General features: G+C 42.8%; 1 long non-coding RNA gene across 1 annotated transcript; it reads right to left on the minus strand.

The window, feature by feature from the left end:
• Positions 1–22194: 22194 nt before the first annotated feature.
• Positions 22195–41645, minus strand: LOC119008844. The gene is made up of 3 exons (XR_005071572.1): positions 41389–41645; positions 39606–39713; positions 22195–22400 (listed from the first exon to the last, which is right to left on the minus strand). It is a non-coding gene; the product is annotated as an uncharacterized LOC119008844 (long non-coding RNA).
• Between the last annotated feature and the right edge of the window lie 30444 nt (positions 41646–72089).

Here is a 72089-nt window from a genome sequence, read left to right on the forward strand (position 1 = left end):
CGTGTCCATGGCGGAGGGTGAACAGCTGAACCTGATTGGACGAACACTACTCATGGGCCGTCTCCTCCAGAGTTTCAAAACCATTTGAAAATTAGTTGGGAGTTTTTATGGAGAGATTTAAAAGACACAAGAGAGAGGGAGTGTGTGTGTGTGTGTGTGTTTGTGTGTGTGTGTCTAAATTGGAAAAGCCTGAATCAGAATCAGTATTCCTTTATTGTCACACAAACGGGGAAATTTGTTTGCCACAGCAGCCAAAGGACAGTAGTATTTAAAAAAAAAAAACAATAACAGTAGTAATTAAAAGGTAAGAAACAGAATACAATAGAATAGAATAAACTCCTAATCCAATTAATATGAATTATAAACAGTTTGGCAGATCACCCTTTGTCACTGACGGTGACCTAGAAGTAACCAGCAGGGCTCCAGCTGCAGATCTCAGTGGGCGCGAGGGTAAATCCAAAATGCATTTCAGAGCGAGGGCAGTTTAAGGCTTGATTTTAAAATCAATTCTAAAACTGCCAGGGAGCCACTGTATGGGGGGGGGGGGCACAGGGTTGATGTAATCGTGCCCGTTTGTCCCAGTAATGAGCGGAGCTGCAGCATTTTGAACCGATTGTGCCGATGACCAATTAGCACAGTGACTTTCAGAAGAGCCGCTGTCATTACTCCGAGACGCGGGCCAACGTCACTGACAAATCAGGAGACGTGGCAGAGTTTTGGGTGGGGGGGTTTCCATCAGCGGATCTCACATTAGATCAGAGGACACTCCAATTATGAAGAGGCTCTGGGGCACGCGTCTGCCAGCCCGGCTGAATTAGTCTTCCAGCTGAATCACACGAGCTGCTGCTGCTGCAGCCGGTGATGAAGGGCTCCTTCGCCGGCGCGGCGCTCCTTCTGAGGAGCTTGTTTGTGCCACAACTCGATTAACATAAATTTCTCGTGAGTGAGATGATCCCTGCGCTCTCGACTGGAGCAGCTGACGCCCCGGAAGAACTGTGCGCTGTAGCTAGCGCTCCCTCGAACCCCAACGCAAGAGGGTCTTTCTTTCTCTCTCACGACCGCACAAAATCACGCCCTCGTTCTGCTTTCACGGATCTGATTTTTACACGCACAAAAAAAAAAAAAAAAAAAAGTGTTGTGACAATCAAGTGTGACAATAATACTGTAATTGGGCGCCAGATGTTAAAAACATCTGCCTTCTCTTTTTTGTCTGAAGATGCCCTCAGACAACTGAGCTGGGAATTTTTGGCGGGTATTTTTTGTGGGGGAGTGGGGGGGGGGGGGAATCAAATTATTGGACCGAAAATACATTTCCTGGAAGTAGTCTGTCACACTGATAAACAAGTCGTGTTTTTCTCCTTTATTAGTAGTATCTGTAGCGGTATACTATGTTTAGCCGGCTGCCTTATTATGCGCGGATCATTGCAGAATGTGCCACTGTTTTGGATGCGATTATATTTGTTTGTGTAATGAAGCCATCTGCTTTCCATTCTCTCTGTACAATTCCATTAATTAGTGCCACAGTTGATATTAGAAACACAATATTGAGAGATTGCGGGAGGGGAAGTCTGGAGAGATGAGGAGATGACGGAGAAGGGGGGGGCACGCAGAGGTGGATCAGGCGGAGAAGAAAGGAAAAGAACGACTGGAGGAGAGAAAGGAGGGGAGAACGAAGGAAGAAACGAGCGTGGCTGGGAGTGATTGCAAATGCAGATGGTTATGAAGCTAAGGCAGATGGCGTGTCAGATTGATTATTGTCGCCAGCGCTGCGTGATAGATACAAGGCGAGCACTGAGCTCTCCCCTCATTTCAGATGACAGAGAATGATAGAGACGTGTCAGCTCGCCGGGGTTAACATCAACGTCATTCAAGCTGTTTCCAGCCATTTAGACCCATCCGTGTGTGCCAGCCCATTCATTCTTGACAATGCGATTACACCTGTAAATAAATATTGCCCCGCACTCGTGATTATGCGGCGGGACAGGTGGGATATTTCGTCGGCGGTGGGTGTTTTTTGTTTTTTTTTTTCCCTTGTCCGCCACGGTGCTTTAGCGCTATCTCGTCGCAGCAGAGGGGAGAATTCTCTCCGGCCCCATCATTTCGTACGGGTGGCATTTCAGCTGACCCGTCTGGGAACAAAAGCGGCTTATGGCTGCGTCTCAGCTCCAGCGTGAAATATCAAGAGCCAAATGACATCTGACAATATGCTGGATGTAAGCTGGCCCGTATGTGTTAAGATATGAGACCGCTATCCACTTTAATTTCCCTGTGTTTCATGTGGCGGACGGTGCACGGCGGACATGCGAACGGTTGCAGATGTCGTTCTCACCGGGAGGGAGCTGAGATTACTGGCAGTTTAATGTGACAGATTCACTGTTGACTCTCTGTCAAACAGTCAAACCTAGAGAGAAAGGGAAATGTACCACACATGAATACAGATGTGTTCTGTTTCATTCATTATAAGATGACAAAATGTGAAAATCATCTTTTTAAATAAGTTAAATAAGAGTCCACAAAGTCTCTTAATATTAAGTTATAAGAATCCACCATCTAAGAACACATTTGTTAAATGGTTTGGCCTATTAAAGGTCCAGTGTGTAGGATTCGGTGCGCTCATTCGGCAGATTGGAATATAAAAATCATAACTGTCCTTTCAATCATGTATAATCACCTGGAAGTAAAAACCTTTGGACTCTCGTTACCTTAGAACGAGCCTTTTATATCCAGCGATATAATTTTATTGCACCGGCCTTGTTACGGTCGACCTGATTGGCCAAACCAAGCGCTGACCCTGAAGATGGCCTTTCGTGTCTTGTGTTTTCAGCAGCCTATGCATGTGAGGAGCTGTGTGCAGTTGGTTGCTATCTCCAGCCGAACCACTAGGTGTCACTAAATCCCACAGTGGACCTTGACTGTGGGGGTCATCAGTTTAAGACCGCTGCAAGACAGCCCACTTTTCCAAACGAAATGTTCCGTTTTGTTGGCGTTTGTCATATGTCTCCTCAGAACATTCTATTGCTGGTCCATAGTTCTAAGCATTAGTGAGCTGGGTGTTATATTTCTCCCATGACTCTGGGCTCTAGTTCACTGGTTCAAATGCCACGAAAAGATTCACATTAAAGCAAGGGCCTGCTAAGTTTATTACTTTGATTACTTTGCTCCCCCTCTATTTACCGAGACGTGCCACTGAGGCAGATGCTTGGCCTCCTGCCTTTCCTGGTGATAGCGGTCTGGCTGATTAGGAATAAGCAATAAGAGGGAGTAGGGCACTAGGTTCTCTCTCTCTCTCTCTCTCTCTCTCTCTCTCTCTCTCTCTCTCTCTCTCTCTCTTCCACCTAATCAGAGATGCAGGTGGTTTTATGTCTTGGCTTATGTTCATCTGATAGATGCATTAGTGTAGTTTTCGTGGCTTTGTTTCAGCTAAGGTTCAGTTGTTTCTTTGCGCTAGGCTAGGGGACAGAGTTTGTCCCCAGTTCCCAGTTGTTCAATTCATAGATTTATCTTCCTTTAAAGTGAAACTTGCTTGATTTTTTTTGTTGATCCTCTTTTGGTGCACCTCCTGTAGGGGGTTGTAACAGATTGCATTTCCTTCCGGTCTGTTTCTCCAGCATTGTTGCTCGGTGGCGCCTGTTCTCTTGTCTCTGGTAGAATACGGCAAAAATGCCGAACCCGTCTTACAACCCTGTTCTTTACACTCATACCGCAAACACAGGTGATATGTCAAATACAACAGTTTCCCGACATCTGTAGTGAGTTTTTTTCACTTCTGCTCTTTTATTTTAATGTATTCATCACTTGTTTCAATGGTGTTGCCTTGTTTGCAGTGCACCATGGTACATGTGGGCAGTACAGTCCCACTAAACAGGACCGTGATGGTTTCCCTCTCATTATACATAAGCAGGACCATCAGTGCGCTTATATTTGCATCAGAGCCTCCATTTGCATTTTCATCGGGTCACTGGCTAAGAGGCATATCGAGATTTCAATTAAAACTTTATATAAGACCCATAAGAGACAAGACGAACAACAAGATAAGTCGCTTTGTTTTCATGTTGCACCCACCTCTTTATTTCATCGACTGCAGTATACCTGACGCCGAAACAAAGCATAAACAAACTTTTCCTCTCAAGTATAAAGCCCAGAGGTGGAGGAACAAGCTCTCAGTTCTTCTTTGTCTCTCGTTGATCAGCGCGCTTCCCGCCAGCTTTCACAGCCACTCCCGAACCTCCAGAGAAAACAAGCACCGCCTTTAGATTTGTTTTTCAAGTTAAATTTCTCCGCGATAAATTGTGACTCCCTTATTAACCGAGGGCGCTGATAGGGTTTGGCGTGCGCACTCCCCCCCCCCCCCCCCCCCCCCCCCCCCCTCCCTCATCACCTCGTCTCCCCCGCCTCCACGGTCTCTCTAGCGAAAGCTGTAATCAAAAGAGCAGCGGAGTACAGTGTTGCATCCCCGGGGACCCTCGCCGGCTGGCTTCCCTGTCATCAACCGAATGCAGTTGTTGGTTTTCTTTTATTTAACCCATTACTGTGGAAGGATTACTTATTTGTTTACTGTTGTAAATCAGCGCAGAAACATATCAGTCCCCAAGGAACTCGCCCTCACACAAAGTGTGTCGGCGTACACAAAGTTACATTTAGGCCTCAAAGTATAAAACCATCATAAATGACACACTGCAGTGCTAATTAACAAAGAATAGGGTTTGTGTTGACTCTTTTTGTGATACTTGGCCTGTTTTTTTTTTTTGTTTTTTTTTTGTACCTTGCTTTGGATTTATATTTTCTCTATAAGTGAAATGTTTGAAGGCAGAATAATTAATCCCCTTAGATTTTAGAAGGAAACATTTTAATTAGACATGTCTGCGGAGCTTCATGTTGGCATGACGACGAGACACATCAACTCAAATGTAGTTTAAATACTCACACCGATCGGCCACAACAATAAAGCCACTGACAGATAATGTGAATAACACTGATCAACTACTACCTTCCAAGGGGTGAGACATTAGGCAGCCAGTATGATGTTTGTGTGATGGGAGACTGTGTTCAATCAGCCTCTCAAATCATAAAATCAGAGTGTATGAACAGAGCGAACTGAGGGATGTCCTGTCGTGGGTTTTTTGTCTTGTGAATTTCATGTTTTATTTTGAAAGGTGACTCTCCTCTCGTTTCAGGTCACTTGCCCTTCCTCTTGTGTCACCGGTCTGACGTCATACCTAATCCCTGATTGTTTCCACCTGTGCTCCCCTCCCTCATGTGTATAAAGTCTTTGTCTTACCCTGTCTGAGTATTTCGTTCGTCCTGTCGAGTACTTCAGCCATATTCACAGCCTTGCCTTGATCCAGAGTCAAGTATTGTCAAGTTTTGTTTCTTGTAATAGTATTCCTCTGTAGAAGAGCAATTTTGAGTTGATAAATTTTTGGTCAGTGCTTTTGTTTGTTAGACAGTTAATTTTCATAGCGTTTGTTTTTTCTCCTTTGGAGCTTTTTTCGGAGTGTAGATAATTTTATAGCCTGTATGCTTTTTTCCCTCTTTGAGTGAATTTTGTTTATTTTTCATAGAACAAAGTGATCTAAGAAAAGAGTAGAGATTTCATTTTCCTCCTACTGGAGCGTTTTCTATTTCTGTTTTGTGTGTGTTTTTTTTTTTTTTTTGTTTTTTTTCTCTGTATGTTGTCTTCAGACACTAGATTTCCATAGCCTGTTACTTTGTCACTCTATCTGCAGTTGATACTGTTCAGGGAATAAAACCTGTCTTTACTGCTGCCATCCTGCATCTGAGTCCTGTTTTTCTGCCAAAGTCTGACACGAACCCTTTAAAAAGCACGGAAAAGTCTGCACTTTTGACTTTCGACCGGTTTATGGTGCTGTTGCTTTTCTGTTGTCTCAGGATAGAAATCTGCCATCAGTGCTTCTGACCACACCTCACTTTAAGACTAACACACCCAAGGGAGCACAGGTGGGCGCAGGTACATTTGCTATTTACACAACTTGGATGCTTGGCGAGGATATGGCAACTGTGAACTGAAACTAGGAAGTCTTAACTAGTCTGACTAGTCTTCACACACCCGGACCATAAGAACAGCTACATCAGGATGCTGTTTGTTGAGTTCAGCTCAGCGTTCAACACAGTCTCACCATGAAGCTGACTGGAAGACTAAACACTCTGCAACTGGATATTGGACTTCCTCATAAGCAGCCCACACAGAGTTCAGATTGGCAGACACACCTCCTCTACGTTAGTGCTCAACACCTGAGCTCCCCAGGGCTGTGTGCTCGGCCCCCTCCTTTTCACACTGTGCACCCATGACAGCGCTCGCAGACATCAACAGAACTCTACTGTGAAGTATGAGGACGACAACTGACTCTAATGCAGCATCCCCTCTCTGTTAGTGGTCTGATCTGATGACAAAGCTGATAGGTGCTGACTAATCTGAATTCGCAAAGTAACTGTAAATCAAGTTATCAAATAAGTGGAGTGTAGTGAAAGTATTAAGTAGCAGAAAAAATGTACATATTGAAGTCAAGTACCTCAAAATTGTATATATTTTTTTTTTTTCCCCCAACTTTTAGATTAAGAATTTGTTCTGTAAATATAGCCTATACCAGAATTATTGGAGATTGCTCTTCTGGATTTCTTTCTTGCCCTGAAAAAAATATAGCAACCTATTTATAACATATCTAATATATTAAAATATATATATAGATATATGAAATAAAAGTCTACCTATTTAATGTTTTGCATTTTTTGTGTTACTTTGACATTTTGCATCAACAATGAAAAAGCAACAGTCGAACTCTAAACTATAAACTTTACTCCTTTTTTTTTTTATTAACATGTCCTCCATTTGAATAAATCAGTGACGACAAAAAACAAACAAACACAAAAAAAACTGATGTAAATGTAAAATGTATGAAAGCGGATCTTCATCTCCTCATCCTAGATGACAGTTTTCCTACTTCACTTAAGAATTCAGCTGAATGTCAAATAAATGCTCAGTGGTGGTTCAATCCATCAGTGGTATCTGAATGAATCTTGCATTTAAGATACTTCCAGCTGTCATTAGTGTCAAGCTGCAGTACTTTCCCCTGTCAGCTCTCCCTGCAGGGAAGGTTTTTGTAGCAGTTTTTCTGCTGCACTGTCTTAGACCACACACACACAACGGCATCATGGGAGTCCGCAAACAACTGTCTTGTCACTCTTGCAGCTCTCTGATCTTCGTGTCCGCTGCACCAGAATGGACGTGCGACACTATCCAGCCTCTGGAGTACGGAGGGAATTCACAGGGAGGACGTTTGTAATTCAATCTCAATCATCGTCCATGATGAAGATGTTACGGTCGTTCTCGATGCAGTTTGACCTTGTTGCCGACTAGCAGCTCCGGTGATTTTCCATCTACAATGAGGGGAATCCACCGGGTGCTGACATCCTCAGCTGAGAGAAGATGAGGTCATCTGTGCTGATTCCTGCAGCCAACAGCTGAGCAGCTCCCGTGCTTAGCTCTTAGCTTGGTGCTGTCCCTTGGCAGCTTCGCTTGTGCTTTTCCACATTCTCATAACGCAACAGCAGACAGCAGGGTGTGCGTTCACTTTCACAGGTGGAGGGATGTCCCCTAGCTGGAGGTGGTGCCTTGATACAAAGGAACGTAGATCAGTCACGCAAGTAAAGTCTGGACTACAAACGAGTCATTCACAAAAACGGAGAGGGAGAAACCCAAAGATCATAATAAATTAACAGGAAAAATAACAGTATGTATGTAAAAGCCGGTTTCAATATGGGCACCTGACCTTTAAAGACAAACTTGGGAAATCGTGAATCTCTCCTTTCAGACAATATGAGAAAATAGGTTAGGATGAGCATGAGCACACACTGCGCGCGCCTCTGATGTATATTATGCATGGTTTTCCGAGCATGAGCAACGGCTGGCTGTTAGATAGCACATCTGTTTCCTCGCTTGCATAAAGGCCTCACATCTGGGTTCATGATCTGGAGTTGATTCAGATCACTGCTAATCATTGATACCACAGTGCACTTAAAGGAAGCCTGACTTTCAGTTTTAGGCATTTGTGCTTGGAGTGATGCTGTTGACACCGGGCCAAACGTGAAACGGATCTGGGTTGGGAGTTCACTGAGGCGAAGTTTAAATATTCTCTGCGTGGCTGCAGAGCTGGTGTAAGGCAACAGGCTAACATGTTGGAAGCCCCTCAGACTCCAGCAGCCCTCCAAACAAATCCAGAACCATTACAAAACCATACAAATGTATGTGGAGCCAAAATGCTAAAATGAAAAACGACATCAGCATGATGATTGACAACCGTAATTTAAATCATTAAAAAATACCAGTAAAACCATATGCTAAAGACACCCAAGAAAAGTGGTTTGATTACCCCAGATTAATTTGTTTTTAATTTCTTCTTAAATACCATGGGGCTTTACTATTCTCAGAACCAATGAGAAGGTTATTCCACATTTTCGGGCCATGAAAACAGAAAGCAACCTGGCCAGTTAGAAGGGGAAAATCTAAAAGACAGGAAACGGAAGACCTGAGAGTTTTTCTTGGAGCCTGAAAGCCGATGCGGCTTCTGTATGACTTTATCAACATATGAAAGGACTCCATTCTAAAAGATGCAGGGAGCCAGCACAGGGTCATGAACATCTGGGTAATGTTTTCTTTCTATATGTATTTTTTTTTTTTTTTTTTTTTTACTTTTGAAGATCCCAGGGTCATCTTTTAAGTGTTTGTTTTGAGGAAGGCCGGTAATAAAAGGGTTTGCAGAGCTGGGGGCTCATCATCAGTGATATCTGGCGTGCTGATGTCTAATAACCCTGACCAGATGGAGCATATATAAGAAAACTAGAATAGGGCCCAGGATGCTGCCTTGAGAAACACCATCATTCGTATGTAATGTCTTATGATACAGAAGCAATAACAAACGTTCTTGTGAGTGGAATCAGTCAAGCGCTACAGCAGAGAGACCAACTGACTTCTTTGGTCTATAAATTAAAACGCCAATGCTCAAATCTGACATGAGGACGACGTTGTTAGAATTAATCCAAATGTTACTCACAATTTATAATAACAATAATAACACAAACAAGTACCGAAATAGTATGTAGCTGTGTGTTTTTACTGAAAGGAACAGTCCACAGTCCAGTAAAATTCAATCGTTATCTCCTCACCTCGGGTCTTCTGTAGTCCACAAAACATTTCTGGAGCTTTGCGGCAGACCAACAGAAGTAGGATTGGATTCATATGGCTTGATCCAAGTCTCCGGAAGCCAGAGGTCCCAGACTGATTTGAAAAGACAAGATATCCAGCCTCAACATGAGGTTGAACTTGTGCACCCACTTTGGCTAATGCTTTTAGCTTCGCAGCTACATTGAAGATGTTGGCTTAACAAAGGGGGCTTTTTCATGTAATTGACGGACTGACTCGTGCACATAGTTGTGACAGTATTTATTTATTTATTTTTTATTTTTTTAACATTTTCACATTTGTGGAGGGAGTTAGTGTGCATATGCATAAAATTAGGTCAGGTATGTTCTTTCTCTCACACCTGACCAACTGATGGTTTCCTCCTGGGGAGAGTCCATCATCGCCAGAGACAAAGTCTTGATTTGTTGCATCATGTGACTGCAGTCCTAACTCATCTTGCCGTCTCAACGTGGAAACCGGTGGAATGGACGCATGTCGCCAGAAGCTTTTAGAAGATTGGGGAAAGGTAAAAATCCGCTTTGCATCGGCCCATCAGATAGACCTCATAATCAACAGCTTCCACTTGATATGTGACCAGGAGCGGCCCCTGTCACTCCGCCTGTGATATACAGCTGAGAGCGGGAAGCAATAAAAGCGGTTTCATCTAGCGGTGGAAATGGCCTCAGCGGGGGGGGGGTGTTTCTCATGCAGGTGCTGCTGATGTTCGCAGCACCTATGGTAATTGCTCCCGTGCCGTCTGTGAATAGCATTTTTTTTTTTTTTTTTTTCCATGCAGGTTTAGAATTGTATTATTATGGTCCGCCCTTCCTTTTTTCATTCATTAAGACCACACACAAATGCCTGGAATCCAACCAAGGTATCCGCAGTGCTACACATAACAGCCCATCCATCCATCCATGTATCCAAAGCATGACTATCCTCTTGAACGTGCACTTAGATTATTGGCTCGATTGTGTCATTAAAGCCCCCCCCCGTTAACTGGGGAGTTATGATGGCCCGTGCTGACCTGATGCGCAGTGTAAAACTGTTCTGAAGTGTCAACGCCATAAACGATTTGGTCAGGATCTCTCCTGATAATATGATGCAAAGCTCGAGTAATATCTTCGCTGCAGTGTTCCCCCGACCATATTGGACAGCGCGCTCAGGTTCACCAAGTTCATGCCTGTTTTTTCACCTGAAGGGAGCAGATTAAAGCGATTGTATTTAGCCTTGTTGGCTTGAGGGTAGATGAACTGATTCCGAGGGGCTGGGTCAGCGCAGTACCTGTTACAATAAGATAATTCTTTCCTGCTGTGAGGACTCTGTGCAAGCTATTATTAATCTCATAATTCAAACACAGCGTCGGGGAATGCAGAAGGCAAACACTTGCTGGTTTGTTTGTGGAAGCCGAGAAAAGGCCTCCTTGTGAGCGTGCAGCCGATTCTAACTGCTCAGTCTTGATAGAAGGGGTTCAGTTTGAAGTCAACACTCTGCCTCTTGAAGGATTTGATGACTGTCGTTGTCATTTTTCAGTGCAGATTTTTAGCAGAAAGTCATGGTTGGGGCTGTCAGAGGGGTTGAGAGCCAGTAAACGCCTTGGCTTCACCGGTGACTTCCCGTCCGTGACAGTTTTGTTCCGTCCTCTACTCCGCTTCATGACCCGCCAGGAGCTTGTCAGAGGAGGAACATCGTGCCTGCCCGGGCTGTTCTCAGTCACAAAGTGTCAAATACAGCAGCCTGGTCATAGGCCCTGCGCTTGACGCTGTAGTTTCCCCTCTAGCATCACTTGTTGAAGCGCCCCTCGAGTGCAGCCATGTAAAGTCTTTGTCAGGGGATGGTCAGGGACGTTGGATGGTTCGTTCACTCGATTTGACCTCCGTTAGCGAGCTTTATTTTGAAAGTTTAGTTGAACATAGCATATATAAGGAATAATTCCAGGCGAGTTGGCCATTATCAGGAAGCGGTGGACACATTAAAGTCCAAAACTCATCAAGATCTCCCTCATCGCTGTCTCAGCTTGTCTCTACAGGTTCTGCATCATTGCCTAATGATTAGTCATTCATGTGGGACGTCAGCGTTGACTCCCCAGTCTGCTCACATATTCCCTAATCTTCTAAACAAAAAGGATTTACCAAAATCGCGACTTATCATGCTTCTGATGGGCTTTATTGATTTACAGCCCCCCCACAGCAAATCACACATACACACACATAGACCCAAATATAACACAACCCAGGGGAAATAAGGTCTTTGCTGCACCTGGTTAGGGGAGATGTGTATGAAGAATACAGACACGCCATGTCAGTGGGTCATTCCATACCGACTCACCCAGGTCCACCCAGTTCATGTCGAGGATCGTTTTGTTTTTTTTTTTCTTTTTTTTGAAAATTAACACAAAAACTTCAGTTAAATTCACTGGACCTGGCAAAGTTTTTTTTAGATGCTCCCAAAATACTTTTACTGGTGAATTCATGAAGTTTTGTGATTTTAGTGTGTGTATATATATATATATATATATATATATATATATATATATATATATATATATATATATATATATATATATATATAGTGAGCTGCGGAGATTCATATTTTTTTCCAGACAAAGGGAAACAGTGTGTAATAGACCGAGTCATTACATACTGTAACCCCTGCTGTAAAAGAGGCTGAATAGGTATTACACAAATTTAACCTTGAAGTCAATGCAGTTAAAAAATGCACCGATGAAATAAAATGACTCAATGTTATACTAAGTTTAGTGAAAAGTACATGGCCAATAAATATAACATTGTTTCATTGTTAATATACATGCAATAACACGTACACATACCGAAAAGTTTCAAGGATGTTAACATAATCCTTCCACAATCAAAATAGCTATACATAAATAAATAAATAAATAAATAAATAAATAAATAAATAAATAAAAATAGGGTTTTCAGCACCAAAGCTATAATCAAGATCTTTTATGCAGGACCAAAGAACTTTTAGATGTGACAGAACTACATTAATACTGACAACGAGAACACTATTTGAGACATTCATTTTGAAAATGAACGATTTAAGGTAAAGCAGCATTTATTGTGAAGTATCTGATAACCTTTAGCATTCTGCGAAAACAGTTTACATGAATATGTGTTGCATGTTTGCATGTTGTAATTTCAACTCAATCCTGTGACAAACAACCAGTTGGTGAAGCTGAGGAAATTTAAAACGAGCACAAAAAATACAAAATTAGGCGCCAAGGGCAAGACTTTGAAAAGTCCTAACTATGAACGTATTTGGATGTGGTTGTAGGATTTTGCGATCAGTAACATAATGCAAGTTTTTACTTTTTGTTCAAGGAAAATCAATGTCACAAACTGCTAAAAGTTCTTAATCCAGGGTTTGAGTTTGTGTGTCAGACGCCGAAGATCATCAGCCCGGGATCTGTGGATCGCTGGGGAAAGATCGAGGAGGACGTTCAAATTCAACTCCAGATCTTTGATCAAAGATAAGGGTTTCCATCCTCCACCAATGCTAAAAAGTCTACAAACTGTGATTAAAACTCATGAAAACGCTAATAATCGGACTCCCCATAAAACACCCCGACCTGATGCGAAGCATGCGTACTGTCTCAACATGTGTCGGTGAATGTGACGCTGCCATGTTACTGCATTTATCTGAACATTTAAAACTTATTAACATGCCAGGAGTGCACTTCTTGATGAATACCAGAGCAGTCATCAGCGATAATGAGCCCTCCGATGGATGGAGACCTGTCAGGGCTCGAGACATCCACTCCCACCTCCATGTAGAGCGAGTGGTTCAACAGCCCCGGGGGAGCCGGGGTGTCCATGGCAACCCGAGCCGGATGCCTCTCTTTTTTTTTTTTTCTTTTTTTTTTAACCTGGAAGATGAAAATGCATAGCAGATCCCCGCACATCCATGTAATGTCAATCAATTATGAATGAACCCTAGTGTTTCCAAGTGCACAGATGGACACAGCGTGACAGAACACCAAAAATCACCTTAACCATCTCCTCCCTCGTTTAACACTCGGAGTGAGTCGATCATCAGACGGCGTGTCAGAGGACGGAACGACGAAGCGAGACATATCACCGACAGCTGCCGCACAATGCTGGCTGATAGCTGCCCCCTCTGTGTTGAATACAGCATAGCGTGAGAGTATTTAGTGTCTTTTTTTTTTTTTTTTCTCACTTCCTGAATCTTGGTGGGAGAGGTAATGAATATTTCGACTCGCTCAGGATTCCTGAAGACAAAAGCAGCGAGGGGGGCTCTCGCAGCCTGTTAAACCGGCCTCACACTGCTTCTGTGGCAATTTCATGGCCTGTTGATCCTGTTTTGGGGCAATTTCACCACAATGACTGTACACATTCTCTAATCTGCCGCTGCCCATTATGAGCGTTTCGAAAAGCAAATACACGGCCTTTTTCTCATAATAATTATGACTTTCTCGCTCGCCAACACTGCGCGACTTCAGCACACATACGCACAAAACGCAGGGGGATTTTTCTTTTTTTTTTGTCTCCAGATGGCCGGCGCTCCACTGGCGTTGGGAGAGAAAAAACAAAAAAAAAAAACAAGCAGAAGACAAAGGTGCATAAATATGAATAAAGGCTAGCCGTCAGCCTCTTAATTAGGTTAGTGAGTAATGGGCTGCAATGCGGTTGTTTGTCACTGTTTGACACGTAGCATGTGGACAACTTCATCTAATCCAACTGTATCTATTAGATCCTGCTGCTCCCAACTGCTGGTGATCCATGGGAAATATAATGGTTTCCGAGCGGTCTGTTGATTTATTGAACGGCCCGCTCCTATAGCTTCTCACAACATGCGGCGCCGTAGTGTGTCAGTGATGAGATCATGTTCGCAGCACTTGGAAAAACAAAAGCAAAAAGAATAGCTGAGATTCAATAAAATGTCGGCACGGACAACCTTTTCTGTCCATCTGACCAACTTTCCAGGTCAGCCAGGCTGCCCTGAACTTTGGTACATTTGTACATTCATCACCTAAATCCCCCCTGAGGCCTTCAGCCCCCGGACCCTGGTGGTGTCATGATGTCAATGTTTGAGTCAAAGAGACTGCAAGGGCCCAAAACCCTGTAAATAGGAAAAGGATAGCACTTTGCAACATTTCACTTCATCTTCAAGGTTTGGGTTTTGTTATAATATGCTTAAAAATGGGACAGTAATAATTAAAAAAAAAAAAGGAGTACTCACGTGGGTCACTCCTTGAGGGAAAGTGTGCAGAAAAATGCAGAATTATGGAAAATGGTCTTAAAGTGCTCACACTGTCTGCAAGAAACCCTTCATGCAATTCTCTCATGGCTTGACGGTCAGACAGCCCTGAGCCATCACAGGCTTAACTGGAAGCGCGTCTCAAAATGTGAGAGCACTGGGTCATCTCCAGCCAAACACTAAAAAAAAAACAAGGAAATGATCTTTGATTTCAGAGCAAGAGGAGAGAAACAACCGTGACTATCAATCTGTATTGAAGTTGCAAATGAAAAAAGAAATACTTTAGGGACAGAAAGTGATGAAATACTGTCCCATGGTTAAACTGATATGGGCAATGGGAGGGATGTTGTTGTCTTGGCAGCTAACTAGCTAGCTGGTGGCATTCGAATATGAGGGGTACTGTACATTGGATTGAGCTTAACCCCTAAATTCAACCAGATCCGTGTGTGATCTGTCTCTGCCACAGCAGATGATAAGGTTCACTCAAGTCTAATGGACTCAAGCCAGTGGAAGTGTGTAATTCAGCACAAAGCAGAAAGACACACAACAAACAACAACAACAACAACATAACATCTGGTTCATTTTCAGAATAAACCACTCAGCGTTGGCACCAGCAAAAAAAATTTAAAAAAGAGACCAAGCATGTCCTCTAATCCTTCGGTTGGGAACACTTGTTGTTGTTTAAAACACAGTATTTAACTCCTCAGTCTGGCAGCTCATGCCGTCGGGCAGTGCCGCTCCGTGCAGCATTCAAAACGGAGCCGGGGGGGTTTGCTGGGTGATGGAGCACAAAGCAAAACTTACTAAAAAACCCTACTGGAGCTGTTTCGCAAAGCACATGCATCCACTGGAATTTGCGGGTACGAGACACCAGTGTGACTTGGACTTTGGGAAACTGAGGGTAAGGCGTTCTTACCAGTCAGCATCCTGGTCACTGTTCAGACTCAGCCCACTATCATTTGAAAGATGTCTTTCAACAAATGATCCATGTTGCCCGATCGGCCTCTCCATCCATTATAATAAACATAAAAGGTATCAGTTCTGCTTATCTGTTGATCATCTGAGCCCGGAGCACATTAACGTCTGCGAGTCCTGGGTGAAAGCAGTAAGAGAAATGTGTTTGCTGGCTCATCAATCAATCAGTCTCCAATTAAACGGCACTTCACGATCAATTGATTAATGCGAAATAATGAGGAAGGCTCGCTGCCGCGTGTAAAATGACAAATGTCGGGCTGGGGAGGGGCACTGCGGCTATCATGCACTAATCATAATGGACTAATCCATTAACAAGGCCTCAGCAGCAGGGGTTCATTAACTGAGGTAGACGTGTGCAGCCCCAACTTTTATCTCCCCGCTCAAGTCTCTTCAGAGATTGTGCTGCAGGGGTGCCAGCAGAGAGAGTGTGTGTGTTGTTTTTTTTACGCACTCGGCGGTGTGCGTTTGTGTACACGTGCATGTAGTACACTCAAATGGCAAGTTTTGAAAGAATTACCAGATGGCTGTGTTCTTAGGGGGAGATTGCCAAGGTTAATGATAATGAAGAATTAACAGGATTGATGTGTAATTAGACTGATGGATGGAGTCGCAGGGAGCGCATATCTGTGAGAGCGTGTGATGGCGCGCGCACGCCGAGAGAGGCGCGGAGCCGGCGCCATTACGGTACACGATTCCCTCGGGGGCCATTATACCCGGCTCATCTTCAGACATGCAACGTGAGTTTAATGCGGTGGAGGACGCAGTTTAAATGCCACGCCGTCGTCATGTGAAAATGAAAAGCGCGTACTCGCGTGTGCAGGATCCTTCAGATGACGCGCTGGCTCCCCCCTGGGCTTGTCGCGTCACACATGAATCGAGTGTCTCACCTCGGTGCGAGGGCCCCATGTATGTTGCCGGTAATCCTCGCGCAGACGAGGCTCAGATGGGCTTATTTCGTGTAACAAGATCTGTAACCCACACGGTTTAGATGGTTTCACTTTTTTATTCTGAAAAACGCAGAAGCTAAACAGCCTCACTGGTCTAACATTATATAGTGAGGCCTGTTTTTTTTTTTTGTTTTTTTCTATTTCCCATCCCGCATCCGCCACCTCCACAAAAGAGACTTTCCTCCTCTGCCTTATCTCGCTCAAATCTCCTCTGTGCTTTCACCGCTAAACAAAGCAATCTGCACTGACGGACTCCCAGGGATCTGCGAGTGGCTCCTCTGTTCTTTTTTTTTATTTTTGTTTTTAAAACCTTTTCTTTATTGGGTTTTGCTGGATTATACAACATTTGTAAGAGCGATAAACACAACTGCCTTTTTTGCAATTTTCTGTCAGGGAACAAGGACAGGAACGACACACACACACACACACACACACACACACCAGGAAGGAAACACAAGCACACAAAAAAACAATAAAAACTCATGATAATGAGGTTGTTTGAGAGCACATTAAAGAAAGAGTTCACTCAAGAAAAGGATAATTCCGTCATTATCACCTCGCTCCCATGCTAATAGAATGTTGGGTCAAGCATCGCGGTCCACAGAACATCTCTGGAGCTTCACGGCAAAACAGTGTTGCAACTGAAGTGGCTGGAAGAAACCATCCAAACAAACCAAAAAAAGCTTCTGCATCATACTGAATCACACTGAATATGTCAAAAGAGCTGTCAGCAGCCATTTTTTCAGTTTTTTGTTTTTTTGATGCTTACAGATGCTCGTTTTTGTTTTCACATTATCCTGAGGAGAAGCTCAAGAATGACTGAATTTCAATTATTGGCTGAAGTGTTCCTTTAATGCTGTGCCTCATTAAACAGACAAAATAATGACATAAAAGACACATTCCACTTCTACAACTGACTTTTCAGGTTGGGATATCTGAAAACCACGCTGGCCCCAGACCTTGACAAATGCATTGGACCTTGCTTTGGAAAGAGACAGTCCTGTTCCCCCCATCTACAGAAAGTATCGCAGGTCCAGAATCCAAAGTGTGTGAGACTGGTGGTGCAGCAGTTTTTTCACTTCCCCACTTCATCAGTCCTCTAGCCAGTAAAGTGGTGAAGGCCATTACATTAGTTTGAGATAAAGAGAATGAGAGTAAAGAGACTGGCAACCCAAAAAAAACCCCGACAGGGTTAGGGGTCAACCGAAAAGTTAAAAATCAACATGACGTCGTAAATCTAAGATTGGACAATGCCGAACCTCATTCTGCTGCTCGACTTTGTGATTACACAGTGCAGGTACCAGGTTCTGCCGTTACTGGCGTTTTAACACAGCATCTCGAAATGTTTTTGTAGTCGGGGTTGTAGATGCCAATATTGGATTCAGTATAAGGTAGCCATTGTTAACTAGCCACCTGGAGTCTGATGCACCTGGAGTCAAAACGGTCCCATAAACCGGCAGGTGTGCACGTAGTTTACAAGACAGCCGTGAGTCAAGGCCGTTCATGCAGCCGGCGAACATTTTAACTGGAAAAAAGTGTTTTTGCCCATGGAAAATACTCTGACTGTATATGTTCAATACATGGTGCAAAAACAAACAAACAAAAAAATACACTGACGTAGTTTATTCAAATATTTAAAAAATCATGCATAATGCAGAGCAAAGATAACACAGTAGCTCTGCAAGGAGTCAGTTAGCAAGCCTGCTAGCAAATCACTTATAAGACAATGCATTTTAAAAGTGTAATCGTGTCTCATACAGTAGCTGTCTAAACCCTTGTTTCTTCAGTGGAGCAGTTAATTCTGACAGAGGAAAGGTAAATAAAAGTATAAAAGTGCAACACAGCTCATCGGCAGCAGCAGCAGCTCCCTCCGTCTCTACTCGAGCTCCGGTGTGCCCACAAAGGTCAGCACTGTCAGGATTGTTTGCTATTGGCCAAGTTCGGCGGCGTTGAACACTAATCATGGCAGTTCCATTGAGTCGAATCGATTCCTTTCATTTCATTTCAGAGTCTCCGTTGCTGCTCTGACTGGGCGCCGAAAAACAAATGTTAAAAACTGCTGATAATTCCCCAAATAGCTTTAAGGCATCACGCAAAGGCAATCGTTCACGCTGCCCCGTGTCGCTGGGACACGGCCCGTGACAAAAGTATCACCATCCATAAAAAGAAATCAATAAGACACTGTACGTCTTCGCTATAACTGCTGTTGATTCATCCTGTAGTTGCGTAACCTCAGCTGGATGTTGCAGTCTGAGTGCTGTGTTCTATCACTTCCTGCATCCTCTTATGTGATTGTTATGTAACTGCCCCGAGGTGAGAACGTACGGTCATTGATTTGCAGGATGTCTTCTGGCTGCTGAAACAATGTAGTTGTGACTGCTGCTGTAGGTTTTCTCCATGTAACTTGTAAATAACATGTTCTAGCACAGTTAGTCTGCACCGTGACTGCCTCTCCGCCGGGTCAGACACCCCACGGCTGCAGCGGCTGCAGCGTTTCCAAAGCCAGGAAACCACGGAGCCATGCCTCTAGGCTAAAATGTCATTAACATGTAAATCTGAAGCTGCCCCACAAAAAATGAATTACTCTATTAATTTTGCAGACCCAACTGTTTTACTTTTTTTTTTTAACCCAAATGCTCTCTATTGTACAGTCGTTTTGAACAGTTCAGGGCCAGGAAAATGTCCCTGTACACCCGGCGGACACTTGAAACCCCTGCAGCACGTCTCGGAGCTCCGACTGCCACATTTTACGAGAGAGCTAAGACTCAGACTGAGCTGTTGTTAGGATGAGACATCTGCGGAGTGCGTGGAATATATAGGGAATTTGTTTTCTCTTCAAGGCTTCTCCGACGGCTTGTACTCTCACACATTACCCCCCCCCCCCCCCCCGCCAACCCCCGCCCCCCGCCGTGTCAAAGCTCACTGTTTTGTTTGCATGAGAAACAGGAGCCATGAACACAGAGCAAGCCTTCCTATTTGAATAGGGTTGTACGACACCAGATCGCTGCAGGAAATCATATGCAAAGTACGCAGTTACGGAGACATTATCATACTCACAGACACCAACAATATGACCTTTACAGCACGACAGCAACAGGCGTAATTGGTTCCTTAGTTGGTTCCAAAAAACTATTTGGTTAGGTTCAAGAAAACACCGGTTTGGTCTACGATAAATAAGAACATGTCACATACCTCTATCACATAAATGACATCAGTTGCTTTATTTATCTTACATAACATTTTTAAATTAAAGCTGCAAGCAGTGGAAGTTACAATGAGTTGATGGTTCTATGGCGAAGCGTCAAAATGGACCGCACCACCAGGTTTGGCGTTGGCGATATTCTTTTGATAAATTTTGTCCGCAAATGCTGCTTGCAAAGTTTGTTTGTTTTTTTGTTGTTTTTGTTTTTTTTTTGTTCAACACCCTCGACATACAACACAAAGTGGCTGCATGCGATCCGCATCTCCTTGTCGGTTCATTTGTCCTGTCTCGTCTTTCGTCTGTTTTTCCAGTTCCCTCCACATAGTGTCGATCCCGTGTCTCTCATGTTGCTCCGTGCTCCATCACTGGATAATAATTTGTTTTGAAAATTGTGAAAAGAGAGATACATTCTTCAAATAGCCGTAGCTCAGCGGGCAGAGCAGGTTGGCTAGTGATCGGAAGGTTCAAATCCCAGCTCCGGGCTGAGCTGCGTGTTGCAGTGTCCTTGAGCAAGTTACTGAACCCTAAATTGCTCCTGATGTGCAGTTGGCACCGTGCACGGCGACTTTTCGAGGGAGTGCCCTGCCCTCGCCCAGAGGCAGCTGGGATTGGCTCCCCGCGACCCCATAAAAGGGATAAAAGCGGTTCCAAACGGACGGATGGAGCTTCTTACAGGTTTTTAAAAAAGAAAAAAATTATCCAAATAATAGAGCATATGATAATATCATATCATTATTATATGGACACTCAGGACACCTAACATCACCCCTCAGAGTGTAACTGGGATCAGCTCTATTAACACTATCAGTATCCCCATGATACAACACCATTCTGTATTTGCATATAGGGACCGTGACCTACATTATTGGGGCTTTACTGCCTTTTCTTTGTGTAAAACCACCACAGAAAACCGAAAGTGCATATCTCAGAGACGGCGCCGTCCCCACGGTGAATATTAACCTGTTATTTTCTTCCTCACTCCCTCTATTTTTATCTTATCATTTCAGTTGGAAAAATACACTTTTTGAAGTGTGGCAAAATCCAGCGTTAGTCTCACAAGAACACCGTGCCCACCTACACACACACACACACACACACACAGTCTCGCAGCGGTGTGTGGAGGCTAACACGATAGAGACCTTGGCGCTCTCTTTCTTTCTCATCTCTCTTTCATGCTATATATTGTTTTTTATGTTTGTTTGGGAGGTTCCAGTCTTTAAATGAATTTGTATCAGTCCCGTCTTCTGTGAGATCTTCCTTCTGTTTTGTTCTCCTTCTTCTTCTTCTTCTTCTTCTTCTTCAAACTCAGTGCATGGGTTCGTTTCAGTGTCTCATCACCTGATCTTTCTGCTGATGGTGATGAGTGCTCGGGCGACTACTGTTTTAAAAAAAAAAAAAAAAAGTAATCAATTAGCAACTGCAAAACCGCGACGTTATCCTGTAAACCTTTCAAGTTAAAGTGCTAAAAACTGCCAGGGAGAGGAAAGAATGAAAAACACTGAAACAAAAGAAAAGAGAACTAAAGACATCTCAGAAAACATTCACTGCGATTTTACGAGCAGAGGCATGTTGAAATGAACTAACAAGACAGTTTGCAGAATCTTTTTATTTATTTATTTATTAAAGCGATGGCCTCCTGACAGCTACGCTGGACTTCGGTAGCGCAGCAGTGGGCGTTGAAAGATGTGCCCCGTGCTGTCCTTAATGTTGGGAGACTGCAAGGAGCCGAGCCAGCGCATTAAACTGTGTTTTTGCAAGATCTGATTTGACGAAAGGTGAAAAGTTAAACATTCACTTCTAAATGGCCGGTAGCTCTTACATCACGAGCTTTTACCACGCTGCAATGGTAAAGCTCATGATGTACCCATGCGGCGCTCGCGCTGACGGGTAATTGTGTCTCCTGATGCGCCTCCGTCTCGCGGTGCTGCGCTGTCGGCCTCGTGCTGAGCGTGAGTCGACGTGTTGATGAAAACACTTTCGAATTTCTAAAGCTTTTGATTATAATGGACTCTGTGAGTTGCTGTACGCCGCTATAATCCCTTATGTTGTCTTACATGAACTGACTTCATATTATATTGCTCGTTTATGTGTTGGCTTGCTCTCCACACTTTCCATTATAGCAACACGATGGAACTTTTTCACCTCGCTGCCTCAGAGTCACGTTGGTACAGAGTCCTGCAGCAGGGTGAACGGTGTCGCCGTCACCAGACAAACTGTTACACACCTAGGGTTTGTATTTACCGCAGTGAAGCTGTGGGGGAGGCGCCAAATCACACAACAATGAAAAACTTCTACATAATGTTGCTTTAACTAAGCCTAATAGCAAACAACATACATGACGGGAGGAAGAAAGTTTAAGTAGAGACGTTTTATGTTACTGTCTTGCTCGTCACCTGTCTGCCTAGAAAGGATCTGACAGATATAATTGGAGATTTAATTATGCCAGAAAGTGAAATTGTAGCACACGCCAGTGAACAACAACAAGCTCATTGGGTTCAGATATCAGAATAGGACAAGTCTCCATCAACAGCGCTGAACATCACGTTTTGGCTTGGCCTGCAATCTGCCTTCTCTGATGCCTTGAGGACGTGTCTGACTTTTCCGCTGACAAACTGTGAAGGGGAGCGTTCCTTTTGCCGCGCAGCGAGAATGATAAAGTGAAATGCGGACAACGATGAGTCAACAGCGCTTGAACACTCTGTCTGTGGCAAAAAAAAAACTCGTCAGACAGAACTCGTCAGAGACCTGGACTTTCATGATGTGGCTGAGGAGTTTTTATTAAGGAGACAGACCAAAAAGGAGACCAGGACCAGGATCTTGTGTGATATGGTGGAAATCCTGTATGATCAAAAAAAAAAAAAAAAAAAAAATTAAGGTTACATACAGTATATTACTATTTGCTATACGTCTATCTATATTGTAGACAATGTGAATCTGATTTTGTCAGATGATGTACCCTCGTGTGCCACCGTCTCACAACGTGATATTGCCGTAGGCGATCCCCCACAACACACATCCATGCGGCGTTAATCCTGACAAACACCACTGTTTGAACAGAGAGGCTGGAGCACGGGCTTGCCGAGCCCAGTTTGAGTTCAGAGCGCTCCCTGCCTCTTGGTTGGTAAGTTTGACGAGCCTGATCGGTCTTTGTATCGATTTTAGGAAAGTAAATAATCTAACACAACCTGGCAGTTATCCATTGCCCAGGATAGGAGAATTGTGTTGAACGTGTCGGTGGTTCCTCTTATGTAATTAAACTTGATCTGCTAAAAGGGTACTGGCAGGTGGAGGTGCCCCAAAAAAACAAAAACAAAAGAACATTATCCTCTCCAGGGCTCCTGTTGGGCTGGGTGGTGGGTGGTCCAGCCCACATTTAAGGGAGACTGGATGAGAAGGTCCCCTCATCTCCAAACAAAGCATGACTTCTCACATATTTGCGTTCCTTTCGGTCACCTCCAGACAAAGTTTTGATTAATTGCTGTATTATTTGCCGACTGTCTGTTCTAATGAGGCAGTAACATTCAACCAAAAATTAAAATTGTCTGAAAATGATTATTATCTCCTCACCCTCATGCAGACTGAAATCGTAGTCCACAAAACACTTGCGGAGCTTCACAGCAAAACAGCGTTGCAGCAAATTCCCCTAAACGGCTGAAGTAACTGAGGACTTGTTTAAAGAATGAAATGAAAAGAAAAAATAAATAAAAACATAAAACCCACTTCATTCAGGAAAGATTTCAGCTTTAACACATATCCTTAAAAAGGTCACGATGCAATTCCAAAGCAAAAAGAAAAAAAAAAAAAAAAAAAAAAGGAGTCTACCTACACAAATATGTTACATAAAATCTCGAAAAAAAACCTCAAGAGAACACAGACACATTTTTAATGATGCTGAATAGGTGACACACGATGCAGTAAAAGGGAAAATGAACGTATATATATATATAAAAAAAAAAACATATACAAGCAAAGAAGTGTGTCGATGTGTCTGTGTGCATGAGAGATAGAGCAAAATGTGACAGAAATGAAAGAAAGTGTGTGATCCGGCGTGTGTGGAGGAGAGCTTTCATAAAGGTGTTACAGCAGCCATAACCACCTCTGCATCTCTGCAGTGACAGGAAGCACCGCGACATGTCTAACTCTGCTACACTGCATTCACTATGAGCAGCAGCACTCTCACCTGGCCTCAGAAATAATCATAATCATCCTGTGCATTGATTGCTGATATCTGTATGGCACTGTGTTGCATTACTATGCTTACAGGGAGTCGTATTATTCGCTACGCACGTGTTACAGTACCTGCTCTTTGGGAACAGTGTGTTCACAGGCTCTAAGTATTCGTTAAAGTGAGCCGTCAATGACTATGATTTCATACTTACAGACCCTCGGATTTCTGTGCTAAAAGCTTTTCCAAAGATTGCCTTTTCACCGAAGAAACCCAACGTACTTTTACTCCACTTATTCGAGATTGTGTTGGTAAGATTGTAGAAACCAGCAAGACATAGCCGCATTTTTTTTAAGTAAACCATCCAACCCAACAAAAAAAAAAATCCTAGCACCTCACTACAAGCCTCCCTCCCCGCCACAACAGTTGCTAATCCATGCCACTGGAGTGTGCTTTGGGCTAACTGGCCTAGCTCGGCTCAGGGGGCTGTGTGTTTCGTGCTACCGAAACAGCCATCAAGCCGTGAACGACAGGCTCGATGGCTGTGTGCTGTGAGCACAGTGCAGCATCTTCATTGCTCAACATATCTAACTGACTTTTGTCTCACCCGCATATGCAGAAACACTGATCATTTTCATACTCGATGTAAATAATGAACATGGCTATGTTAGTACTCACCCCTGTCAAGCTGTCATGTTCGCTAACAGCTTTGGCAAGACATCCGCCTAGCCCTATGGAAGACTCCGGTAATACACAATGAGTAAGAGTGCAAAAGGCAGGGAGGTGAGTAGGTAGACAGACATGTAGCCTGTCCAATAGATACCTGACAAATGCACCTGTTAGTCAACAGGTTTGGGTCAGCTTTACCAGAGAATATCACAGGTGCAGGCTAACAGGTCAATGTCTGACAAAGCTGCGTTCAGAGTTGGCCTAATTAACATTTAGCAAAAATTTGCAAAAACATAATGTGTGCAACAGCTCATTTCCCTTCCCCTCTCCTCTCAGTCACACACACACACACACACACACACACACACACAAGCAGATCTATTGTCACAAGGCTCGCTGTTTTATCCCCCTAAGTAAGTGGTATCTGTACTTTTATTTACACCGCCGGCGCCAAAACTCTTTTTTTCTTTGTCATAAAGATGGAGCATTCATAAGACGGAGAATGTTCACAGGACGGCCAGAAATCCCAGATGAAGCCGAGCCAGATGAAGTACAGTGTTAGCGGGTGCCAGGAGGACGTCCTTCCTTGCCTTTAGGAGGGATCGTCGTTGCGCAGAACCCCCTCTCCTCTCCATGCTGGCAACAAGTGCTGCTGTGCGCTCCGGCAACAAGCGCGTCCAGCGAGCGCGCCTTCAGTTCCGCTGGTCTTGGAGGGAAAATGTGTTGAAACATGTTAAATCTTGGGGCTGTGGACTTTGTTCTTTACTTTTGTTTTTGTTTTTTTTGTTTTTTGTCTTTTTGCACAGTATGGCCAGTCACTAGGCTGAAACCCTGTGGAGTCTGACACATAAGGCGATGTGACGAAAAGTCTTGTTCATGTGTGAGAGAGAGAGGGAAAAAAAAAAGGTTCACAGTTCATGTTCACAGCTTGAACCTGTTGAAATGCTTGGACCTCTTTAGCTTATTCAACAATAAATTACCAAAATTTGGAAATACTTTGTTTTTATTTTTCATCACATTTATTTAGCCTCGATCCTCAGTCGCCTGGGAGCGGTTGGTGGAGGAGTAAAAGAGTTGAAGAGAGACAGTTTTGTCCTCTCTGCTCTCAGTCCAGTGAGGTGGTCTATATGGCGCATCGCGTCTTTTGAACAGGTTCTTGATTACCGCATATTTTAATGGGCTGTGCGATGCAAGTTGGCTCTTGTAACGGAACGGGTAAATGGAATCGTATCTCTGTAGCGCTTTTCCAGTCTACTGACCGCTCAAAGCTGCTTTACAACACTTGTCAGATTCACCCATTCACACACACACATTCACACACTGATGGCAGAGGCTGCCATGCAAGGTGCCAACTGCTCGTGCCAGCTTCTCACCAGGAGCAATTTGGGGTTCAGCATCTTGCTCAAGGACACTTCCACATGCAGCCATGGGTTGCGGGTATTCAAAAAACATGACCCGTGCATCTCTATTGTCCAGTGTTTTAATGAAGAAGCTAAAAACGCCAGTTTGACAGGTAGTAGAGGCCTGCGATCACCACATATACTGTCTTTATTAAGTTTTGTTTTTTTTGTTTTTTTTTATTGTCTGAGCATTTGATGTATTCATTGTTGTCAGGATGTCGAGAAAATTTTGACAGATGTAACAAAAAAAAATATTTCCACAACAGCTTGTCATCCCTGCCTTCAAAGCTTGTATTCGGGCTCCGACCACTTTCGAGCCAAACTCCTATGTAACGTTAAGTGGAACTACTTGTTTACAGCAGTCCAATGCACTAGCTGCTGCCATGGTGTCAGTCAATGCGCTTGGAGCTGATGAAAACACCCGGGAAAATCCTATTATTAAAATGTCATCTCGCGAAAAGAATTTGGCACTAAATTTGCTGCTGTTGTCCCCATCTGTTGCAAGTAACAGGGATGCAGCTGCTGCATTCACTGACCCCTCATCGCCGGCCTCTTTAGAGTTTTTGGAAACTGACAGCGCGCGCCCGCGTCGTCTCCGTTACCGCAGTCTCTGCCTGTCTATCCCTCAGAGAGCAGAGGCGAGGAGACATTAAAAGAAATAAAGCTTCCAGCGTGTTTTAAGCATAATGATGTGACTAATGATAGAGGGTGGACGGGTGCAAGTGGAATGCACCCCAAATCTTTAGAGGGTGATGAATGGCTTTATCATGCAAGGGCAGCATATTTCAGCATTGCCTGCGCGAGCTGGTGTGCACAGTCCTGCCAGACGCCCAGAAAAAAACAGGGTTTAAATGTTTTGAACCTTTTAGTGTCCCGATCATTAAACCCATCTCTCCGCTGGATATTTTATACTGAAGCAATAGATCAATATTTTGGGGGGAAAGACGTGTGTTTGATTTATGATACCACTCTCAATAAATGCATAAACCATAAACTCTCATGTCTCTCTAATGAATAGCTGAAGCCAGCAGTCATCTTAGCTTAGCATAAAAGCTGAAAACAGGGCTAGCTGGGCTCCGTTTAAAGGTAAAGTAATCTACAGGGCAATTCCTCCAAAGCCCACTTAACATATTACAGCTCGTTTATGGTATCGGTAAAAAAGCAGAGTGCAAGAATGCTAGCCCACCATTTTACATGGGGCTATACACCAAATAATTTATTATATTAGCATTACAGTATATAGTATTACAATGACAGTACACAGTTTTAACATATTTTTGTTCTCCTAACTGTACTTGGATCAAGATCCTGACCACAGGATGTCGTGGGGCTCATACCACTTTTGTCCACAGGGGACGCCAGAATCAAACAAAAATTTCAAGTCGCTTGTAGCAGCTTTAATGTGCAAAATTTAAAGTAGTAACTGCGTCATTCTTCAGTCCCCTAACTAGAAAATGTGGGTGTGGTGCCCAGTTAGTCGGATAAGGCATTGTTAAAATAAGCAGATCCACGTGAGTGCGTGCAGTGGTTACTGTTAAAAAACTTTACTATAGATTACAGGTCTGCAATTCAACTGATCCATATTGTTTTAACATCGAGGTAATCCGTCACCGGGAAAGAATTGCTTTCTCTTCCTTTTGTTGCTTCAAAACAGAAATGATATCCCTGTAACACTCTCACTTTCCTTCTGTTCTACTTCTATTTCACTGCATGCAAGTTTAATCGTTTGTGTGAAGGAATGAGTTTTTTTTTATTTTTTTTTTATTTATCTTTTTTTAACAAACCTCCACTTTGATCGTGTTTGTGCTTTCATGGTTTTTATATAAGCACACACAGTTCACAGGCTCATTAGTTGCATTGCAAATCACCATATTCTGGCTATAGGAGCCCTAGTTGTATTGTTTTCATGAAAGCTGCCCCATAATGTGTGCCTCTGCCCAGCTCACTATCAGATTGTCAGCAGATTAAAGATGAGAAAGTTCTATTGCATCTGTCATCCCTATCATTAGGCTGCAGTTACCGACTGTGGGCAGCAAAGAAGGCTACAGAATGACCATAAATTTTAGCAACTCTAAAGCACTCTAACAAGTCTTTTTTTTTTTTTTTGTAGACATAACATAACAAGTTACTTTTTAATAGCAGTAATGTAATGAGTTACTTTTTAAAAGTAGCGTTACCCAACACTGGTGTTGAGGTATGTGGTCATATAATAACATAATGATAATAAAATATAATCAAAATATGTTTGAATTATGAGTGACTCTCCTGATGTTTTGTTGGTACCGACCCAAACAGATGTCACACAATCATCAGGATTTAGATTTTTTTTTTTTTTTTTTCAAAAGTCGTAAGTTGCAATCATTGTCAAAATAATTGCAGTTTGATTTTTAAAGTCTTTACAGTTGAAGAATGAGACATTCATCCGTACCAAAAGACTTGGCGAGGTATTTTTATTTTTTTAATCCTGGCGTCCGTCTTCAGTATGTTCCGAATACAGCGGGAGCTGAACACTGCTAAGCGTATACATCCTTCGGTGGGTGTGACAATACCAGCGTGAGATGAATGCAGCCGATTCTCCACTGCTTCATCCTGAAAAGCTGCCATCTCTCCAGCAGCTTAACATCAATTATGTATCTGAGCGTGCGAAGCCATCTATGTATCAAAGAACCTTGTCTGTCAAGCAGCTGGTTTGGTGAATGCAGGAAGCAGAAAATGTCAGATTTGAGGAAAAGACAGCCGGTCGGGAATGACCTCTGTGGTTTTTTATAAGGCCATCATCGACGTGAAGCCAGGAATAACTTTAACAAGAAAAGTTTTTTTGGTTTTTTTTTGGTTTCACGCCGGCACATCAGACCGTCTTGCCGTCTGAGCCATATTTCAGGTTTTGTATATCCAGGAGCATCACAACAGCCGCAACTGAATCACTTGACTGTTTCACAGAGTAGGAATTTATTGTCTCATCTTCTGTTTACAAGCGCAGTCCCACACGGACCTATAAAACCACACTGCAGCTAGTACAGGTCAAAGTCAGCAATTTTGTAAGTAAAATAGAGGTCGAGAAACTGTCAAGTTTTCTGCAAACCCGCAGCTTTCCTGTTAGTCTCGGCTCCCAAGCCATAAAACAAACGTTTACTCTGCTCAGCTGGTGAGCCCGGCCGCTGATATTACATGATGTACGGTACGGCCAAACACAGTGTCCACAGTGTGCAGACGGATCACAGTGCTTCCGCTGATATTAAAGCATGTCTGCCACTAGTAATTTACAAGACGCATGCCCTCGATTCATGCACTCCTGAAGGTTAGGCCCAGGCATTCATTTAGGCAAATCAATATCCTTTTATTTAGTATAGTGCTCTTAAATGCCGACTGTTGCCTTGTGGGGGAAATATCAATGAGTCTCTCCCAATAATGTTTCACAGGGCTCCATCTTGATCCCCTGGAAATATTTATCAGAGGGGAAACGTTTCGCTGCACAAGTGTGACGAATGGACGTGTCAAAAGAGAATGCATCACCAGGGCAGGCTTTTAATATAATTATTAACTTTGACTCGCCCTCATTTGTCATAGGGGCTAGCACTGAACGACAGGGCCAGTGGCAGTTTTCCTCAACTTTATCCGATAACGTGGACAGGCCCGTTGGCTGTTTTGGGTGAATGCCGCTCTCATTTGAGCCAAAAAACGGCATCTGTTCAGCATTTTTCAATGGCAGTTCCATCTTCTGATATATTTAAGCATATATATATATTCTCTGACATGTGTACATATATAAGCATGTTTCTCTGGTTTAAGCTGAATTCGGTGATTGGTGAGCCCGGAGGCAGCTTTCAAGCAAAATTGATCACAATACTTCTGCTTAAGAGAACAGCTGAAAATACAAGCGGTCATCAGTCAAAAATCATCGTCAACGGGATTGTTGGTATTTTATTTTTTTTTTGACTGAAGCACACAGGGTGTTTTGATCCATCGGAGACACAGTGGCACACAGTGTTTTACTTGTTGAACCAGATGCGCTGCTATCTGACTTCCTGTCCGGCTCGATCTACTCTGTAAAGGTATTTTGATTTTGCTCAAATCCTGAAGATCCCAAAGAGCACCTGCATGGGATCATCACAAATACCCAGCATCACTACAAAATATATATATTTTTTCATACATAGGTTTTTAAAATCACAAATCAATCAGTATTTAGTAAAAGAAAAAAAAGGGTTGTATTTAATTCATGAGTCAAAACTCCTGAAAATATTTTTAATCTAAAATTGAACGATATGTGGTGATTTTTCGGATTCAATGTAAAATGTATTTTAAATGGGCCTTTTTCTGCCTCTGCCCGAAGCCGAAGTTGAGCTCCTGTACCTATTTCCCAGATTTACTTGTTAGAGTCTTAGAATCCCCCCTGACTTGTTGCATACAGCTGGTTTACACACACGGAGAGAAGGGAAGAGAAAATACGGTCAGAGTGACAGTAATGGTGAGGGAGGGAGAGTTTCCAGTCAAAAAAAAAAGAAAAGAAAAGAAAAGAAAAAAAAAGAAAACCTTGTCTCACAGCTGCAGTGCAGTCAGGCTTGTTGAGGCTACTGTCAGAGCAGAAATTGCTACGTCTGCCTCGCCTGTGATGGATGTGTCCCTGAATGACTGCTGCACGTCAGTGCAAACTGACGGCTCCCGACAGAAGCTTTGCCCCTTTGATTCTGAGGCTGATGCTAAACCTTGATGTTAAATTCATGTTTTACACTGATGAAAAAACTTATCTAACAAAGGATTTTATCTACAAAGCAAAGCTATCAATGAATAATGAGTAGTAACTGGAAAATAGGAGGTACATAGCAAAGATGTGTTTAAAAGTAAAATAGTTCAAGTGCTGTGAGAACATCTCCACCTTTTCATACAAAAAAAAAAACAAAAAACTAAGTCTCTGTCGCACAAAAGTGTATATCTTGAGTGACTTCAGTATTCACCAAGCAGGCAACATCATCACTTAATGTGAAGGGAGACATTTGCCAGCAATTACACAGTCAGTGATCAACTGCCCATCACAAAGTGGAGAGGGCTAAACAAACACGCTGCTGATCATTTGTTATATACCAGCTGATTTCTATGACAGATGCCGTTTATGTTATATAACAGGATGCATCAAGCTGACCAAAGCAGAGTGTCGAGAGTGAGAACACGGATTTTAATGGAATAGAATTGCTCAGATCAAAATAGCTGTGTAAGAATGATGTAGCCTATGGATTTGTGTTCCCTTCAACCATCAGAAACGGATAATGGGTTGTGTGGCATGTGTGGGCAGGTGCATCCTCAGCTTCAGCCATGCAGTAGTCAGATGGTTTAAAGGCTAACTGTGAAGTAAAGTAAGGATGCCCTACGCCAATCCACATGTTCAAGGCACATGTTGTCAAAATACGACCTTAGAGTGAAAAATATATGCTATGTAGGCCATGGTCGGATATTTATCAAAAAGGAGACCTGAACAATGTCCTTAAATATCTGATGTGCACAACATTTCTTAGTTTTGTACAATTTGTTATTACTTTGTACATTTAGGTCCGTCTGCTTTCCTTTTTTAGTACAATAATAGTAGCCAGTCTGACCTACCCACGTGTGAAAAGTAGCCATGGATTGTATTTGGCGATAAATGGTTGAACTATGTACATTGGTAAAACAATACTGCAGCCTGTTGCAATCCCTCCCTCCCTCTGGTCATACAGCGGGACGACCAGAACACCCAGGGGGGGTTCTGACACGGAAGGGCAGCCAAGAACAAGCGCTCCGATCTCACTTTCTCTCGTTGTTCAGCGGACAGCTAGGGCCGAAATAAATCGTATTATTGCCTACCTGTACTTTCAGTCATTATCTGGAGTTAATGGGTTGCTGTTGTGTTGTTGTGTTGCGGATGGTTTTTGAAAAGAAACAAAACAAAACAAAACAAAAAAAAGCCCACTGAGAAGCAGACGCAGTGGATTGTGCGATGTAGTTTCCCCGCTGGTAAACACACTGCCGGGCTTTTGCGGCTGCAGTCTCTTTGGGCTCGTTAAGTGAAGCAGATATGCCGGGTGACAGAGCAGCGGCAGGGCGGCCCACTTACAGCCCGCCGTGCAGACAGCCGGCCTGCTCGCTCCATCTAACGAGCTCAGAGACACTGCAGCTAAAGGTGCCTCCAGGAGAACGAGTTGAGGCAGTCGTTATGGTGTTACTGCGGCTCAAACGCCACTAAAAAATCGACTTTACTAGAGCGTCTGCGTGAGCTAACAGCTTGAGAACAAAACCGAACAAGCATTCACCGGGGAAAAAAGCATTCATACAGATTCAACTTATTAGGTCCATGAGCTTTAGAAGACCAATAACCATATGATAGGTTGGTATGTATTATCACAGTCCCATTTTTTTAGCGGGATATTGCAAAAGCTGATGTGTCTTTGCATCCCTAGTCTATTGTCTAGTCACAATTACTTGTGTCATTTAATGTCTCCTTTATAGTTCTAAATGTTTTATTAATTTTCCTTTGTTGAGACCCACAGGTGAAGTCATTTATCTGGGATTTCAAAATGGACTGTGAACTGAGCTGAGTTACCCAGAATTCCCTGGACTTCCCCAGTCTTCACACCTAGCTGCAAACACTACCAAGACACCCAGCTCTGAGCGACAATGCACAGCGGGAACAGCACAGTCTTTCTTTGTCCATGCCATGCGGCCATGAACCCTAGCCGTCATTTTGCTTTCGTTCTTCCAGACACATACACACAAACTGACACACACCTGTATATATTAAATGTTAGGTAGGTTGTGCGTTTTCATTTTGTGGTAAATAAAAGACTTTTGAACCTACGTGCCGTCTATGTTAATATTGTGAAGTGTGAATGTTGCCAACCTCTTCACTGTTGAAGACTCCAAAAATCCTTCGACCATGACTGGCTGTCATGGTAATCTTGGTTGTACTGAAGTTAATTATAAATCAGACTTACGAACTGACAATTTAATACCTTTTTATGAGACTGATTTGGTGAATTTACTATCTTTTCCCTTCTTCAAGGGTTGGTGCCCCGAATTACCTATTGATGTTGGATGAAGCACTTACACCTTTATGAAGTAACTTCCTTTCATCTCACTTCAGCAATTTATACACCTCAGTCGTGTAGGCACATGCATAAAAGAAATACACCACCAACCTACCTATGCACCCACAAAAGAATGAGACGAAATGCAAGCAGCTATTTCTCTTTTTCCACAGCGGAGGTGTTTTAGGGTGGTATTTTCCCTCAAAAATGCCGAAAAAGTGGCCACAGCTCCGTAACGAAATTGCTTGAGCATAAACCTATTGTATGGAAAGCTCTGGCTTCACATTTACATAACAACCATGCTATCATTCAAACCCGCGCCCATCAGTGACAGTGTGAGTGGCTGTGTCAGGGACTGTGTCTTCATTAAGTGTCCCTGTTTAGCAGCAGAGCTGTCTATTATTCACTGGCATGCTGCAAAACATTTCCATTGGAGATGCTATGAAAGGATGTTGGCTGATAGCTAAGTGACAGTTATGCACACGTATATTTCAACACACACACACAATGGGTGAGGCAACACAAACACACACACACACAGGTTGCTAGGTGACAGTAATGGCTTATAATGAAAAGATGTGTACGGTTGGAGTGGGGACTGATTGTCACCTGTATGACTGTGAGGCTGTCAGCTTTCTAAACAGAGGAGCTGTGTTGACGCGTTGCTGTTGGCAGGAGAGTGGAGGGTAAAGAGGGATAACTGCTGCATTGCTGAGCAGGCCAGTGGTCTCTGGGGGGAACAGTTTGTCCTCAGTACAAAAAACGGAGGGCCTGCATTATGTCCACGCGCTCGGAAATCGATGGGACGGTTAGACAGGCAGAGGTGCTGATCACATTTCACCACTGTCTGTCTGCTGATGGAATAAACATTGCTGAATAATATGAATGTGAGCGAACAGGATGCCCGGTAGAGACCAAACGGTCATGCTGCATTTTTGAGCGTGAAGTCTTACCTAGTCTTTACTTCAGCAACTTGTCCGATCATTCAGTTATAAACCCTGCTGTGCTTTGACCGAGACGCATGGCAGACTACACTTTGACCAATCACAGATGCCCTCACTAAATGCATTTCCATTTGTTTTATGCACGAAAAAAAAAAAAAAAACCTGAGTGGAAACACCAGAAATACAAACAATCCTATCTTATATTTTATCTAATCTACACTGAACCCCAAACTGCTCTTGATGTGCTGGTCGGCACCTTGCATGGCAGCCACCATCATCGGTGTATGAATCTTTGTGTGAATTACTGTAAATCACTCAAGCTTTATTGTCATTTAAACACTGTCATTTGGGCAAAAGTCTCTGTTACATGTAAATGCGTACAGTAATCCTGAAATATTAACAAACATTTTGGACACATCTATTCAAGTGAAAGGGGCACTAGATGTAATCAAACATTACGCTAGCGAGGAAGTGGTATAACTTCAAATATACGTGTGGGTAATCAAATATGTTTTCTACCTCGAAACATGTCCTGATGGCCCATCACATTTTGACTACTCATAGTCTTTTCAACTGCTGATCAATCGGTAACTTGTGAAATAATAACGATTGGCCAGGCTCCCTGTGTTTACATGACTTTTAATGTGGAACATGGCGGGATAACATTCTCCCAGCGCTCAAGCTCCAATCCTGAGCTCACGTCAGAGGGAAAAGGCCGCAGTGTGAACTCGATCTACGTGGCACTTTGTCATAAAATGTCACTATAGAACAAGGTGTGTACTAAATGATTTATTTACCTCGTCATGTTGCGTCATTCTACTGAAGGGGCCTAATAGCACATGACTGGAGAATTAGCACCACCATGACCTAACTTCTAATATGTGGGCTACATTTGGATGGAAACCAGAACGCTAAACCATCTGACATCACTGAGAGTCAGTCTAGAACCATTCACTGGTTGATCAAGGTGTGCTCTGTCTACATCTTTCCCAGTCAGCCAAAAGATAATGAAAGAGAATGTATGTATGTATGTATGTATGTATGTATGTATGTATGTATGTATGTATGTATGTATGTATGCATGTGTGTATGTGTGTGTGCTGAGGTGATGTCACATCCACATATGTCTGAAGTGTTTTAATTCTCAGCGCGAACAGCTGTACAGAGAGCGCTCTGTGCTCCTATTGGTCCAAATCAGAGAAAATGTTTCCAGAAATTACTATATGAGGGAGTAACTTATCCACATGTCGCTGTTAACATCTGCATTGTCTTCATTTATTAACAATAAAATGTTGGACCACCAGTCACATCAACTTGATGAGTTCAGGCTTGTAATATAACTGAGTGGTTTGGTGTTCCAACGTTGACAGGGTAGTTATTTTTAACTGGCTAGGCGCGCGTCACTCTGGCGCATCAACCTATGATGACATTTACACACCTTTCATAATAGGCTAGCGGTATCTATTTCTCCATATCTTCCTGACATTTCGCCAGGGAATACAGTTTATGAGGGTGTATGATGTATTTAAAATAATACGTAAATAAAAACTGAGCTGCTGCTGATAGAAGTCAATGAAGCGTTGACATTTTCTCGCCTATGTTGTGTGTCTCATGTGTGTATAGTCTTGTTGGGTTCAAAATATTACGGCCATAGAGGGGTGGATAGGAAATAGGCCCCATTTTTCCACAGATTGTTGCTGGAGGAATGATCATTGGGCTGAACGGAAGATGATGGGCGGCCTTCTTAAATCAAATAATTCACATAGCTTTATACGTGACTCCTAGTACACTGCAATACCTAGCTTTTGCTCCATACTGTGTTCATTTGTGAACGAAAATGGCTGTAAAATGTTCATCAAGAACATTGCCATGACTAAGATGTGACAGCATCGACATCATTAAACACTAGCTGTGACTATAGCAACATGCTATGATGGTTGGGGAGGAAAAAAGTCATTTAAAAGATTATTTAAAAAAACATTATTTCTCTATCTTCTAGTTCTAGTCTCTCACACACACACACACACACACACACACACACACACACACACACGTTTGCCTACCGTGCCTAGATCTTCTGTTGGTACTAGACTCATGTATTTAGTAAAGAAAAAAAATTGAGGCCCTTTTTGTGCTTAAATCACCCATCCTTCATCCAACGTTTCTTGTAAATCTGTTTGGTGGTTGGTTTGTCAGCATCATTATAAAAACAAGCTTGACATTAAAAATAAATAAATAAATAAATAAATAAAAAAGAGAGTTGTCATTGACCATAGACCAAAGATAAGACTAAAATGCCCAGACTTTAATTCGACTACATAAAACAGATTGAGATTGTCTAAATATGATAAAAACTTACAAGACTAAATTCAAAAATAGCTGATTATTAACACAATCCCTCAATCGCATCGGAACGGATGATGAACACAGAAACAAACTTGAGTATCGGAATAACTGAATGCAGCCGGGAGGCTCGTCCACTTTATATGCCGGAAACAATCAATTGTTCCAGCAATCCAGCAATTTCCAATCACTTGTGTCTTCCCTTCTCATTGTCTAATCTAATCTGACCATCTGCCTGTCACCATCTAGTGGGATGGAATACATCTGTTTGTCTGAGTGTTGAGAAGCTTGTCAGACTCATCAGGCAAACTCAAAGACAGGAACAATAAAAGAAAAGTATTTCATATGATCTATGGTAACACAGGACTGTATATTGAGAAACCGTGCTGGTGACTTCAGCCAATTTGTATCAACAGTCTTTTTAACCATCTGTACCTCTCTGTTTTACATTACCATTCCACTTGCTACAGTGTCTGTATCATGACATGCCAACCTCTGACCAAACACACAGTCAAACAGTTGCTTTATGTTGGTTTGTCACCGTTCCTTGCCATTCCTTAGTACAGGCTCAACATATCCGACAATGTAGCTAAGATACTACCTTGGTTTCTGATGCCCTGACTGTTTGTTTGAAGAAACAATGGATCAGACACAGTAGAGTACATTTCTGTCAGGAGGCGTTCAGCAGCTGGAGCGGTAGGTGTATTCTAGTGGTTGATCTGACATAAACTACACATCCTTATACCTTATAACAAATGAATAGGGTAATGACCAGTAAACCGACACATAAGTGCACCCAAAACATCAGGACCACTGCGATATACCAGCAACAGGTGTACCTTCCTGGTATGTGCACAGTTCGGCCAGGTTTAGGTACTGAAACCACTTGGTTAGGTTTAGGATGACATTATGGGTTGAGTTAAAACAACTCCATTACTTCTGTAATGTCAGTTACAAACGTGCCTTCATGTGCATAACTGTAGTTACGTTATATACGTATGTGACATAGATTCATTACTTTAGTGAATTAAATTAAAAGCATTGGCTTTTGCTTCACACTGGATGTGACAGTGCTCTCCCGGGTTGAAGTCCTGTACATGTACCCTTGATCCTGACATCCTCCCTGTGCAGCCTTTCTTGCACTTTATACTACTTCATCTGAGCTCCTCACTCATTGCTGTAACGATTACTTCTGCCACTATGGTCGCCACCTAACAAGAAAGGACAATACGTGTCGCAATAAGCTGCTTTCACAGTCCGCCTCTGTTGAGGATGGTCTGGCCAAAAAACGCGGTGACCATGATTGTTCCATTTACTCTAACAGAGCCTGCATGTTGGACGTTGCAGAACAAGAACATGTTTGATGTAAAAAGCACTGTTACCGGGCAAAAAAATGATTTTCAACAACAGCCCCGTGGTGACGTTTGGTGAGAGCTAAGCTAAAGTTAATGCAGGACGACCTATTTTTCATCATCACACATTCTGTCAACCAATGATCCTGTTAGATGCAGGCTACTTAAACTACTTTGCCGCTGCCACCAGTGTCAAGGCCCTGTCTGTAGCTGTAGGGTGGATCTCCAAAAGGCTTCTTACCCTACAAATGATGACAAATTACTCAATTAATAACATAGTCTTATTGTCACATGATTTGGATCCAATGTGTGTAGGTAATAACTAAATAATCACGAGGAAAGAATAGAAATTGGGCTGCAGTGAATGAAGAAAATCAGGGGGGCAAATGTTGCTGGCACGACAGGGAAGTAGCCCCAATTTCCACACAAACATTAAACCCGAGTGGGCAGTTGATTGTTGTTGCGCTAAACGGGTAAATTATTGGAATTATGATGAACTAGTGTTAGATGCATGGCAGTCAAATAGTGTGCTGTTAAGATGGTGCCACTCGCTGTGAAAACTGTGACAAAATCAGTTGCTTCCCTAATCACAAAGGATTATCGCGACGGCCATCTTTCAATAATCATTACGGCAGAGTTGACACTGTGCTTCAGCTGATGACTTTATCGACTTTCACTCTGTCCCTGCTCTCTGCATCTGTTCTCAGGTAAGCCTTGGTGCACAGCGCATCTTGTCGCTGCCACCACAACGAGAGCAAAAATATCACTTCCACATTCATTACTATTAGAGCTGCGACCAATTCATGGATTGGCTGTCAATTATTTAATTGATCTGCAACCCTTTTGCTAATCGGTTCATCTCTTTGTGGATTTATTCGTCTGTTCTTTTAGAAACAAAAAAAAAGGCAAAATTGTGATTCCAGCTTGTCCAGTGTGAATATTTTCTGGTTTCTTTATGCCTCTATGACATTTCGAGGGTTGTGGACGATACAAGATGAGATTTGAGGATGTCACCTTTGGATTTGGGAAACACTGAATTCAACATGATTCACCATTTTGTAGACCAAACAACTACTTGATTAATCTAGAAAATAGTTGGCAGATTAATCCACGTTGAAAATATTGTTAGTTGCAGGCCTAGATAAAGAGAATATTTTAAGCACCTTATTCGCTGAATTAACAACATACCATTTTTCTTATATCACACAACTTTTTTTGGCATTACACACACAAAAAAAACTGATTTTAAACTGAGGAGGAGGAGGAGGAGGAGGAGGAAGAGGAAGAGGAGCTCCGCTGCATCCCTCTGTGTGTGTGGATATCAGCCTGTGGATCAGGCTGTCGGGTCATAAAAGTAGCATCCTGATCAATAACCGATGGGATGAGAGGGAGAAATATGTCCTTAGTGAGGAAAATATTAATGACATTACCTGCAGCGATGCTCCAGCAGCAGAAATCAGTCGTGTAATCTGTACATTAACATTCACATTTGCGCACGAGGAACAGCTGATACACTTCATTGATTATTCAAAACGTCTGACTCATTTCCTCTGGAGAGTTTATAACCACGGCTTTTTTTCTTGATTAAATTAGCCACGATATTTTATTACAGTGCCATGACCGTGTTCATGGAAATGTTTAGAATAACTGAAAGCAGCAACACCAAGGATACCAACACCTAGCTGCAGGCTACAGAGAAGCCCCGCTCTGTTTTCTCTGTAGAATTTTTTTTTTCTTTTTTTCTTCGGTGCATGCTAATTTTAGGAAGATATCCAGTCCTGCCACTGATTTTGACAGATAAAAAGTGAAAGCCCTCCGCAATCGATTTCCAGTTCTGAAAGTGTGACAACCCGATTACACTGTACATCCACAATTGTTACCGACATTCTCCGCATAGTATGTTTAATTTCCTCCTTGCTGCTTTCATTTGCAGCTAAGAGCCAGACCAGTCTTTGTTATTCTCATGGACAGTGGAGCACTCAGAAAAAAACATCCGCATCATGGAAGTGCTAACATCATCCTCAAAATGCAATCCCAAACCACGTTTTTTCCCCCTCTCATATGCTTCTGTTCATAACCTAAATGAAATATAAGTAAATACATGAGATAAATTACCTTTGTGAACAACTGCAAGGTAATAATCCTTGGCCTCCCGCTGATCCTCCAGCTCGTCACAGGGGGTGTTTTTTGAAGCATGTGGGATATCTCTGGCTGCACCTTGAGCTGAGGGGCAGAAAAAGATCATCCCACATTAAAATCCAGCAGGTAACGCAGCAGTGTCAGTAAAATGAGATTAAAGCGCAAGTTTGTACACACAGACACACACATGGGGGGGAAAAAAAGTACATATAGGAGACCCACACATGTAACGCACACATGTGCTGTAAACACACACACACACACGCACAGCAGAGTTGCAAAGGCAGCAAACAAACACGACGCCTCGGGCTGTTTTTCAGTTCCTCAGCTTGAGCCTCGTATCCACGCAACTGCCTCCTTTTTCTTTGAACAACACTTTTTTTTTTTTTTTTCTATACAGGCGCTAACCATCCCTTTCATGCAGGAACATGCAAACCTGCTGGTTTCGCCCGAACCATATCACATTACTTTGAAAATGAAGTGGTACAGATCATTGTTTTCATTGTGGCATCTGCACCGACTGAATCCAGCGTGCTTATGGCAGCTCGTGGCTCCCGGGGGGGATGTAAGTGCTTCCACAACATGTGAGAATGCAGGAGAATTTCATACGAGGCAGTGTGCTGGGATTAAGTGGCCCCCGTGTAAACATCCTGGTGGACTGTAGGCGTGACAGAGGTTTTGTTTCTGCTGCGTTGGAATGCCTTAATGAAATAAAAGGTTGTGTGTATTTTTTTTTTTCTTAAGCATACGTAATCCCCATTCATAGAGATCCCATGGCAGCCTCCAGTTCTTTACGCTTTACATCGTCATATATGCACGAGCACATTGTGCTGAAGAGAGGAATTCAATTAATCTGAGTGTCAATAAATCTGCAGTTATGAATAATAAATAATAATAAATAATAATTAACCGCAAGCAAAAAAAAAACTGCAGTGACGAGGGATCCCAGCGAGAACTGGAAGACAGAATACCATTTCTGAACTTGCAGCTTTAGTAGAATGGATTAAAGGGGCAGTCCACCAATTGCCTCATGTGTTTCTTCCAAAGATGTAAATCACTAAAAAAAAAATGCTGTTTGAGCTGTTTGAACTACTCTTCTTGACAGAATCGATTTAGTTCAACTCAATGTGTTGTCCTCCGGTCACAGCCTTGTTTCTTCAGCACGGTCCACGTGTTCTCGATGGGGTTCAAATTCAGGACTTTAGGAAGTCTATTCCAAAACCTCAATTCTAGCCTGATTGTTCCATTCTTTTACCACTTTTGATGTGTGTTTTGCATCATTGCCCTGTTGGGACAACCAACTGCACCCAAGACACAATCTTCTGGCTGATGGTTTTAGGTTTTCGTGAAGAATTTGGAGATAGTCCTCTTTCTTCCTTGTTTTATTTACTTTCTCGAGAGCAGCAGAGCCACTGGCAGCAACTGTTCATCGTGGCCAGACAACCCAGTTTTAGTTCCATGTGACCACTGATTTTTTCCTCCAGAAGGTTTTTCCCTTTGTCCATGTGATCAGCAGCAAACTTCAGTGGAGCTTTAAGGTGCTGCGTCTGGAGGAAGAGCTTGTTTCAACACAGCAGCCTCTCAGCTCACGTTGATGTAAAACACACTTGACAGTGTCTTCCAGCAGATAGACCTGTCTGTTGCTGGTTTGTGGTGACCTGAACATCCTGACCAAGTTTTCTCTCAGCAGCAGTTGATAGTTTGGGTTTTCTTCCTGATTGTGGCAGTGACACAACTGTGCCATGCACCTCATACTTACATGTAGATGTTTGTACAGTTGATCTTGGGAGCTGTAACTGCTTTGAAATGGCTCCAAGTGACTTTGCTGAGATCAGAGCTGAGCTCATTAGACTTTCCCATTGTAGCATCTGTGTCTGAGTCTAATGGGCCCATCAAACAAGTCCCTATTACAATGGGCCCAGAGAAGTCACCAGCTGTTATCAATCACAATCACTCAGAAAAAGTTAAGAGCCCATGCTACAATAAGCATTTCATTCACACAGCGTATTCATAATCGCCAAAATGGATTGTTCGAGTTACTGTATGTAGATTTTTGAGCCAGCAGATTTGTTCACATTTTGGTTTTTCAGTTGTATTTCAATAAATGTAAACAATGAATGTAGGTTACTTCAGTTACATTATGTACATGTGTAGCAACACTACATAAGTGCTGCATAAATGCAGTGCACTTCCGGTCACCTTATCATACAGAAAATAACTGACTATACTTGTGACACCAATAAGTTAAGTGCCATTCTGTATATATGTAGGTATGTATTTTCATATCTGTTATCCTTTGTTCACCTTCTTTTTGGTATGACTGCGATGGATTGCGGGCCAGCTGTTGGTCAGCTGACCGTGTGATCGCCTGGAGCCACACCTGGCCAGTTTTGAATAAAAGGAGGCATCACACATGCAATGGGCATCTATGGGAGACCAAAGCTACCTCCACAACATATATAGTGCATCTGTGAGCTATAGGTGACATTACAGTAAGGGAAGCATCCGATGACGGATTCATCCCTCTGGTGAGGACATTTCCTTTTGTATTGCAGAGTCACAGATTTTCTTTTCTCTCTCCGCTGCCCAGATTGGGTTTATACTGTATCGATGCTTGTGCCAGCGGAGGACGCTCAGCTGTCCCTCCGAATTCAGACTACACTGTCCATTTCTTCAAGCCGCTTACATGTGACGAGGACGACTGGTGGTGGGCAGTGAGAGCTGTGTTTGTGTGAGCGTGCATGTGTGTCTGTATGCGTGTATACAAAAGTGGTCAGCTGGAACACGCGTTTAGTGAGTTTTAGGAGAATTATCGTACTGGACTTCAAATCTCCAAACTATTTTTTTTATTTTATTTTTTGTCGAATTTATGTCACATCAGAAAGCGACACAATAGAATCCTGCAGGATCGTCACAGTACACAGAGAAATTCTTTGATTACCTGATTGCAACACATGATGTAAGTTAACTATGTCACGATGTGAAATGACTCAGTATTGACCACACAGGACACAAATAACTGTCTCCTGCGTCAGTGTCCTGTTTCTGTGACCTATCTACCCACTCACTGTCCTCGTCCTTTGCAGACTTCGCATTTCCAACATGAAATGCAAACAAGCGTTCACATAACACGCTGCATTCACAGTCAGCCTGTACAGTCGTCTTTTTTTGTGTGTGTGTGTGTGTGTCTGCGCACAAGATCTGATCATAATAGGAAAAATATCAAAGTTGACGGCCGGTGATGAGGGGAATACGTGCACTGCGTCACAGCCCGGTTCAAAGAGGGGAACAATTTACAAAGAGGAAAGTAGTCAACTGAGGTAACGAAAGATCTGCACGACCAAAAGCCCCGCAGCTGTCGCCAGGTCTGCTGGGGGGCGGGCGAGCGAGGTATTTATGGACAGAGTGCTACGGGCCCAGGTGCAGCTCATCCAGCTGACTACACGCCACTCAGCACCTGCAGAACACAAGCAACAAGAGAGCAGGAACACCCAGGACACAGGTGGAGGGCTGTCACAGCTGATACTGATACGACTGGTAGTATCAGAACAAAGCCACATTTAAGCTGGCAGCAGGCAACTTTTCTGTCCTAGCTTTGCATTCTGAAGTGCATGCTGATGTCACAGCAGCTGAAGGCTGTAGGAAAACGACACGGCGCTCGTATAGACTCGTTCACTGTAAACCTCACTTTCACTTTCAGTTATTCAGTCTGACGCCAGGCTGGATTTTGCACCAAGAAAAAAACAAAGTTTGAGGCAGCTAGAACCCGGTCACTGTCTCCAGATAACGGTGAACCCAAAGAGAAGGAGACGCCTGCTGATGGAGGAGGCAAATAAGGTGACGACGGGGAGCGATAGAAACCGAGGTAAAACAAGAGTGAACGGACGGACATTCACTGCATGGAGAGCACTCGGGTGTTGTGTCAAAGTCTGTTCTCCTGTTGACACGTGTCCTCTTCAGACGGTTCAGAACCAACATTCTTCCTACTAGATCAGCAGGAAACAAACCCTGATTGCTTTTTGATACAGAGAGTTTTTCCAACCCTGCCCGGAGTCTGACGGTCGTTTTCGCTTTGGACAGTCGTCAGGCTGCTAGCCTCATTGCTAATGTTCTCTTTCCGACAGTTTGTATCTTCTATGCATTTATCTGAAGAAGATCAAAAAATGTTCACTCTAGATTTTGCAAACCAATTATCATAGAAAAGTATTTCAAATGAATGACTTAAACTTAATCTGTTGAACTTCATTAATTGTTTTTTTTCTCTTCGTTTTGGCCAATAAATGACACTCAAACTGTGATGTAGGGAGGAGGAGAGATTCTGCAACCACAAGAAACAATAAATATAGTCTTACTTTAATATTTTTATCATCCCAGTTATCGGCAGCACTAATATATCGTCAAACCCTGGTTCTCTGTCACTTCCGTCAATTGTTATACTAAAGTAGTAGTCTGAAATTGATTATAAAGGCACCAAAGTTTTACTACTAATATTTAAAAGTGCAAAAATCAATGCTGGAGGAAGACAGATGATTTTTGAATCTCATATACAAGTTGTCAAATACTTGAGTTGGGAGGGTTGGGGTTAAACCAAACATTCCATATTTGACAACTTTTTCTTCAGCTCAGTTTGTTTTGTGTTTTTTTTTTTTTTTGTTTTTGACAATGTCTCACAGAAATTTGGAGTCCAAACATCATTTCACTTACAGAGCTCCTTTTGAAACTACATCTCCGGTCTGTTTGTGCCCGTGAGTGAGATACTGATCACGTTACATAAGTCGTGTTTTTCTACTGCTGACTGAACAAACACACGGCGGCACATGCGGCGGTCACGTTTGGAAATCATTACCTTCTTTAATTCTGGTGCAGCGGGAACCTTTGCAGCCACAACCACATTGTTTATCAGAGTTTATTGCTGCTATTTGTGGTGGATAAAAACTGCAGCTTATTACTGTGAATCAATTAAAAGCGGAGGCGGCGAGAGCCCGACACGCGTTCATTTCAGCTCATTTGGGGGAAGAGGATCTCCATAAAAGTTGTGTTTCACAGGCAATCTTTTTATTTTTTTCTCGTCTTTTTGTTGGTTTGTGTAAACACAGTTTGTGGGCCTGTGGCTCCCACACGCTCATGCAGCCCAACTGGCAGCGAGGCTGAACATAGAATGTGTCACTCATCAGAAAAAAAAACAACATGTTAATTCCCTGTGCTGCCAGAAGCCACTCTGAAATTTAGAGTGATTAGAATTTGCGCAAAGAAAGCAGGGATAGCTCAACAATTTATGTGACCAGGAGCGAGCTGTGGCAGCCATCGCCGTCGCTTTGCTGTTGTATTACGGATTAAACAAACAAGACATTACCTGTCAGTTAGTATTACATGTGTGTTTTTACTGGATAGAGTCAGGCCGGCAGTTTCCCCCTGTTCATGCTAATCAAAGCTAAGCGTCATAGTCAGGGTGAGGATATGAGAGTGATACTGATCTTCTCGTCAAACATCTGTGTGGAGGTGAGCATGGCTGTGGGAGCCAGAGAGAGGTGGAGAGCGCTCTGGAAAGCAGATCCAGGTGAGTGATTGACAGAGTTGGCAGCCAGTTACCGATCACTCACTCCCTTTAAATGCAGTAGCGCGCTGGTGAGACGTGGAGGCTGCCTGCGAAGGAATAGACCAAGCTGTGTTCAGGCCCGGATTGTATTATTGTGGTGAAAATATTTAATCTAAATAAAAAGCATAAGTCCTCTGTGAACTGCAGATTTATTTGGACCAAACCAGAGGTGACTGTGGAGACAAACCTACACTGCTCTGGTGACTTTGGTTCAGTTTATATCCAGTTCAAAAGAAAGTGTGTTTTGCGACGCGTTAATGAGACGATTTGGCCCATCTTAGTTCAGTCAGAGAGAGAAACTTGAATTAAGACGGTGTACGGTTGTATTTTTCTGTATAGAACGAGAATTTTAAAATAACACCTCTCTTGACACTTTGCGAGATTATTTTGTTTAATTCTCAGACTAAGCAGAAAACTAGCAGCCTCTTTTTTATCTCCCTGTAGAAACTACGGAGCTATCAGACCATTTAAAAATGTTCTGAAAACCAGTTTGTTTAAATTGCCTCTCTGTGATTTAATGTGCTTTTATTATTGCATGTTTCACTCTCATATGTGAATTGCTTGAATTGCTTTCAGCTTGCTCTTTTTTTAAATTTTGTTTTGCTTTGTGTTTTATTCGGTTTTGTAGAGCACTTTGTAACTATGTTTTGAAAGGTGCTATATAAAGAAAGTTCAGTATTATTATTATTGTGACCTCTTGAGGAACAAAGTGGTATCAGGAGACAGGACCAGGCCAGGGCTAGCTAGTTAGCATGCTAATTTCAGCAGTGATCTCTGCAACACAGTACACAGGCGTCTTTGAAATGACGTCAGTTCTGTTGTTTTCTTCACGTTGTGTTCATAATGTTTATGTCAGAAGCTAATACTCACTCTTTTTTTTGTAATTTATCGATTTTCAAATGTTACTTTATAGTTCTTTTGGCGGCTGTGGTTAAGGGGTAGAGCCGGTGGCTTGTTATCAGAAGATTGTTGGTTCAATTCCCCTGGTCTGCATGTCGAACTGTCCTTTGGCAAGATACTGAACCCCCAACTGCCCCTGATGTGCCACATCAGTTTATGAATGTATGTATGAATAAATGTGAGTCACTTTGGACAAAAGTGTCTACTAAATGCCCTGAAATACATATATATAATACATATATAAAACATTTGTTATACTATTTGTCTTATTGTGTCCCATTTCTACACAGTTTTGCTAGCATTTTGCTAACGCTAGGCGATTCACAGACAGAGGTCAGGCGCCTCACCACTCATCCAGAGCAGCCACCAAGACCAGTGGGAGAGAGCCTGTCCATGGAAGGAGTGACGGTTTGTTTATTCTTTCGTTTAGTTAAACATCCTCATAATCATTATTCAAAAAATGGGGTAAGTGGAGAGTGTCTTTTGCACAAGTTCTTATTTATCCAACACACCACAGCAGGGCTTTCTAACACCACCCTATCCACAGCATAGCACAGCAGACAGTCAGCAGTGTGCCAGCGACAATACCCGAAGCAGAAGTTTGTTCTCTCCAAAACTGGTGCAGCATTTACAGACGCCGCAGTCATATTTCCACCTTGGAGTATATGTTTTTCCTACCCCGTGCCGTGTGTTGTTGAGCGTGGGCAGGGGCGGGCGAGCGGAGATGATTCATGTGTGTCCTGGTGGCGGCTGCGCCTCCTCCTCTTCCTCCTCCTCCTCCTCCTCTGCAGGAGCAGCAGCAGCAGTCGCAGTCCATGAACCCTCGTGGACAAAATTAATAGGACACATGTTGCCCAGGCAGTCTGTTTGCTTGGCTTCAGAAAGAGCAAAGCGAGCGTCTCTCCGAGAAGCTCCCCTCACGAGGGGCTTTTCTGTAAACATATGATTTACTGATCTTCTCATTAAGCCGTTTTTTTGTTTTTTTGTTTTTTTTTACGCGCCACCTGTTGTGTCTGCTACGAGGCAAAATGAGCGGACGGAGAGCGGGAGAGGCCGTAAATCTGTAGCGGAGACCAAAAAACACGTGCCGCGCTGAGTGAGCGAAATCTGCAATTCAAATAAGAAAGCAAACGGTGGTAAATAATTAAACAGGAAAACACTCAGAGATGCCCCCTTTTTTTGGAACGGAAGTTCTCCACTAAGCACTGTAGACTGTTTGTCAGAAGGAACGCTTTGAAACAATGCAATTCTTTCTGAAAGAGAGAAAAAAAAAAGAAAGAAAATCAAACTGAAAATAATAGAGAAGCAGAAAGCATTTCAAATGCGATGCCAAGCCACGAGTTTTGATCATTAGCATTTGCTAATACGCAGATTGCAGGGAAAAGCATTATGGGAGTGTCAGGCACGGAGCCCAAACGAGCTTCCCTCTTCGCCTCCACATCCATCTAATTCTCCACCGTGCCTGCATCCTCTCCTTCATTCTGTGTCGCAACTCCTTTATATGTTTTTTTTTTTCTTCTCCCTCAACCCTCCTTCCTCTGCTTTTCCAATTCCCTTTCCTTTGCTCTACTCTGTTGGAGAGCTGGATGAAAGAACATCTGCTTCCCTCTGGGAAGTCCTCCTGAGCAACACGACACATTCTCCCCCACCGCTTAGGAAGTGAATACAACTGAATGCAGATGGAGACACAGGTGACAACAATATTGTGTGCAGGAGTCTACTGCAGATTGTGCATAATCAAAGAATTTCACTGTTTTTTTGTTGTTTTTTTTTGTGTGTGTGTATGTGTGTGTGTGTGTGTGCGTGTGTGTGTTTGTGTGTTTGTGTGTAGAATTTCAGAGATGTAATAAATCTGGCAAATAGTCGAAGCTGAAACGGACAGATCCGGCCTTGCTGTGGCTCGGATTTACATGCGAGCATTTACAAACTCAAAAGAAAAAAAAGGTGAACCAAGAAAAATAAGTATTTTAAACTTTTTATCTAATGCTGACAGAAGCAGTGATTTCTTTAGCCACATCTCTGTCATGCTCTCCACAGACACAGAGGCTCATAACGGTCGTACCTTTCCTCAAATCATAAAGCAAAACAGTGTGAAAAACACCAACCATCAAAACAAGACGTCTTAAAGCGCAGCCGAACATTCACCAGATTATGCCTCCGCTGCCGCTCTCAGAGGTAATTGACAGCCATTTCTAGTCAATGTGCTGATTTCCACCGAGCCTCACTTACAGCTCACACACTGTTCTTTTCTTTCTCTCCGCAGAGAACGGCTTGCATCTCTGAAAAGTGAATTTTACTTCTGAGTGTACATACAGTAAATGCCTGCATTCTCTCACACAGAATTCATGTTAAACAGAAGACACAGTCCCTCCCTCTCTCCCTCTTGATCAAATCCTGTCACCGGAGCACCAGCCGGGAAAGTCTCCAGCTTTGGCGGCCTGTCAGTCAACGCGCTAAAAATCAAGCAAGTACAGTAAACACAACACAGGACAGCCACGTCTACTCGAATGCAGCAAATTAGCAACTTGATCACAGCTGACAACGCGCACCCGTTTGAATGTAGAACACAACGTTACACAATACACAACAGCTTTATACAAAACACAACATTACACAAAATATAACATTATACAAAACAGAATAACATCACACTAAACACAATATTACCGAAAACATGTGATTTGACGCCTGTACCTCTGTCTATGTACACCACACTGACCTTTTTGCTCCTTCAGTGGCAGCAGATTTAGGTTCCTATTTCAGTGTGGCTGGAATGTTTCTTCAAGACTGGGTAGAGCGTTTTGTTGGGTTTGTCACTGAATTTGGCAGATGTTACAGCTTATACCCATTGCTTGAACACTATAGTCACATGCTTAAACCAAAGTAACATAACTTGAAGTTGTCGTCACTATAACTTAAACAAAGTGTGAGCATACCTTAAACAAAAGCACCACTTTGCACTTAAGTTGCAATTCTGTAACACACTTGCTCCTCTCTGCAACACACTTGCTCCTGCACACTACACACTATTTCATACGTAAGGCACTTAGTTCAAAAATGAAATCCTAGGGTACCACTGGGAAAACACATCTGTTCAAAGTACAACACACATTGGTTAATTGAAAATACTTAGACACACACCTGAAAATACTTACTCGCAGAACTGAACACCAATCAGCCAGCTACAAAAAGGCCTCAGTTCAGCCATTTTGAGAACTTTGCAAGCATGGAGGCAGGGAGAGCTAGAGGCAGAGGAAGAGGAAGACAGAAAGAGAGAGGAGGACGTGGTCAAAGAGGCCATGCATGGACCGTTATTTTGGATGACATGAGAGCAACTTTGGTGGACCAAGTCATAAACCATGGCCTGACTATGAGGGAAGCTGGGCAGAGAGTCCACCCTAATCTAAGCCATTTCACAGTGTCATCCATAATAAGGACATCCCGACTGGAAAACAGGAATGTCTTCAACTCTCTACTCAGACTGTATCTGGAGTATTTATAGTACTGTACCATATTGCGTTACCTATATCACGTGTGCTGTATTGCAGGGTGGCTAAAGCTCCTTTTCAAACAAAAGTGGTAGTTTTGCAAAACATACCATGATAAGGTGTTGAGATGTTCCAGTACTGTGTATGGTAAATATAGTAAAGTACAGTGTATACTGTACTGTCAAAAAGAAGCAAGCAATTACAATTTGTGGTTGCATTTTTCTACAGAATGGCTAGAAGACCTAGTGGGGGTGGATGCCAACGCCTGTTCACCCAACAGCAGGAACTTGCCATAGTGAACCTAGTAAGAGCAAACAATGCAATGCAATCTGTCTCCACTAGCTACAGAAACAAATACTTTCAGATCAACAACATAAATCGAGTAAGAATTACCACTATCAGACGCATCTTGGTAAAGCACAACATGGCCATGAAGCAGTTGCACAGGACCCCATTCGAGAGGAACACTGTCAGGTTTAAGGAACTTTGACATGAATGTGTACAGGTAAGTGTTACAGTCCTTTACATTCACAATACAGAATGGATGCACTCCAGTAACAGCTGAATATGAACCACTGGATCTGTACCACATAGATACGTTCAGAAAGCTACTACCTGTGTGGTGGGGCGGGTCGGTTCTGTATGTGTAGTAGTGCAGTGGTGTGCTTTAAGTAAAGCCATCCACAACATGTATTTTTTGTTACAGAGAATCTTGGACATGGATGGAGCTGCCCAGCCTCATGAATGTGTTTACATTGACGAGGCTGGATTAAACCTTAGCATAAAACAGACGAAGGGGGCGTAATATAATTGGCCAAAGGGCAATTGTGCACATCCCGGCGCAGCGCTGGGGAAATATCTCATTGTGTGCCGCCATAAGTCTTCGAGGGCTACTGCACCATCATGCCAAACTGGGTCACTATAATGCGCAACACATAATCACATTTCTAGATGCACTTCACGATACAGTTGTACAGCATAGAACAGAGAAGCCCAGATTTCTTGTTGTCTGGGATAATGTTAGTTTCCATCGGGCTGCTCTGGTCCAGAACTGGTTCACAAACCATGACATTGAGGTAAGGGGATATTTTCCCCGATGCTTAACGAGAGAAGACATCGCTTGTGATGTTGATGAGATCCTGTGGCCAGACCCCAACAGACGGCAGGATCCATCATTTTGTCAACAGGGTGACATTTTGACAAAGGATTGTTAGGTTTTGATAGCAGAGTTTCAGTTTGACATAGCTGTGAATGGTTTATTCCCCAGTGTTGTGCCTTATTTGCTTGTGTGTAGAGTTTTGACACAGTGAGCCAAGTTGAGCAAAACGTGTTCAAGCAACAGGCAAATACTGTAATTTCATTATTCTAATGTGATCACGCAACCTTACATTTCTCAAGTGGAGGGGGGAGGTTGAGAATGCCCCCATATGCCATGGTGAGTACATGAGTGGTTTAAAAGGCGGTGGTAATACCCACACTGTTAGTGTGACTGGGCAGCCCCGAGCAGCTGGGAGGCCTCAGAACTGCTTATTAGAGTTCCAGAAAAGGGCACGAAATGACCATAAAATTACTTTCAAACACATAATGTCCTACAGTGGTTTCACTGTGGGTCCACTTATAATGCACTGGCTGCTGTGTAGCTATCTGATAGAGCACTCTGTTGTCTTTAAGTGCTCCTCTTAGCTCCCCGCGTGAGATTTAAATACAACTGGTGCTCAGCTGAAGTAATTTTAGCCAGAAAACGGGTTAAACAATTTGAGAGTGGCCCGTCCTCTGTGTGTGAAATTACATTTGACCTTTTCAGTTGTTTTAAGGAGGCTCTTACGTTAAAACTTTGTCTGCTGTCGCTGAATCAAGGGGCCGAATGCAATACGACATCGATTCACCACGCGAACACATTGCAGTGGAAAACACCCGTGCAAACACGGCAAAGGAATGACAAAACAACGTCAGCTTTGAAATCATCCACAGCAAACTACTGCAGGTTTTTTTTTCTGCAATACAGTTTATTGTATTTAAACTAAAGTACAGTAGAAGTACATTAGTTTGCACATTGGGAGTTCTAGCTTGATGGCAGTGTTGTCCTGGGTTATGGACTCGTACATGCTACTAGCATTAAGTGACTACGTAAGATGTGGCTGATAATTAGCTGCATAGATTACATGCATGCCAAATATGTCAGCTCGGGTCTCCAGAAGCAGAGTAATAGATCAGAGTCATAGATTCGAATGATATAGTCTTCTTCTGCACCTTCAAGTCCAAGATGGCAGCCCCTGTCTCCCCTTGTTCGTTTTGACTGAGTTTTCATTGTATTGTCATTTGTTTTGTTGCTTTAATGAGATTTTATGCTAAAGCTAAATAAATTCTAAAACCTGCTAAATCCGGAAACCAAAACATTTCGGCCCTTGATGGTGTTTTTAGCATTTTACAGACAAATGTCCATGCACAACAACCTGTTGCTGCCCCGCTAGGCTTTCTGAGAAATGGAGGCTCCTGCTATGACTGAGAGTGAGCGAGCCCAACAATGTGAATTACTTTAATCATCGACGTTGAGAATTTAGTGGATAATTTTATCTGCACCAAATGTTATAAAATCAAAGAAGTGCAGGAGAAGATAACTGATTTGCGCATGAAAATCTATCGAATGACGGAACCAAACACGGCTTCGAAAGAAGCAACTAAACTTCACGAAACTTTGAAATCGGTGTTTTTTTTAATCACTTCCGCTGGCATCGGGACACGTTCGGCACTCTTTGCATCAACTCTGCCGGTTCCCGGAGCCGTGTGTGGAAACTCTTGCCGAGGAACACTTTCCACCACTAACCTCTGACATGGCAGCTGCAGCTGTGGGACGATCAACGGGCTCCTGCTCCGTGCCATGGCCGGGGGAAAAATCAGCTGGAGTGAGTGGCCGACAGAGGCCGGCAGGGAAGGCGCTTTCTCTCTCTCAATTTCCACCCAAAACCTCCACTCGATCTGTTCCGGGGCTGGCCCGCATGTTTCAGGAGTGACTGCACCCCAACCTCGGGAGCTCACGAGCATTTGCTCGCGACATAATACAATGTATTACACCATGACTAACTGCTTCCCCACCCACCTCGGTTGATGTTATTAAACCCATCATCTCGGCTCGACACAATAAAGCCAACAGAGCTTTAAAACAGTCTGGTTACAGCTCACATACACAGGGCGTCTTTTTTCAGCTGCAGAAAAACAACACTGGACCATTTAATATGAGAGCATTAACAAACAAATCTCTCTGTATCAATGAATTTGATCAGTGTCTAGACTAGTCTTTTCCTGACTGAGACTTGGCCTGGTACAGATGCGCCTGCCACACTGATTGAGGCCTGTTTTTCTTTTTCAAATAGAAAAGGTGGCGGCGCAGTCACAGTATACAGAAACACACTGAAGCGCATGTCAAGCCTTTGAATAGAAGGTCGCTGTCTCCTTTTTTAAAAATAATTCTCATAACTTTTGTCTGTCAATCATACAAGCTATGACAAAAGTTTTTGTGTCCATCGTCGACTGTTTCTCAAATCGCTACGAGGTTGTCTGTGGGGAAGCTCGAGGATCAGTGCTAGGACCGTCACGTTTTAATTTGTACATGCCATTGGCAGTGTCATCAGGAGGCACAGCAAGTCTTTCCACAGCTATGCAGATGACACTCAGCCCTATGTGGCTGGGTTTATTGATGACACAGTGATTGGCTCACTTTTGAGGTGTATTTTATCTATAGAGGCCTGGATGTCACAGAACTTTAGACCGCTCAACCAAAACAAAATGCAAGTAATGATCACTGGTTCAAAGGCTCAGAGAGCACGACTGCTTGCCCGTTCATATTGATTTTTGAATTCTTCTTAATAGTTGTAAGGACCTACATGGCCTCGCACCAGACCACATCACACAAATGCTTTTAACTGATGATCCTCCGCCTCTTCTCGTTTAGCTGCTCCACAAAGCAGAGGAGAAAAACATGTGGTGATGTTGCTTTCTGCCCATCATTCCCCAAGCCACTGGAACAGCCTGCTGGAGGATCAAAGAGGAGCTTAAAATATTGATACTTTTCAACGTAAACTAGAAATCTGTCTATTCAATATAGCTTTTATGCAATGTCTTATAATAAAAAAAAAAAAATCTTTATACCTATTTTAATTCTGTTTATTTTCATCATAGACCTATATTCCTTTTACTACAATTTATATAGATTGTATTTACATTTCACTGGTGTTCTTAGTATTCTTATTATATACATTATCATATCATGTTTTATTAATGTTTTTATCTTTTATTCTATCAATTGCAATAACATGACATACATACAGCTCCTGATATGTGGAACCTTGGGAGTAAACCTCTGCATGTGACAGATCCAAAACATACCGGTGGTGTATGACACATACAAAATCTGCTGTGTCTGTTTTCAGTGCAAAAACTCCAGCCATCGTATGTTGCACAGTGTTTCATGTTATTGTGCAGCCCTGTCTACACAGAGGACACACAGCTGTGATGTGGAGTCGGTGTATTTCATCAGACGTATGGAAGTATGGAGTCACATGTGGCATATCAAAAATGCAAAAAAACTGCTGACAAAAAGGTTTTATTTTTCACTTTTATTCATTTTACTGACCACACTGGAGTGCAAAGTGTAATCAACTTCCAGAATGCAGTTTGTATTAATAGATCTCTGTGCATGTCATTCCCCGGTTATCCAGTTTGAGTGCAGAGACTGGACTGAAAAAGCTTCACTGCATTTTCTAATAATGTAACCTTCACACAGGTGCTAATAGAAATTAATGGAAATCAATGCGCACTTGCAAACGATGCACAAATGAGTTATGATGTGTGGTACGCGCAGTTTGCTGTCAGAGGGTAAAACATGCCAACAGGTGACTTGCTCTTTTTTAAAAATAATCACATGAGTTGTAAATATAGTATGGCAAATCCGCTGGATGCTGACAATTACAAGTACCATGTCCTCTGTTCACCGCAACAGACCACGCTCAGTAATACTGACTCCTGTCTTTTCTTTCCATTAGTCCTCATTTGACTGAAGTGGGCCAATTAAATGGATGGAGTTCATGAAATGCGTAGATTCTGAAAACAATCTGGTTGAAAGCCTCTCATCCATGCGCACAACACGGCCTGTCCTCCTGGACACCAGTAAGAACAGCTCGTCAGGCACTGGCCGGAGACACATCTGAGGAGATTATAACTACGTTTGATTATTTTCCCACCAAAAATCTGCACATCTAAGCATTTCAAATCAATTTCGATGAAGTCGGAAAATAGCACTTTGCGTCACTTCGATTCGCTGTGATGCTGCTATATTCAAACGAAGACGAGAGAATGATTTAATGAGATTTTATTCCAAGCCTCGAGGCAAGTAAACGATAAGATTTGAAAAAGGAGGGGGGGGGGTATGTAGACCTTCAATATCCTCTGTATGGTACAAATGGGAAATAATGCTGTATACGGAGTCACACTCATACAGATAAACAATGGGACAGTCAGCAGGCGCAGAGCAGATGGATTATATGCAGGCCCGGTAGGTGCTGCTTCTTTTTATTCACACCAGCTGGAGGGCTGAGCGGCAAACCGAATCACATATATATATCTAGGCATTGGCTTTGACAAAATAGAGTATTCTCAAACAATAAACTGGATCTTAATATTATATTAGGTGTCTGGCTAAACGTTGGCAGGCAATGTAGAAATCATCTGAATAATATTCTTATATGACCTTCATAAAAAGCTGAAAAGAACAAACTGTTCTGAGATGAAAACTCCTTGTTTTCCCTTTGAGCAATTTCTCAACTATTGGCATTTTTTTTTTATTATGTTCGAGGAATTTCCAAGTCCCTCGCAAATATTTTGCTTTGTCGCAGTTAATTATTTGGAAGTTCAGGAGGTAATTTGAGCCGACAGCTAAGTGAGAACCGTATTAATTCATTTTGACAGACGAGCACCTTGCCGCTCACCAAAAAAAAAAAAAAAGCAGAGACAGACAGATGCTTCTTCTCACAGACAAATGAAAACCAACTACAAACGCTCCACTTGAATTCAATTAGATGTAGGAGTGGGTAAGATCCCGCTGATACAGGTGGGTTTGATGATTTTGCTCTGTGGGAAAATGCATTTTTTTCTGAAATGGTAAAATCATTCCAGATTTTTTTTTTTTTCCTTAGTCAAAAATGCTTTCTCTTTTGTGTTCTGCACCACCGCAGAACAGATGTGAAGAAAATCTAAATCTTACTGAATATTAGCAAATTCATGCAATTCAGTGTCCATGTTTTTTTTTGTTTTTTTTTTTTTGGTTTGTTTTTTTAATTCTGTTTATACACTATTAGATAGATGGCCAAATTTAAATGCTGGAGGCAATATGTGGTGATTAAGTGGATTATGTTCACTGGCAGTGGATCTGCAGCCAACAAGCAGACCAGCCGCTACCTCGCCAATGTGTTCTTAACTCAGAGCTTGTGAAATACAGCAGGACTTGGTGGTAATGTGGTATCGTTGAGACTTCACCTTGACCCTGCATAGCATGACCCCCTGTATATTGCGTGTTCTTAACCACAGCAAGAACATACTAGAACATCTGAGAGCACTTAAGGTATCCTTGAAAAATTGCAGCTGCTATGCTCAGATGAGGACTTGAAAATTGTTTCAATTCTTTTATTTATTTTTTTTTCCTTTTTCAATTTTTTTATTTTATTTTTTTCCTTTTTCAATTTTTCCACAGTGTTATGGTGTGGCTTCTTTCTTGTGGCAAACGTAGTTATCGTAAGTCGTAGTTATCGTTAACGCGTCTGTTAACAGTATAAATGAAATATAAATGTAACTTGCATAATTCATGTATTTGATCTTCCCTATACGTCACAAGCAACATTTCAATCTTGACTCTCTACAGCTGCAGACGTTGGATAACTGGATGACAGAAACTCTTCATCAGCAGAGGTTGAATGGATGGATGGTGGGTAGTGGTGTCCACAGTGCAGGAGTTGGACGCCGGATCTCTCGTCTCTTCCTTTGCCACATAAGGGGCACGCCGCTTCTCGCGTTATCGCCGCCTCTGCATTATTCAAGAAGTAAATTATGCGCTGCGCAATGTTCCAATATTAGCATAATTCCAAGGAACACAAGCATGGTGCTTTAAGGTGATTAAATGTTTCTTTTATCGGGGCAACATTAACATCAGAAGGTGACGGCTCTTGATTTTGTGAACATCTATGTGTTCATGTTCGTGCCTTAATCAGGTGCAGTGAAGAAGAATTCATGTCTGGAGGATTAATGTCTTCTCATCCCCTCTAACGACCTCATTTTTTTTTTTTTTCAGTGTTTTCTTTCTAGTTTTACGCTCCTATGGTGTGCAGAGCTTCAAAAAATTCTTATTTTTTCAGATTTTACAGTGCGTCATCCTTTGGAGACGGAGAGATTCGTCTCACCACCTCCTCTCCTCATAAGTCCACTTTCTGGGATGTATTAATATGGATGGGCTGTGTATAATGCGCTGGCATCAATACTCGTCTCGTGCATGTTTTTTCAGTGAATACACATAGATCTCGGAGCCTGTTGAAAAGGTTGCTGTCACAGGGAATCAATACAAAACCATGTTTGCTCTAACTCATGTCTGAGCCCTTACAACAGGATGCAGGTGCTCTCTTTGTCTGCAGGAGGTGAGCATTGTGCATGATCCGCTGACTAAGCTCCGTCTGTAAAAAAAAAAAAAAAAAAAAAAAAAAAGTAACGTGAAAGGAAGCCGATGCGGTGAAAGCGCTGGGAAACTTTATGCAAACGAGCACCTCGCTTTGTTGGATCTGAATTGAGCCTTTGATAAACAAAGGCTGTGGAGCATAATGCAGTCTGTGTGTGGATGTCCTCTCTGGTCAATGTGAAACTTACAACTGTAGGACTTTTTAAATCACTTGGGCCATAATCACTAGGCGTGTTCACACAAGTCAATATTTGTATCTTTATCTTGGATTTGTTGAGACAGGAACAGTACTTGTCCTTGGACTGGGATAAAACTTTCTGTTCTTTGTCGGGAGTGCCGATGTTGCTGTGATATTGATCCGCTGTTGAAACAGTTTTACAGTCACCTGGAATGAATTACAACAAATGGCCGGTTTCTGAACCGAGTAGAACACGAGACAAGAGGCTGTCAAATTCATATTCTCCTCGGTATATTTCCCAGTTTTTGCTATCGGATGTCTTTGTCTCATCACTGTTGAGCTGCCGAGAACTGTTTCTCACAAACGCATAAAGACTTTTCAAACAATTGCTCATTTCAATCTGTATAATCATTCAAAATAATGTGTCTATAAATTCAAAATAACTGAAGTAACGCAACGCCTGACCCGAGCAGGTTGAAACTTTTTGCAAAACCATGAAAGCCAGGTCAAAGTCTTTTGCTCAAAAACCTGAAATGGCTTTGAATTACTGACTTTGGTTCCTCGGAGGCAAACGAGGAGGTAGCGAGATACCGGAATAGCCTTGCAAAACTTCTTAGGGAGGAGTTTGAAGATTTGAGATGGATAGATGGGCCAGCCAACGGTCACGGGAATTTTGGAAAGCGCTGACCAACAATTCTGCTCTCGAAAAGACCAGCATTTCATAAAAAAAAAAAAAAAAAAAAAAAAAAAGCTTTTATGCGTCATTTCGGAGGCCTTTTAAGGTGAAGAAATTCCTTTTACAGTATTAACAACCCATGATGCTTCGAATCTTTAGAGTGTTGACTGAGAGGAGGAAATATACAGTCCTCAGTCTGTCCACACAGGACGCATTCACTCAAAGAGTGAAACAAAGAGCTGAAGAGTGTCGAAGAAAATCACAAATGTACGTTACTGAAAAGGCCAAATTGGCAACAGCACAGACTGTAATGCCGACGGCCTGGGGGTGGAAAGGTCCGGCACTCACAAAACCGGCCTACCTGGAACTTCCTGAGGTCTCTGATGGCACAGTCTGCACCTGTATAATTCAAAGTAATTAGTCAGTACACAAAACCTCCCGGACAAAGATCTGAAAGGAAACACCTGAACGCACCTGAACAGAGAAGATGGAAACCAGTATTCACACACACAGGGACTTCATCAGCATTTTCTTTTTATCTCTGTGCACTGTATCTACTTCAACAAACTAAAGTATAATTGGACATGGAAAATGATAATACTCAAGTAAGTGAATTTTCCACTGTAAGTACTTGCAATTAATATATTCTCTAAAAGTGCAATAAAGTTCAGCTTAAAATGCTCTGTTTGTATGCAAATGCATGCATGCATGTAAATACACCTACAACACTGTCACGATTCGGGGTTACTGTGTGTATTTTTCTTCCATGGCTGGGCATGTTTTCCTACAAGGCCGTGTTACTAAGGACATGAAAACAAGCGCGCTTTCAATAAGTACACTTAGTAAGTACTATTGATTAGAACACTACACTGCGGAGAAAACATATTTTTTTGGGTTTGTACATTGAAATTGAACTTTAACGTGCACTCGCATTTTGCTGCTCATTTCAATTCTGTTTCTGATGAAGTGTTCTTCTAGTTTTTCAACTGGATAATATATGTTTCAGTTTGTGTTAAACGCTAATATAATGAGTGTTAAAAAAAAAAAATGCAACATCGCCAGTTTCATCAGGCAAGACCAGGTACGGACACTAGGACGGTTCACAAACTCAAAGGGAACGATCATTTGTTTAAAATGCACTCGTTAAATCGGACTATTCATTGATGTACTTAATAATGAGTCCACAACCAAAAAAACGTCCTCGCTTTAAATTGACACCAGTAGCTTAAATTTCTTTATACACTCCCCCCGCCCCCCCACCCTGCCCCCCCTCTGCCTTACACAGCAGTTTGTTTGTTGTCTCCCTTCTTTTCATTCCACATGAAAATGGCGCTACAGGAAGGACATGGGAAAACTAATGAGACTATCAATTGCTGTTTTTTTTTTTTTTTTTTTTTTTTAATGCCGCAATGCAGAGAAACGGTGTGATTATGGGGGGGGGGGGGGGTGGCACAGGAACAAGGAGTTGGGACGGTAGGAAGTGGAGGGGCGCGTGTGTCCAGCAGGGACCTGGACAGCACCCGGTAATGATGCTGTAATTATTTTTGGCATGAAAAGGTGGCTGAGGGGCTACCGTTAATGTAGCGTTAGGGGAACCTCATCAGGCTCTCACATGGCCTGACAGTTTCATTAAAGCCCGGCCGTCCCCGTCTGCCAGCGCAAGTCCAAAGTATTTATAAAATGAATCTTTAAGCCTCCGCCCCTCCGTCCCTATCCTCCATGCTTCCCTTCGCTGCTTCCTCTTATTCTGTTCGTCCATATGCATATAAGCAGGAACGCCGGCTCCGGCTAATCAATGGAGAAGGCAAAAACAGCCCTGTGTCTGTCTCCTCCTATCTCCCTCATTAGTGTTTAGGTCTCTTTTAATTTCAGCCCCTTATCTATCAGTGTAATGGCCGGGCCGCTATTGATCGCCTTGCATATGTATTGCCTGCTGCGGGCTGGCACGGACGCGCTGGTCAAACCTTTCGGGGGGCAACTGTGCAGCAACTCATTTGTTCATTTTTGTTTTTAGACAAGTGTTGCAGATGTACTAGAAAAAAAAAAAAAACGTCGCCCCGCTGCCATCGAGGACGTGAGGCAGTCAGAGCCAAGTTTTTTGTTTTTTTTTGCCGGGGAATGCGAGCCAGGTGATCAAGTATTTAACACCGCGCCGCGGCGGGGCCGGAGGACAGGAGTCACATCTCGGAGCAATTCGAGAGGAGGAGGCAATCAGCTCCAGCGCAGCCTCCTGACTCGAGTTGAGCACTTGAATCGATCACCAGCAGCCCCCCCCCAACACACACACACACACACACACACACACACACACACACACACACCTACCTCAGTGCCTCACCCTTCTCCTCTCCGTTTTAGCTTCTTTTGAGGGATCTGAGAGGTGAGAATGCACCAGCCAACCTTGGATCTGTAATGTGAAATCTCTGGCCAACCTGAGGAGCAGCGTCAGATGTTCCCACAGGCGGACACACGGGAGACAGCTTTTTTTTTTTTTTTTCCTTCTTCCTCCTCTTTCAAAATTACTCTAAGCTCCGCCAGCAACGTGGCTAAAGGGCACTTCATCCCGACGGCACCGTGGCATAACAGCGCGGGGGAGGAAGCACAGGTGTGAATATGTCGCCACTTTGTAAAAGTTGAAGAAGAATCATCAAACCCTCGAAGACACCTCACACAAATTTCTACTTATGTCGAGGCTGGATTGTTTGACTTGTTAGGTTAACGCCAACAGAAAGTAATTTCTCTGTCTGCATTAAAGCTGGCGAACAGATAATTGACGAAATGCTTAATGGTGCATGCTCGCAGATATTCTATCTGTGCGCTCGCTTATAGAGTTGTGAAGTGGGAGGATTCTATTTCAGCATCCGAGACAAAAAAAAAATATATATATATATATCTCATTTATTTCTCCTGTAGACAATGTGATGTGGCTCACGCTGGTTTGAACCATCAGTATAGAAGATTGTGTGGTTTTCTGTGTGTAGTGTGGCTCCCGAAGTGTGTTTTTACAACTACAAACATTCAGCCAGCTTCTGTTAAACTCAGTGACGTTCACCAAGAGTGAGCCAAAGCTGTAAATTGACGCACATCGTTCAAAATTCTGCTCCCGAGCGATGACTCATGTGACCTGCAGTACTGGGACTGGCCATGCCGGAATGACAAAACCTAACTACTCAGAAACAAAGTTGAAACAACTGACTCTGTTTGAAGATGGTCTCTAGGATCAGTAGGTGTTTTCAGGGGGAATTCAAAATGCAGCCTCCCTTTTTTTTAAATCTGCCCCCCCATCCTCTCCATCCTCTCCTAGTCCAGCAGGGACACAGGGGGTATTCAGTAGGATATCTCGTATAGTCTGCCTGTCCCATTGATCCTTTATCTGACTGAGACGAGTGTAGATCAGTTTCATCTCGGCTCTATAATAGTCCCTAAATGATATACTACGATACCGCCGATAGTGTCACCTTCATGATCAAAGTCACAAGCAGCAAGCAGTGATCAAGAAGGAGTGAGAGGATCAGCAAGACGCACTGCTGCCTGGAGTATTCCTGTAATATTTCCATGATCATCCTGTAGCATGTGTGGCTGAAAGTACAGACCAGGACACAACTGTAACAGAACATTTCAAGGGAGACATGACTCTAGATGCAGTGTTTATTATAGAGTTAGGAGTTAGGATTAGGTTTTGGCTCATCCTCCCTATTAAAAATGAACAAATCACCTACTATTCTGATGTGAATGTTTCCCTGGATGCCCACTGACTCCTGGTCCGAGACCTTTTTGACCTCTTCCCTCAGGCGACGTTGGTTTTGGTCCATGTACTGATGTCTGTTTTTTTTGGATGTTCCCCGACTCCGTCCAATGACTAATGCAGTGTCAGTGCTGTTAAAAGTTCTGGGAAAAGCAAGCGAGCGGACCTTGAGTTAAGATTATCTGGTGAAACCGCTATTTAAGGTTGAGAATCAAAAAGAAAAAAAGAAAAAAAACATCTTGGGATGTATAAATGCAACACCACGCAGCTGGAGAGTAGACTTTAAAGCCACAGGGAACCGAGAGTAGTTCACTTCCATTCAGTTCAAACTTTATTTCCGACTCTCCGGAAGGGTCTGTAGTAATGAAAAGAGAGAGAAATAAAACCACAAGTCATCATCCAACTTAAGACACAGTTGTTATGTAACCTATCGCACCAGTGTTTTTGTAAGCCTGGATGAATATATAGAACTGCTCTTCCTCGGGCTGGTTAGAGCCGCAGTGATGCTGTTCTCATACTGATCCAGGAGACTTATGACAACGAAACATCAGATGTCTTTAAAAGCCTCTCACATGTCGGAACACAGAGGATGCAAACAGGCACACTGCCATCTCTTGCATTACTGTAAGCCACTATGAGCCTCCCACTACTTTTTTTTTTTTTTTTTTCATGTAGCTACACCGGAGGTGAGCCACGCACAGCGGCGTACAGAAAGCTCTACATGATGAATATTTTACATATTGGCCCGAGCGCGCGCTTTTACAACAATCCTCTGAATATCGCAGTCGTGACACAACTCATCAGTAAGAACATGACGAAATAACTAAGCATCCAAGTGTGATACTCTTCAAGAAATGCAGCAGATACCGAGCATCAGTGAGCCCGAAAGAACAGCCACCCCAGCCACCGTCTGCTCCGCCTGCCGCCATCTGACAACAGATACAGAAGTATCTGCTGCCGCACCACCAGAGTAGACAGCAGCTTCACTCCTCCAGCTGTGAGACTCATCGACTCATCAACACTCCAACATAAAGTATATATTTTTCTCGCGTAGCGCAAACAGACCACAACTTTTTTTTTTGTTTTTTTTGTTCTCTGACCCCTGTGTAAACAAACCTTCAACCTCTCTCTCGTACATTGTGGAGCTCTGTGGATTGTGCCTTAAATAAATGGATTCTGCGGCAGTGTCAACCTGCGAATCTGTCTTTTGTGTTGCATCGACGTTTCATTATTTCTTTTGTAACATTTTTTTTTTTTTCATTCCAATATAAGGAAATTCTTTATGTAAAATGAATGCCCACAATCTGGGATCAATCACATTGTCATTGGTCAATAAGGTTCCGTCTGCCTGCGTACCGTCTGGCTTTACAAAGGCCAATTCACCGGAGACTGCTCGAACGGCACTCTGCTTTTTATCCTCTTCATCCTGCTGCCTTTGATGCCGTCGACCAGCAGATAGTCCTCATCATCCTCGCTGACCTGAAGATCTCTGAGGGATTGCCTCCAACCTGTCGCGCCGTGCTTACCAGATATAATTGAGGAGAGCTCTCCATGCTGCACTGTCTCCACCAGGTTCCCCTCAGAGTCCAGTCTGGATCCCCTCCCTACCTCCTTTCTCTAATCCACACAGCTTGGCCTGCCTCTCCTGGGGGCGAGACAGCTGAGAAGCTTGGTGAAATCAGACTGTCGGAGAGGACGACTTTGCGATATGATGCTGCAGGTTTGTTCTGTGTGCGTCCCTGTTATCAACCCCAACCTCAGCATCGAGTCAGAGCAGCACTACGGGTGCACCGATCTGATATTAAGATTGGATATTGGCCTCGATATTGGAAAAATGACTGGGTTGGGGATCGGAAAAATTAACAGACCAACAGATAGTGCTTGCCACGCCAACTAGTTCGACAGTTTGCAATGCCTGCAAAGTAAATGTTTCGAGGGGAGGTGGTAGTACTGCAAAGTACAATACTACCAATTCAATCAAGCACATCCAAAATCACCGTGCTAAGGAGCACGCCGAATTCCTGCAGCTCAACAAAACCAAAGGAGCAGGAGACAGTACAGCCCAGCAACGAACTTTGGCAGATGCACTTCAACGACGCCAAAAGTTTTCCGACGGAAAGCTTGAAAGCATTTGTAATAACACAGACAGTTTTAGAATTCATTGTTTTAGATGCTCAACCAATGTCAGTTGTTGAAGATGAGGGCTTCCATCGCCTACTGGAAGACTTAGAGTCAAGGTACTCTCTTCCATCACTCAAGTATTTTTCCGAGACCGGTATACAGTTTATTATTAATTCAACAACAGTATTGGATCGCTATTGGGTCTTGTCAGATACACAAAGCCCAGGCATCAGTACCAGTATTGGGAATGAAAAAGTCGAATCGGTGCATCCCTAAGCAGCACCTTGTTCACGTTTCAGCCTTGTTGTTACCACCACTTGTTGTACTTTCTTACATATGTTTTTTTTTTTTTTTTTTAATTTGACTGCCTTTTCTTTTTTACCAGGGTGACGTAAAGTTGGTAAACGACTTTAACAAGGTGTTTTACAGTTGATGTGGTTTGAATTAGTTGGTGCACAGCAACAAAACACAACACCAAAATGTCAAGGAAACTTTGGGCTGCGCCGCGTCCGTCACCAGCCAGAGCGGAACGTCCACATCGTCTTCAACTAACAGCAGGCTTTTGTTCTACGTTCTGTCATTAATCCAGCTTAACTTGGGTGTGTCGTTAAATACTACTAATGCTGTCTTTTTTGTTCTTGTTTTTTGGGAGGAGTGTTCCAATAACTAAACAACAACCAGTCTAATCAGTTTTTTGAGTGATCTATTCCAATGCCTTTATTTCAAATGAGTGGGATCGATGATTTCTGTAGTGTACTTCTGTACTGTAAGGCATTTCACTCTCTTTTCTTTGGTTTATTAAAAATGTACACCATGTGGTTTGCAATGATCTGTTTATCTTTCGAGCTTGGATATCGGCTGCCATGGTATCCCATGTGGACCAATTCAATGTCATTTCATAAAAACAAAAATAAATTATATAAAGAACAGGGAGGAGATGGACGATTCTAGGATCAGACCTTAAAGGGTGCTCAGCTCCCTTATACATTTAAAATTCTATCAATTACATTTTTTTTTGTTTGTTTTTGCCCCCCCAGCTATACATTTATCTAAGCATAGCATCATAACAATCTTCACCATCTGTCCATGGTCTCATCTGGTTCTTTCCACCCTTGCTCTCTCAGTGTTCTCTCTGTCCTCGTCGCACACAAACAGCATTCACACTCGCTTCATCAATACAGCAGACAGAGTGTTTGGGACGTTAATACGTGCACTGTGAGGAGAGGTTCCATCTCTGATAACAGGATAATAACACACTGCTTATTCATGTGAGATCATTGTGCAGGCCACTGCAACCATTGTGCCCAAAACAGGAGCTGACTTTGCATTCTAACTATTCGCTCTTAACAACCTCCTTGCTCGCTCTCTCTGTCTCTCTCTTCCTCTCTCTCAATCTATCTCGCTGTCTCTCTCTCGCTTTCTGTCTTTCTCTTGCTCTCTCTCTCTGTCTCTCTTTCTCTGGTGCCCTCTCCCTCTGCTGCCTCTTCTCTCCCTGTCTGTTTCTCTCTCTCTATCTCTGCCTGTGTGTGTGTCTCTCTCTGTCCTCTGGGGCAGTGTAGTCAGTTCACATCAAAACCTTCCTCTCACTTGAACCTGCAATGAAAAAAAAACAAAAAAACAAACAAACTGTAGCCTACATCTATCTATGGAGGAAACAGAAATGTCTTTGGAGCCATATGTGCAATTACAGGAGTTCTTCAGCACGGCATATAACAAAACAAGGACAGACGTAACGAGACGTGACGTCACATAGCCGTACCTGCCTTCACTGTATGCCCCCCATAAACGGGGGGGGGACTAGTGCCAAGGCAGATTAAAGAGAAAATGAGAAAATGTGTGTTCTAGCGCCCCTAAAAGGAGCCTAACCCCGAAATCCCACCAGACATGTGTCTGCTGCGTTATGGCACCGGTTGAGTTTTGAGTCCACCATGGCACAGTACTGAGGAGGTCCCGCAATAATCACATAATCCCTCGCGAGCGCAGTTATAAGTATGTTTTATAAACACACCAACAGGAAGTGTTCCTGTTGGATCAGTAGAAGAGCTTGTATTTGTCAATTTTTTGAGATTTCTGTGCTGGTGTCAACATGGAGTGTTTTATTTTGGAAAGTAACCCGATGTTATGTTGCTGTTTCCGTGCATGATTTCCTGTCTGCTCCGTGCTAAACTCAGCTGAATTGCTGCGTCGTGCTCCGGCGTCTGCCAGAAATAGTAGTCCTGCGTATCTGCTCCGGAGGGCTCCGGACTGCTGGAGCTGGGACGGAGCAGATACGCTGCAGACTAAACCAGACTATAGTGAAACCTATTAGCCCTGCTGCCGCGGTGGAGCTGTGGCAGAGCCGTAATGCAGCGGTCACGTATCTGGTGGAATCGCGGGGTGAAATCAACAATGGCATCAGACCAAAGCATACTAACTAAAGCAACCTACATCATTTGCTATGAAGCTAAGTCTTCATGCTAACCAGCTGTGAGAGGAAACCAGATGATGATGATGATGACAATAATCATTATTATTAGTACTAATAGTAGTTGTGGTAGTGGTAGTAGTATAACATCACTGGAATTAAAGGTTAGTACTAATACTGTGTACTATACACAATAAGTCTTGAAATAGATCACTTTAAAGTTGGGCTTGATGATTTATCAATAGCTGATTACACATGCTGAGAGGCTGGACAGTCATTAGTATTGTTAAATATCTGGAGATATCTAATAGTAATATGAATATCATTTATAAGAAATGCCAGCAATATCAATCATAAACTTGAAAATATTTATAATATTTATGCAAAAATAACTTTTCATATGACCGCAATCAAAATGAAAGTTGTTGTCTTAAAGTCATTTAGTGAACAGAAATGTGTAGACTGATGACAGACAATGACAGACAGACACTACTGTTATATGTTTGCAGCACAAACACTCACCTTGTTGACTATAAATACTATTTCTACAGAGGATTATAATGTCACACGGAAGTTGACTTTTGACCTTTTGGATATAGAATGTCACCTTTTAAATCCTATGAGTCATGTATGTGAAATTTTGTCACAGTAACCATATTACACACACACACACACGCCATGCGCAGTGGCAAAAAGAAAAAAGAAAACGTGTTTTGCGAGGTGACCGTGACTTCTGGCTTCTGACCGCCCTTCAGTCCACATGGACATTTGCTGACTTTCCTGAGATATTATGTTCACAAGAATAGGATGGAGATGAGGTCAGCGTGACCTTGAAGTTTGGCCATCACAGTGGGATCAGTTAATCCTTGGGTCCAGTGGATGCTGCAAATTTAAAGAAATTCCCTGAAGGTGTTCCTGAAATATCACTCTGACAAGAAAGAATCAGATAGACGGATGCGTGGACGGACAACCCACGAACATGATCCCATAGCTGTCACCGGCACGGAAGAATAAAATAGGGAGATCTTTCTTTTTCCAGGTTGAAAACAAAAATGGATAAAGAACCCAGTCGACACCTGTTGTCTCAGCTCATTGACGGTGATGGCATGTAAATCAGATACAGCACTTATGAGGATATTATAGGCCGTTTACAACATCACAACTCGCCTGTCTGTCAGGATGTTACCCACATATCTCGAGAGCTGTTGAGCTGATCTACTTCGCACCTAGCGGGTCTGTTGCTGAGTTTGCCATGTCAAATTTGGTGCATTTTGAACATGCAACACGTTTAATATTAATATATTAATATATATTTAATATTGTATTTGTCGCTTCAAATGTTTTTTTTTTTGTTTTTTTTAAATTGTATTTTGATGTGCTGTTTAGCTGTGAAAACAGAATGTTTCTGACCAGGTGCCGGTTTCGCTGCCTTGTGACTCCCTTCTGTGCGTTGTTCAGGGCCAGATTATTGAAGTGTGCCCCCGGCAAACGTCTGCTCAAGGTGGAGCTCAAATTTGAATGCAATGCTCAGTAGTTTTAATGAAAAATAATGCATCACATGATGCATTTTGGAACAGAATGTTCCGAGCAGGCACGGCACTAGTCTGGCCGTTGCAATCAAAAGCAATACTATTGACTGCAGTCCTCACAGTGTATTCACAAAAGGGGCAAAAATGATCAAACTAAACTATAAAAATATGAGCCAAGTAATAATAAACAGACTTCTTGTGTAAGAGGAGACAGGCAAGAAAAGAAACACTCATGCTTCAAGGTGAGACAGCAGTTTCCATGTGCTCGGGCGTTCATGAGTGCAGCAGAGCAGCTCCACGGTATGATCGCCGCTGCGGTGATCGATAAGCGCGGAGTGTCCGTGCGCTTGATCGTGTCAAGAGTTTCATCGACTCATCAAGTCACCTTTGGGAGTGGGGCCAATGCCTTTGTACATTTGCTTTGTAACGTCAGACACCGAGCGCAAACAGGCGCGAGGTGCCGAGTGAGTCACTGTTCTGTGCACAGCGCGCCATTCCGCTGCGGCTGACGCATCGTTTTTAATGAGCAACTTTTGTATTTGACGTGCAGAGGTGCTAATGAGTGAAACGTTGCAGCCTGTGACCAGAGGCAGACTGTACCATTCTACAAAGGTCAGTAATTGTTTTAGGCCCCAAGCTACCAAGGCCTCCATAACACTCCTCATTAACTGGTCCTTTAGATTTTTTCTTTCTTTCTTTCCTTTTTTTTTTTTTTTTTTTGCTTCTTATGCTGTTTTCATCCGAGAAAAAAAAAATACATACGCTGAAATGGCATCAGAATGCTTTATTTGTGTGGGTCTAAGGGGGCCATGAACGGTTCCATCATGTTGCAACTTTACGTTCCTTTATGCCGGTTTCTGTGTGGATTAGGGTTGTGGTCTGGTTAGGTCTAGGCAAAAATACCTTCTTTGGTCACCATAAACACGGCTTGAGGTCTCCTGAGGTGTTCTTAAAAATATCCAGTGGTTAAGTGTGTTGAAGTGCTGTGATACCACCTCAAAAAAAAAGAAAGAAAAAATAAATTATATCAGTGGTTTCTCACTGACAAGGGTAATCCGCGGTATCACGCACGATGACAGTTACACAAACTGACAAATGGTGGGTATCTCCAACTGGAGGATTAGGGGAACTGCTTGGATTTGCCTCTTTTTTGAGTGTTTTATTTTGAAAATTAACTGGGTGTTATGTGATTGTTTCGGTGTCTGGCTTCCTGTCTGCTCTGTGCTGGATTCAGCTGAATAGATGCACTGTGCCCTGGCAACAATCAATCAATCATAAATAAATAAAAATAGAGGCCTTGCATATCTGCTACTGAAGGGTCCAGACTGCTGGAGCTGCAATGGATTAGATACGTAACAGCTGCCATGGGGGATTGGAGGCGGACCCAAAATGGATCTGGTGGAATTTGAGGGTAAGGCTATGATGAGACAGGTAATAATAAACAACTGAGATGAGTAGCAGTGACCTTAACCAGTATTAGACTTAAGGATGACTCAGCATGCTGGCTGGTACAGCCATGGGACACGGAGAGCTGCTCAGTGGTGCAGAGAGTTCAGGTCAAGAAGTCATTCTCCTTCAAACTTCTCCAATTTGGTGAGCAGCAAGCAGGTCCAGTGAGGACATTCTATCAGAGAACACACTGGAAAACCAAAGTAAATGATGACAACCAGTGAGAGATATTCAGATGTGAATGGATAATTATTGATCAGAGACTACTCTGGGTGCTTTTGTGAAATGTTTAGTGTTTTATTCCAGATGTTACAGACAGTGATGTGCACCGGGGGGTCAGTTGCCCTCTTGGGAGCCAAAACACATGCTAAAGTGCCCTCTTGGGAGCCAAAACACACGCTAAGGTGCCCTCTTCGGAGTCAAAATGCATGCTAAAGTGCCCTCTTGGTTGGCAAAACACACTAAACTGCCCCCTTGTCTGGTTAAAACATGATCAACTGCCCTCTTGAGAACCCAAAACGCACACTAAAGTGCCCTCTTGGGAGCCAAAACGCGCACTAAAGTGCCCTCCTCAGTTGCGAAAACGCGCTGTATTTTCGCTCCTGCCCTTCAAATAGTCTGTGCACGCCACTGATTACAGTCAGATAAATGAAGATGAATCGTGATAAAAGGTTGCCAGTTACATTTCTGCGAACCACTGATATATTCATGATATGTACATGCACATGTTACACACCCGACGACTTTCCTACAAAATATGTCATATCACATTCACAAGACATGTTTATGAGTTAAATTATGAGGTCGAGAGGATGGTGGTGGAGTGACAGGCACCAAAGTCACCAGATGTTGTTTCAGCAGTTGTAAGCATGACACCACTGGGTATGTTTGAGACCATTTTTGAGACTCCGGGACAACTCCAGCTGTGTTTATGGAGGTATTTTAAGCCGTAACACGATTTTTTTTTTTCCCTAACTCTAACCAGGTGATCTTGGGGCCTTAACCTGATCACAGCATAAGCAAAGTGTGGTCACAAAACAGAACTGAACCAAAATAAATGTCGTGTTTAAACATATCTGTGCTTTGCAGAAATTTACATTGCCAACATTTATTCTGGTGATTGGGTTGAAAAAGGCAGAGAACATTGGACACGGAGGGTAATGTATTCCCCCAAGGCCCCGAAATAAATAAATCCACCACTGCCGGTGACTCCTATATTTCTGCACTATACATGGGGTATATATGGTTGTTGGCTTACAGAGGAACTTGCACTCGTGTCTAATAATTTCAGTGCATGTCTAAAATGTACTGTCAGCGCTGTGACCCTTAAAAACATAATACATTTTTCGCGAAAACATCTACTGCATCAGCAGCTTCAGCCCAAACAGAGTGGTAATCCTATCCGCCCTGTCAGAACAGGACCTTGTCTGGGCTACTTGAGGGCTGAAGTCCTCGATGTAATTTAAACAAACCGAGAGTATATGTGCCGCTCGGAGTCTAACTTCGGGGGCTTGTTCCCCAGACACTGCATGCTTGTTTGTCAAAACTATCTCATCTTACACCTCACACTGCTCTTTCAATTTCTGCGCCGGGCACACAGTGTTTGTCTTTCATATGTTGCAGGAGCAAGCAGCTTGCTTCAGGGAATAGCCCTGGCCTCCCTCCCTATTTGTGGACAGCCTTAGGGGTAGCAGAATTTTGATTGTCTGCATTAGATTACATGAGGAGATACTCATGCGTTGAATTGTTTTCCAAGGTTTTTCTTGTTTTGTTTGTATTTGAATTATAATTGAAACAAATGTTCAACTGGTAATCATTGAGATTTCATCCACTCGTGATTTGGCAACACATACAGTTACCAGTGGTAACAAGCGTGGTACAAAATACCACAGCAAACAGACCTTGAGCAGCTACTTTGTCTGAAGGATAATTGAAGAGCAGTTGGTGTTCTGTTCGCAGTGCAGCGTCTGATTGATTCCAAGCTGCACCTCGTACAAGTGGTGTCGGGCCCAGCAGCAGCAGAGGAGCTGAAGGTGTGCAGTCTGATCCACTGGTTACGTAAAACTGTTCCACCATCACAAACTGCCACCAAATAAATGTTATCTTGTTTTTGTAGACGCGTTAATTTGACGAACTATTGCAAATAGTAAATTACCCAATAAATTACCCATGAGAGATAAACAATAAAAGCCGACCTGTCTTTCAAAAATCAAGCACTGTCAGGTGAGCATGAGCAGTGGCTTCATACAGTTCTGACATGGTGGCAGGAGAGTAACGACTGAATAAGTCTACTAAAACCACACTATTCACAAAACAACGTGACTATTGAAGCGTTCCAGCTGGACCTTCATCATACAGTCGCAGGTTGATTGACTTCAGACAAAAAGGCAGAGGATTTTAGGCGCTACAGCTCTTATTTACATTTAGTACAAAAAAACTAATTGTTGACTTTTATCGCCTTAATTCCTCCTATGTCATGATAATAAGTATAGCCACTAGAGGTCGCCGCCTGACAAAAATAAATGTTAGGTTTAAATATGTTTGCACTTTGCAGAAATGTACATGTCCAACATCTACTCCGGTGATAGACAAAAAAAAAAAATGTTTTTTACAGTCGACTTGTACGGTACTATTTCTCATCATTAAGTTGCTATATAGTC

This window comes from Acanthopagrus latus, chromosome 19 (assembly GCF_904848185.1).
Source record: "Acanthopagrus latus isolate v.2019 chromosome 19, fAcaLat1.1, whole genome shotgun sequence".
In the NCBI taxonomy this organism is placed as follows: domain Eukaryota; kingdom Metazoa; phylum Chordata; class Actinopteri; order Spariformes; family Sparidae; genus Acanthopagrus; species Acanthopagrus latus.